The sequence below is a fragment of the Haliotis rufescens genome, unplaced genomic scaffold (assembly GCF_023055435.1).
Source record: "Haliotis rufescens isolate VD_foot unplaced genomic scaffold, xgHalRufe1.0.p SCAF_16, whole genome shotgun sequence".
NCBI classification, from domain to species: domain Eukaryota; kingdom Metazoa; phylum Mollusca; class Gastropoda; order Lepetellida; family Haliotidae; genus Haliotis; species Haliotis rufescens.
This window is the reverse complement of record NW_025963846.1, coordinates 3,314,451-3,373,119: the sequence shown is the minus strand read 5'-3', so window position 1 is coordinate 3,373,119 and position 58,669 is coordinate 3,314,451. Positions and strand designations below refer to the sequence as shown.

Below are 58,669 nucleotides of genomic sequence, written 5' to 3'. Positions count from 1 at the left end.
TGCTGTGAATAGCTGCATATTAGGAAGAAGCCTTTCCTGAAAACCATATTATGAAGTTCCATATTGTTCCAAATCGTGTGGTCCAGTGCATTCACGAGGTTCACTCATTCATACTCAGTCAAAATAAAGATAATATATATTGGCTCCAGACAACAGTAAGATTAGCTAAAAGATGTCAGATATCTAGTTTATTTTTGTTTAAAGTCACTGAATAATTTCTTTGTGACTTGACTGAGCGTCTCCAGTGAGCACGCACTTGTTGTAAGGGTCAACGAAAATTGATCAGGTGGTCATACGCTGTGACCCTAATATTGTAGATTGCTGCTGATGCATTCACTCATAAGATTGTCTGGTTCAGACTCAATTAATGTAACAGTATTATCTTTGAATTTTAGCCAGAAAGAGCCAGCAGGCACTGCATGCCGTTGTCAGTCTGATTTCAAGTGTGTTGAGTTCATTTGTGTGTTACAGTTAGATGACCCATCACATGATGTACTGTAAACAGCTCTAGTTTTTGGCTTTTAAACGCTTAGACTGAAACATTTCCTCTTCAGTTAGGGGGCACGGGTGGCCCACGACTCGCTGTGCAGAGTTACGTCCCTTGGGCATGTCAGAAACCTATGATTATGGGTTCGAATCCCGGTTCGCTCCAATTATGTTTCTAGGTTAGTCAGCACCATACCCATGCTTGTGGGTTTCACCGAAGTGGTAAACGTCTGAGATCTGCAACACTTTGGGCTTGCCTCCCACATTAAGCTGACACGCTGTAATATAACTGGAATACAAGCGGCGTTAAATCCAGCTCACTCACTCACTCCCCTTCAGTTATTCACTGACATCCAGGTGTTTTCATCTAGTAGAACCATATTACCTGCTTGAGACTATCAATCATATGTCAGGTTAGAGTGCAATGGTTTAAGTTCCGATAGATGGCCACATACCAATTTTGAAATATGACCTGCTAATATCAAACTCGATTTCAGGTACAGGGCCCTCTTCCACCCACAGGCCCTTGTGTCGTTGCTTAAATATTTCTAGATCAATTAATACATGAGTGTCAGAAATGAACTGTCCTATAATATTTCCTATAATAGGACAGTGCATATCTGACACTCATGACATTAATTGATTTAGAAATATTTTAGCAAGCGACTTTGGTTCCACCAGGCGATCTTAACGTTACGATTGTTAGGGAAGAGAATTTATCGATGTCAACTTCTTTATTATGTGGAACACAACGTTTAGGAGTATACACTTGCTCCTTCATAAGGTGAATAAATGCTATGAGGCAGGGAACATTATGACAGAGGCTGTTATGTGTATCACTTCTAAATGCCTTCCAAAGACTTGTTGACCCGTGAAGGTCCGGGGAAAAATAGGTCTTCAGCAACCCATGCTTACCATAAAAGGTGACTGCTTGTGGTAAAAGGCGACTAACAGGATCGGGTGGTCAGGCTCGCTGACTTGATTGATGCATGTCAATTGTGGATTGATGTTCATGATATCAATCACTGGATTGTCTGGTCCAGACTCGATTATTTACAGACCGCCGTCATATAGCTGGAATATTGCTGAGTGCGGCGTTAAACAACAAACCAACCAACCAACCAACAAAGACTTGGTACGCTTGTTGTAAGTGTGTGTTGAAGTATCTGAGTTATTATGGCCTTGCACTGAGATCACTTTATGGTACTGGGCCTGAATTGGTGCACAGAGAAACACATTTATGATGACACAGAATTGCTTACAGGCCACTGATGTGAAACTTACATGACATGACCAACATAATTCTTGTTGCCCGTGAACACAACTAAGAGTCCCCTGCCACAAAGCATGTTAACGTAAGGGAGTTTCAAGCATCTTAGTGTGCTAAAATTTCTTTGTGGAATCGGCCCTGATGTCAGTATATGACGAAGCTGTCAGTTTGGTTATTGGCCAGTATTGACTTTCACAAGTATCAATTAGTATTGACTTTCACATGTAGCAATCAGTATTACAAACCTTAAAGTATCAGTATTTTTCCTTTTACTGCTTTTGTTTGATTTGCCTGTACCTTTATACAGCCTTTTTAGAGACATGTCCTTCCATCTACCATTCAGTATTTTTTTTGTGCTTTACATGTCAGATCATGATCATGTGACCAACTGAAGCTGTTGTATTCAACATGTTCAATGGAAACTGATACCTCGTCTTGCCATCTTGGTGTCTAAGATTCCGCCATAGTCTGAAGCATGACATTTCCTGATCATGAACATAAGCATAAGTTAGATTATGTTGTTGTTTATTTTACAAATTTATCATTGATGACTTGAAGTTTGCTGGCGAGATCAATAAAGTACTGTTGCAGTTGATTGGATTTGTTTGTTTTTTCATATTATTAGCTTTACTGGGGTGTGGTTTGTCTCATGGATTAAGGTTTCGTCAAACAAAAGACCTGTTGTATGGCTACTCTCTCTTTCTGTCGCTCTCTCTCTCTCTGTCTCTCTCTCTCCCTCTCTCTCTCTGTCTCTCTCTCTCCCTCTTAAAGTAGAAATCTCTCTGTCTCTCTCTCCCTCTCTCTCTCTCTTTAAGTAGAAATATCTCTCAAAGTAGAAATCTCTCTCTCTCCCTCTCTCTCTCTCTTTAAGTAGAAATATCTCTCAAAGTAGAAATCTCTCTCTCTCTCTCTTAAAGTAGAAATCTCCCTCCCCCTCTCTCTCTCTCTCTCTGAATGAGATGAATGATCACATCAATGATGTCTCTGAAATAGCCATGTATCCTGGATAGATGTTCTGCCCCCAAGAACAGGTGGGTGGTTTCAATCCCCTGGTTTGCTGTCAGATCAAAAGATGTTAAAGAATCGTTACCCTGTCTGGTGTTCGGGATTAAAGGGGTAAAAACAAAGCGGACGGCTTAGAGTATACTGTGCACAGGGGGGTATCCATCTTAGCAATGCGGATGATTTCATTTTAGGCCAAATGAAGTGGAATTCTACCATCCTTCTTTCCATACTGTAAAATGAAAACACACATGTAAAGTTTCAACCATCAAACTGCCCTCGTATTTCGCTGACGATGTCTAAAATAATTATTTCAAATATCAGTTGCAATTGTCCTTATACGAAAATTCAATCCCACTGGTTGCACAGATGGCCCAGTGATGTAGTGCTCCGCGAATTACAATGCAGTGCTCGTGTCCGAGTTGTGCCAGGATCCGCTGATTACAAGTTCCAATCCCAGATTCACCCTGGTTATGAAATTTGTTTGAAATGAAAGCGAAATTTGGAGTGAAACATTTCTGCGTTGAACAAAACTAGCTATTTTCTTAGTATCGTTACTCGTGTTTATCAGGTCATGTAGAGAGTAAGGAGGCTGTAAGGCAGGTATGTTGACACATTATGGGTTATGTAGAGAGTAAGGAGACTGTAAGGCATGGTATGTTGACACATCATGGGTCATGTAGAGAGTAAGGAGACCACAAGGCAAGGTATGTTTACATATCATGGGTCATGTAGAGAGTAAGGAGGCTGTAAGGCAGGTATGTTGACACATTATGGGTTATGTAGAGAGTAAGGAGACTGTAAGGCGAGGTATGTTGACAAATTATGGGTCAGGAAGAGAGTAAGGAGACTGTAAGGCAAGGTATGTTGACACATCATGGGTCATGTAGAGAGTAAGGAGACTGTAAGGCAAGGTATGTTGATACATCATGGGTTATGTAGAGAGTAAGGGGGCTGTAAGGCAGGTATGTTGACACATCATGGGTTATGTAGAGAGTAAGGAGGCTGTAAGGCATGGTATGTTGACATATCATGACTAATGTAGAGAGTAAGGAGACTGTAAGTAAAGGTATGTTGACACATAATGGGTTATGTAGAGAGTAAGGAGACCACAAGGCAAGGTGTGTTGACGCATCATGGGTTATGTAGAGAGTAAGGAGGTTGTAAGGCAGGTATGTTGACACATAATGGGTTATGTAGTGAGTAAGGAGACTGTAAGGCAAGGTATGTTGACACACCATGGGTCATGTAGAGAGTAAGGGTGCTGTAAGGCGAGGTATGTTGACACATCATGGGTTATGTAGAGAGTAAGGAGGCTGTAAGGCATGGTATGTTGACACATCATTGGTTATGTAGAGAGTAAGGAGGCTGTAAGGCGAGGTATGTTGACACATCATGGGTTATGTAGAGGGTAAGGAGGTTGTAAGGCAGGTATGTTGACACATAATGGGTTATGTAGAGAGTAAGGAGACAACAAGGCAAGGTATGTTGACACATCATGGGTTATGTAGAGAGTAAGGAGACTGTGAGGCAAGGTATGTTGACACATCATGGGTTATCTGGAGAGTAAAGAGACTGTAAGGCGAGATATGTTGACACATCATGGGTCATGTAGAGAGTAAGGAGGCTGTAAGGCAAGGTATGTTGATACATCATGGGTTATGTAGAGAGTAAAGAGGTTGTAAGGCGAGGTATGTTGATACATAATGGGTTATGTAGAGAGTAAGGAGACCACAAGGCAAGGTGTGTTGACACATCATGGGTTATCTAGAGAGTAAAGAGGCTGTAAGGCAATGTATGTTGACACATCGTGGGTTATGTAGAGAGTAAAGAGGCTGTAAGGCAATGTATGTTGACACATCGTGGGTTATGTAGAGAGTAAGGAGACTGTAAGGCAAGGTATGTTGACACATCATGGGTTATGTAGAGAGTAAGGAGACTGTAAGGCAAGGTATGTTGACACATCGTGGGTTATGTAGAGAGTAAGGAGACTGTAAGGCAAGGTATGTTGACACATCATGGGTGATGTAGAGAGTAAAGAGGTTGTAAGGCGAGGTATGTTGACACATCATGGGTTATGTAGAGAGTAAGGAGGCTGTAAGGCAAGGTATGTTGACACATCATGGGTTATGTAGAGAGTAAGGAGACTGTAAGGCGAGGTATGTTGACACATCATGGGTTATGTAGAGAGTAAGGAGGCTGTAAGGCAAGGTATGTTGACACATCATGGGTTATGTAGGGAGTAAGGAGACTGTAAGGTGAGGTATGTTGACACATCATGGGTGATGTAGAGAGTAAAGAGGTTGTAAGGCGAGGTATGTTGACACATCATGGGTTATGTAGAGAGTAAGGAGGCTGTAAGGCAAGGTATGTTGACACATCATGGGTTATGTAGAGAGTAAGGAGACTGTAAGGCGAGGTATGTTGACACATCATGGGTGATGTAGAGAGTAAAGCGGTTGTAAGGCGATGTATGTTGACACATCATGGGTTATGTAGAGAGTAAGGAGGCTGTAAGGCAAGGTTTGTTGACACATCATGGGTTATGTAGAGAGTAAGGAGACTGTAAGGCAAGGTATGTTGACACATCATGGGTTATGTAGAGAGTAAGGAGGCTGTAAGGCAAGGTATGTTGATACATCATGGGTTATGTAGAGAGTAAGGAGACTGTAAGGCAAGGTATGTTGACACATCATGGGTTATGCAGAGAGTAAGGAGACTGTAAGGCAATGTATGTTGACACATCGTGGGTTATGTAGAGAGTAAGGAGACCACAAGGCAAGGTGTGTTGACACATCATGGGTTATGTAGAGAGTAAGGAGGTTGTAAGGCAGGTATGTTGACACATAATGGGTTATGTAGAGAGTAAGGAGACAACAAGGCAAGGTATGTTGACACATCATTGGTTATGTAGAGAGTAAGGAGACTAAGGCAAGGTATGTTGACACATCGTGGGTTATGTAGAGAGTAAGGAGACTGTAAGGCAAGGTATGTTGACACATCATGGGTTATGTAGAGAGTAAAGAGGTTTTAAGGCGAGGTATGTTGACACATCATGGGTAATGTAGAGAGTAAGAAGGCTGTGAGGCAAGGTATGTTGACACATCATGGGTTATGTAGAGAGTAAGGAGACTGTAAGACGAGGTATGTTGACACATCATGGGTTATGTAGAGAGTAAGGAGGCTGTAAGGCAAGGTTTGTTGACACATCATGGGTTATGTAGAGAGTAAGGAGACTGTAGGGCAAGGTATGTTGACACATCATGGGTTATGTAGAGAGTAAGGAGGCTGTAAGGCAAGGCATGTTGACACATCATGGGTTATGTAGAGAGTAAGGAGGCTGTAAGGCAAGGTTTGTTGACACATTATGGGTTATGTAGAGGGTAAGGAGGTTGTAAGGCAGGTATGTTGACACATAATGGGTTATGTAGAGAGTAAGGAGACAACAAGGCAAGGTATGTTGACACATCATGGGTTATGTAGAGAGTAAGGAGACTGTGAGGCAAGGTATGTTGACACATCATGGGTTATCTGGAGAGTAAAGAGACTGTAAGGCGAGATATGTTGACACATCATGGGTCATGTAGAGAGTAAGGAGGCTGTAAGGCAAGGTATGTTGATACATCATGGGTTATGTAGAGAGTAAAGAGGTTGTAAGGCGAGGTATGTTGATACATAATGGGTTATGTAGAGAGTAAGGAGACCACAAGGCAAGGTGTGTTGACACATCATGGGTTATCTAGAGAGTAAAGAGGCTGTAAGGCAATGTATGTTGACACATCGTGGGTTATGTAGAGAGTAAAGAGGCTGTAAGGCAATGTATGTTGACACATCGTGGGTTATGTAGAGAGTAAGGAGACTGTAAGGCAAGGTATGTTGACACATCATGGGTTATATAGAGAGTAAGGAGACTGTAAGGCAAGGTATGTTGACACATCGTGGGTTATGTAGAGAGTAAGGAGACTGTAAGGCAAGGTATGTTGACACATCATGGGTGATGTAGAGAGTAAAGAGGTTGTAAGGCGATGTATGTTGACACATCATGGGTTATGTAGAGAGTAAGGAGGCTGTAAGGCAAGGTATGTTGACACATCATGGGTTATGTAGAGAGTAAGGAGACTGTAAGGCGAGGTATGTTGACACATCATGGGTTATGTAGAGAGTAAGGAGGCTGTAAGGCAAGGTATGTTGACACATCATGGGTTATGTAGGGAGTAAGGAGACTGTAAGGTGAGGTATGTTGATACATCATGGGTTATGTAGAGAGTAAGGAGACTGTAAGGCAAGGTATGTTGACACATCATGGGTTATGCAGAGAGTAAGGAGACTGTAAGGCAATGTATGTTGACACATCGTGGGTTATGTAGAGAGTAAGGAGACCACAAGGCAAGGTGTGTTGACACATCATGGGTTATGTAGAGAGTAAGGAGGTTGTAAGGCAGGTATGTTGACACATAATGGGTTATGTAGAGAGTAAGGAGACAACAAGGCAAGGTATGTTGACACATCATTGGTTATGTAGAGAGTAAGGAGACTAAGGCAAGGTATGTTGACACATCGTGGGTTATGTAGAGAGTAAGGAGACTGTAAGGCAAGGTATGTTGACACATCATGGGTTATGTAGAGAGTAAAGAGGTTTTAAGGCGAGGTATGTTGACACATCATGAGTAATGTAGAGAGTAAGGAGGCTGTGAGGCAAGGTATGTTGACACATCATGGGTTATGTAGAGAGTAAGGAGACTGTAAGACGAGGTATGTTGACACATCATGGGTAATGTAGAGAGTAAGGAGGCTGTAAGGCAAGGTTTGTTGACACATCATGGGTTATGTAGAGAGTAAGGAGACTGTAGGGCAAGGTATGTTGACACATCATGGGTTATGTAGAGAGTAAGGAGGCTGTAAGGCAAGGCATGTTGACACATCATGGGTTATGTAGAGAGTAAGGAGGCTGTAAGGCAAGATTTGTTGACACATCATGGGTTATGTAGAGAGTAAGGAGACTGTAAGGTAGGGTATGTTGACACATCATGGGTTATGTAGAGAGTAAGGAGGCTGTAAGGCAAGGTATGTTGACACATCATGGATGATGTAGAGAGTAAAGAGGTTGTAAGACGAGGTATGTTGACACATCATGGGTTATGTAGAGAGTAAGGAGACTGTAAGGTAGGGTATGTTGACACATCATGGGTTATGTAGAGAGTAAGGAGGCTGTAAGGCAAGGTATGTTGACACATCATGGATGATGTAGAGAGTAAAGAGGTTGTAAGACGAGGTATGTTGACACATCATGGGTTATGTAGAGAGTAAGGAGGCTGTAAGGCAAGATTTGTTGACACATCATGGGTTATGTAGAGAGTAATGAGGCTGTAAGGCAAGGTATGTTGACACATCATGGGTTATGTAGAGAGTAAGGAGGCTGTAAGGCAGGGTACGTTGACACATCATCGGTTATGTAGAGAGTAAGGAGGCTGTAAGGCAAGGTATGTTGACACATCATGGGTTATCTAGAGAGTAAAGAGGTTGTAAGGCGAGATATGTTGACACATCATGGGTTATGTAGAGAGTAAGGAGGCTGTAAGGCAAGGTATGTTGACACATCATGGGTTGTGTAGAGAGTAAGGGGACTGTAAGGCAGGGTATGTTGACACATCATGGGTAATGACGAGAGTAAGGAGGCTGTAAGGCAAGGTTTGTTGATACATCATGGGTTATGTAGAGAGTAAAGAGGATGTAAGGCGATGTATGTTGACACATAATGGGTTATGTAGAGAGTAAGAAGACTCTAAGGCGAGGTATGTTGACACATCATTGGTGATGTAGAGAGTAAAGCGGTTGTAAGGCGATGTATGTTGACACATCATGGGTTATGTAGAGAGTAAGGAGGCTGTAAGGCAAGGTTTGCTGACACATCATGGGTCATGTAGAGAGTAAGGGTGCTGTAAGGCGAGGTATGTTGACACATCATGGGTTATGTAGAGAGTAAGGAGGCTGTAAGGCAAGGTATGTTGACACATCATGGGTTATGTAGAGAGTAAGGAGACTGTAAGGCAAGGTATGTTGACACATCAAGGGTTATGTAGAGAGGAAGGAGACTGTTAGGCGAGGTATGTTGACACATCATGGGTTATGTAGAGAGTAAGGAGACTGTTAGGCGAGGTATGTTGACACATCATGGGTCATGTAGAGAGTAAGGAGGCTGTAAGGCAAGGTATGTTGACACATCATGGGTTATGTAGAGAGTAAGGAGACTGTAAGGCAGGTATGTTGACACATCAAGGGTTATGTAGAGAGGAAGGAGACTGTTAGGCGAGGTATGTTGACACATCATGGGTTATGTAGAGAGTAAGGAGACTGTTAGGCGAGGTATGTTGACACATCATGGGTCATGTAGAGAGTAAGGAGGCTGTAAGGCAAGGTATGTTGACACATCATGGGTTATGTAGAGAGTAAGGAGACTGTAAGGCAAGGTATGTTGACACATCATGGGTTATGTAGAGAGTAAGGAGACAACAAGGCAAGGTATGTTGACACATCATGGGTTATGTAGAGAGTAAGGAGACTGTTAGGCGAGGTATGTTGACACATCATGGGTCATGTAGAGAGTAAGGAGACTGTAAGGCATGGTATGCTGACACATCATGGGTTATGTAGAGAGTAAGGAGACTGTAAGGCAAGGTGTGTTGACACATCATGGGTCATGTAGAGAGTAAGGAGACTGTGAGGCGAGGTATGTTGACACATCATGGGTCATGTAGAGAGTAAGGAGACTGTAAGGCAAGGTATGTTGACACATCATGGGTCATGTAGAGAGTAAAGAGGTTGTAAGGCAAGGTATGTTGACACATCATTGGTCATGTAGAGAGTAAGGAGACTGTAAGGCAAGGTATGTTGACACATCATGGGTTATGTAGAGAGTAAGGAGACTGTAAGGCAGGGTATGTTTACACATCATGGGTTATGCAGGGATTATCACAGCGTTAGATAGTCAGAACTGATTTAGCACACGCCTATTATATATAGTAACGAATAATGAGTTTTTACTTGAAACGGAATCACGAAATATCTTGAAAAGGGCACCAAGGAATTTTTGTCATTACTGTATGTAATATTCCTTTTCTGCAGAATGGTGTGTTTTTACTTTTATAACAATGAGCACACATGCACCTATCTTCGTTAATTGATCATCGCGATATTTCGTGATTCTATGGCAAGTGGCGAGTACTGTCGTGGCATGCTCATGTCCGTTACGCAGAATATAACATGGAAGAACAGGTTTTAATAATCCCTGAGAGCCCAGAGCCATTCATGCCCACTTGTTTTATTATATCACCTATATGGTGACTGATACTGTTGACATTCCACACTATAGCAGTTATACAAAGAAGAGAAACTCAAGAACCAGATCCGGTGGCCTAGCTATCCTTGTTCATGTTGTTGAAGACTGTATAAACAGCTATAGTAGGCGCCTTCTAATAGGCCCTAAGTTACAGCAGAACAATATAGATTTAGGGCAAAGGTCAGATGTGTGTTGCAGTGCTTTGCGTTGTGTACTCTCCTTCCTGCCTAGTATGCTTTGCCTACATTTTCTGTAGGGCTCCTTGCCGGGATATAAATTCTAATCATAGGGGGAAAAACAAAACAGGAATGAAGTTTAACAGGGGGCAAACCTGAGTCTACAAAATCTTTCCTACTTCCTACTGATGATGTGACGCGGACCATGTGACCAAGAATACGGACACAATCAGTGAACACGTTCCTCAGGTGGCTTCCTCAATCATGGCTTCCGCCTTGCCGAGCATGCAAGGGGCGTGACATCGCCAGGGCAGGCATAAGCTTCTTCAAAAATGGTTTGGTTTGTTGTTTAACGCCGCACTCAGCAATATTCCAGCTATTTGAAGGTAGTCTGTAAATAATCGAGTCTGGACCAGACAATCCATTGATTGATGTCATGAGCATAAATCCACGCAAGTGGGATACGATGATATGCATCAACCAAGTAAATAATCGAGTCTGGACCAGACAATCCATTGACTGATGTCATGAGCATAAATCCACACAAGTGGGATACGATGATATGCATCAACCAAGTCAGCGAGCCTGACCACCCGATCCCGTTAATCGCTTTTTACGACAAGCATAGTCACCTTTTACGGCAAGCATGGGTTGCTGAAGACCTATTCTACCCCGGAATCTTCACGGGTCCGACAAAAATGACTACAGAGATAGGTACTACATGTACATGTATGTCAGCCGCCCAAATCCCCTTCATCTAACCCACCCGCTATATATTTCTAAATATTTTAATCTACCCCACAAAATCCCGAGCCCACAGGGGCTTGTAACGCACAATGTGTGTCCTAAGCATATGTAACCTTCCTGTTACCACAGGCAAAAATTGCAAGACAGTGACACCTCACAAAGTCTTCCTATTGAGCGACTGTCTTCAAAATGGCTAGCAGCTTGTTTTGGCGGTGATCAATAAAATATTACCTTTTCATTTGACCTGTGAAGATCCGGGGTAGAATAGGTCTTCAGCAACCCATACTTGCCGTAAAAGGCGACTTTGCTTGTCGTAAGTGGCGACTAACCGGATCGGGTGGTCAGGCTCGCTGACTTGGTAGATGCATGTCATCGTATCCCAATTGCGTGGATCGATGCTCATATCAATCACTGGATTGTCTGGTCCAGACTCGATTATTAACAGACCGCCGCCATATAGCTGGAATATTCCTGAGTGCGGCGTAAAACAACAAACCAAACCAAAACCTAAAACCTGTTACAACATGTCGCCCGCAGTGATATTGCTGAAGTATAAATAACTAAAACCCATTTTGTAGCTTACCTTTCTTCGGCACATGAAATAATAGCGACAGAGGCCATTTCGATAATCATACGAAATCTCTTCTGAAAGTCCATTGTACAATTCTGACTACATCATAAGCATATGTTCATGAATCGATATCAAATAGCGATGACACCAAGTGATCGCGAAAATGTGAGCGTATCCTGCCCTATCGGTGGCACCCGTCGTATACAGTGAGTGAGTGAGTGAGTTGGGTTTAACGCCGCTTTTAACAGTATTCCAGTTATATCACGGCGTGTCAGCTTAATGTGCGAGGAAAGCCCGAAGTGATGCAGGTCCCAGACGTTTACCACTTCGGTGAAACCCACGAGCACGGGTATGGTGCTGACAAACCTAGAAACATAATCGGGGCGAACCGGGATTCGAACCCACAATCATAGGTTTCTGGCATGCCCAAGGGACGCAACTCTGCCGTCATAGACACATTCAAGGGAAAGTCAACTGAACACAAAAACACGGAACATATGGTAAGTCAAAATAGGGAATTGCATCGGACATATTTTTCTCACTAATGCGTCAAAGTTGGACATACCCTCCACAAATCTTTGAAAGCTTTACTGAGGCCTTGAAAGATGTGACCCTGATCAAACAACTTTTGAGCATGACTTTTGAGCCGTATGTCGCTCAATGAAACAGATGAATGAAATGATGCTCACGAAATGCGTAATGCCATTATCTAAATAAAATACAAGTATATACGTTCCTTTCACACTAAACCCACACATACTCATAATATAGTACTGGTTAGAATTAATCTTCAGCAACCCATGCGTGTCGTAAGAGGCGACTAACGGGATCGGGCGGTCAGGATTGCTGACTTGGTTGATGCTTGTCATTGTATCTCAATTGCGTGGATCGATGCTCATGGTGTCAATCACTGGATTGTCTGGTCCAGACACCATCATTTACAGACCGCCGTCATATAGCTGGGATATTGCTGAGTGCGGCGTTAAACAACAAACAAACATAAAACAGTACGCTCCATCTGTTCAAGTCTAAACACTGAACTGGGTTGTTGCGGTAGTTGAGATACCATAGTTTCAGGTCCGCATTTGTAACAAGGTAAATGTCAAAGAGCTCGTACCTTCAATCACCAGCTAATTCCTTTGTAAATACCAAAATAACCATTCCCAAAACGCATTACCACCAAGCTCTCTGAAGGCTCCCCATACCTTAATCTATGTGCTGTACTAAACACACACGCTGTCGTGAGCCATTATGACCGGGCTCACTCTTGGTGTTGGTTTTGTGATGAAAGGCCATTTTCACACAACCTATAAACGCTGTAATTGCAGGGAGCGGTAACATGTCATTCCAAGCACACGGTTATTTCCTGTGTTCATAACAAGCATCTGGGACACTTTTCTTACAGGTCTGTAATGTTTACCATGTCGAACTAAAATACTTCACAGCGTAAAAAGTCAGATGTTTTTTTATGCGTTTCTCACTTAATTGAAAGCATTGCATTACCACCTTTTTGAAAATTGTTTTGGGAAGGTTTTCGGGTCGGAATTGGAAAGGTATCCGGAACGTTTCCGGAAAACGGAAGCCTCCAGCTGACGTTTCATGCTGTGAACCATAAAAACATGCACTCCACCAATCTTAATTGTGTAACACGTTGATAATATGTATGTGTATATTTGTCAACAAATATGTGAACATTTTCAAAAAGCAATTACTTCCTTAAGGTGTGTATGGGTGAGTAGGTTTTATATTTTACGCCGCTATCAGCAATATTCCAGCAATATTAACCGGGGGACACCAGAAATGGGCTTCACACATTGTACCCATGACGGAAATCGAACCCGGGTGTCTTGGGCGTGACAAGCGAACGTTCTTACCGCTAGGCTACCCCCCCCCCCCCCCCCCCCCCCCCCGGCGGTAATTAATTTTGACATTCTATCTTCCTTTACAGGTGGTGAGTGGTTGTACTTCAACGATGATAATACAGCAGGAATTCACCCTGAAGAAAAGTCTCTCCTATGGGTAAGATATATTTATGCATTTCACACATAAACACCAGAAGTGAGCGTACATTGTTGTTCATAAAGTATGTTAACGATTGTCGAAACATTCCACTGTACAGGGATCGGCTGGAGATAGAGAGAAAGAGTCACATAAGGTGATTAGATACAGATTATCAAACAAATCCCCGTTAGATACCGTTTCTATTAAGAGTGTATTGCAAAACGTATCTTATGAGCGAATTTGCACATTATCGAAATTGAACGTTGAGAGAAGACTTTGGTGGTGTAAGCTTTGCCTATGAATACAGCCTTCGTAGTTGATGTAGCTAACTGTTCTTCCAAGGTGCAACCTGGCAATAAGTGAGTGAGTGAGTTTGGTTTAACGCCGCTTTTAACAGTATTCCAGTTATATCACGGCGTGCCAGCTTAATGTGGGAGGAAAGCCCGAAGTGATGCAGGTCTCAGACGTTTATCTCTTCGGTGAAACCCACGAGCACGGGTATGGTGCTTTCACACCTAGAAACATAATCGGGGCGAACCTGGATTCGAACCCACATTTAAAGGTTTCTGGCGTGCCCAAGGGACGCAACTCTGCACCGCGAATCGCGGCACGCTAGACGCCTAGGCCACCCGTGCACCCTGGCAATAATGCCCAGATTTCTTCGAGACGATTTTACTTAACGATGAATGCGGGCTCTAAAATAATATTCACGATGACATCTACATAAACAAACATCACAAAGTTAAAAATGTTTGCATGCAACGGACAATCTAGCTTCAAACTCGGTTCAGTGGAGTGGGAGAGTGGAGCCCGTGGGTCGAGTCATGGCATGTTGGCTATGTGATTTCATACGAGTCAGGAGATGGTTCATATATTATGAAATTGGTTCTTATTACCCATAAGCCACACGGAAGCTCACGAAAGATTCACAAAGCCAAAGTGCATCGGTTGTCACGAGGACATATCTGACGACTGTTCACTTGGTCCAAGGAGCGCTACTCTCATTTACAACACTAAGTTCAAGGTCGTAAGTAGACGTGGCGATGAATGCTTTCAACACACTGCTTTGTCTTTCTTAGCGATTCTCTGAAGCTTATTATACCACGATGTTTGCACAACAACAATACAAAAGTGAGAGTCTGTATACTCTTTTGCAAACGTATTTGTTGCCGAGTTCTTCGATAGATCACAGGCACCTTGAAAAGCACCAGTAAAATAAATTCAAAATATGTCAACCTTACAGTTTTTAAATACATTCGTAGGGAAAGAAATAGCGGTGTCCATCGTAGAGTAGAGAAGAGGTTGCAGAGCACAGTTGAACAGTGCAACCACACACCCATTGGAATGACAAGCTGGTCAAAAATAGTCCCGTCCGTACGTGATGTCATCACCCAATTTGTAATAAAGGTGTATTGTTATTAAACGGGTGATCTCTTCAAGGGATGAGTATTAATAAATATTACTCTATATACTGTACCACAAAAGAAAGGTCACTCGTTACTTTGGACCATGGTATCATGGTCGATTGTTAAGCAGCGTTTTGGCGACCCATTATATCCATAATTGGGTCACCTTTCGGCCGTTAACATCACATTTGGGTACAGACTAATGTCAAAAACAAGATACCTAACAACATGCATTGGTAATTCAATGGGAATCTTGAAGATTCCGGAGTAGAATAGGTCTTCAGCAACCCATGCTTGCCATAAAATGTGACTATGCTTGTCGTAAGAAGCGACTAACGGGATCAGGTGGTCAAGCTCGCTGACTTGGTTGATGCATGTCATCGATCCCAATTGCGTGGATCGATGCTCATGATATTAATCACTGGATTGTCTGGTCCAGACTTGATTATTTACAGACCGCCGTCATATAGCTGGAATATTGCTGAGTGCGGCGTTAAACAACAAACCAACCAACCAATGGGAAACTTTCTTTACGTAACGTTTCTTTTCATGTCCAGTATATTATGCTTGTTTATTTGTTTGTTGTTTAACGCCACAATCAGCTATAATCCAGCTTTGGGACATCGGTCTGTAAATAATCGAGTCTGGACCAGACAATCCAGTGATTGATATCATGCGCATCGATCCACGCAATTGGGATACAAGGACATGCACCACAACCAAGTCAGCGAGCCTGACCACCCGATCCCGTTAATCGCCTCTTACGACAAGCATGGGTTGCTGAAGACCTATTCCAACCCGAATTTGTTTGTACGCCAGTAGTCAACAATATTCGATATTTATCATGGGGTACTGTTAATAGTCGAGGTTGTACCTGCCAAATTATGATTATTAATATCCCACCCCGTGGGGATTCGATGGCACACAGTCGGCCATATATCAGAGTTTGACAGCCGATCTCCATTTTAGACGGCGCGTGTGAGGTTACTGGGAACATCAGATACCTCAGGGATTCGACCCGTGAAGATCCGGAGTAGAATAGGTCTTCAACAACCCATGCTTGCCGTAACAGGCGACTATGCTTGTCGTAGAAAGCGACTAGCGGGATCGGGTGGTCAGGCTCGCTCACATTGTTGATGCATGTCGTCGATCCCAGTTGCGTGGATCGATGCGCATGATATTAATCACTGGATTGTCTGGTCCATACTCGATTATTTACAGACCGCCGTGATATAGCTGGAATATTGCTGAGTGCGGCGTTAAACAACAAACCAACCAAACAACCTCAGGGATTCCAGGCTAGAAAAGATTCACAGTCACCAAACTTTTTCTCAAAATGTGACTAAATAGATCGGTCGGTTAGGCTCAGTGACTGCATGGCATCATGCCCCGATTGAGTAGACCGTTGCTCAATCATTGGTTTTTCTTGTCTTGACTCGGGGGCGGTCGGGTAGCCTAGTGGTTAGAGCGTTCGCTCGACACGCCGAAGACCCGGGTTCGATTCCCGACATGGGTACAATGTGTGAAGCCCATTTCTGGTGTCCCCCGCCGTGATATTGCTGGAATATTGCTAAAAGCGGCGTAAAACCATACTCACTCACTCACTCACTTGTCTTGACTCGAACGAGGACAGTGTTGACTATTGCGTTGAACCTACTTTCCTTTGATTCGAGGATGTCGTTCTTCTGCTTCAGATTGATCTGCAAAGTGGTGACCATCGTTGTCACAATTGGATTAATAGTCACCTTCAACAGCAGGAGTGCCATACACAGAGGAGTCTCATACAACATCCCCCCGTTCACAAGACAATGTCTCTGCAGACAAAGGATTGGAGAACCCTCTTTGAGCACACCTACGACCTCTCACACGGGAACCCTGAATTCTTCTGAAATCCACCATATCGCTTTCTTAAAGGTTCACAAATGTGCCAGTTCCACAATGATGAACATGTTTTATAGGTTCGGCCGCAAAAGAAACCTTACATTTGTCCTTCCAATTAAGGGTGAAAACTATTTAAATCTTACAAAAGAAAGGGGTTTTCTCTCAGTGGTTCCTCCAGCCGCCATGTCTGGATATGACATCCTTTGTAACCATGTGTCTAGGTTTGACAAACAAGCCTTCTCCCGCTTACTACCACCAGACACAAAATATATTGCCATTGTGCGAGACCCTCTACAAAGGCTAAATTCGGCGCTTCACTATTACAAGAGTGCCCTGACCAACGTAGGCTTGACGACGGAGAAAGGGAAAGACCCATTTCAAACGTATCTGAAAAACCCTGAATACTATGAAACAGCATGGGGAGTCGGTTCATTTACAAATAACAAAATGGCGAGGGACTTTGGCTTCCCTTTCAAAGATTACAGGAACATTACAAAGTTCAAGGCTTATCTCCCAACGCTCAAGAAACAGTTCCACTTTGTTGCTATCGTTGAAATGTTCCCTGAATCTCTAGTGCTTATGCGTAGATTGTTGAAATGGCCAATGGAAGATATATTATTTTTGACCATCAATGTTAACCAAAACAAACCTACAGCAATTGGAGATATTTCTGAAAAGCTGAAACCTTTTCTTGCCCTTGATGTTTTGTTGTATGATTACTTCCTAGCAGATTTTAAAAGACGAATCACGTCAGAAGGACAAGACTTCGAAGAGGAGCTAAAATACTTTAAAAGCATTAACACCAAGACTACTGAGTTTTGCAAGAGTAATTTGCCAGCCCAAAAGCTGTCGTTTGTGGCCAGTGAGTGGCATGGTGACTTCAGTGTCACACGGGGCGATTGTGACCTACTAGGAAAACCCGGGAGACCATTTTTGAACTTAATGCGGGCGATTCAAAATAACAGAATAAATAAATACGGAGCAAATGTAAGTTTATTCTTATGAAGAAGGTTAAATAGCACTGGCACAGAATTAGGGTACCAACATTCAACAAATCAAGGTTATGTGCTTGTTTCACACAAGGAGAACTGGTTAGGGAAATTTCTGACTTAACACCTTCCGTTCCGATCAAAAATTCTGCGTCCAGGAACTTCAAAATCTATTTAATAAATTTACACTTCCCGATCCTTCACCATGGGAACGTATATATCGACATTAATAATTGGACCGTAAATATTGGTACTGCGTCTTGTGCTCGCATTTGATAGAACTTATGGTTTCTGATTTGTTGAATTGCCTTTTATGAAATAGTCTTGAAAGTCTTCGTAAGCTGGCTTTCAGCAACGGTAACTGTGTCATTATACTGCACCAACTGTCAAGGAGAAGCATTGGCTAAAGGATTTTGCCCTCTGTGAGGGAGCGGTATCAAATAGATACTACAGACAACTATGTAATTTGGTTGTTATTAATATATGTATGAAATTGATTGTTTTAGTCATACCACTATGACGGAACACGGATTCCGTTTTATCATATCATGACGTTATATTATTAAGACAATCTGTAACAGTTTGTAGTTCTTCGTAGCTCCAAATATAAATTAAATATTAAATAAGAAGGGACGGTATTACTCAAATTGTTCTGAGATCATAAATGAAAGGTTTTGGTTTGTGAATGAGTGCTTTTAATTAAATACCTGACTTGTATAACAAGATTCTGTGGTGTGTAAGGGGCAGATGGTAGCCCAGTGGTTAAAGCCCTCGCTCATCCCGCCGAAGGCTCGGGTTCGATATCCCACATTGGTACTCTGTTTGAAGCCTATTCCTAGTGTTCTCCGCCGTGATGTTGCTGGAATATTGCTCAAACGGTGGTAACCAACTTCATTCACTCACTCACTCACTCGACCGCCTCCGTGGTCTAGTGGTAGAGCGTCCGCCCGGAGAGCGGAAGTCCGGGGTTCGATCCCCGGCCACGTCATACCAAAAGACGTTAAAAGATGGTACTTGTTGTTACCCTGTATGGCGCTCGGCATTAAGGGGCTAAAACAAGGAGTCAGCATACTGTGTCTGAGTGGGGTATTCATGTCATGTTAAGCTGCGGCATGGTATCTCAGTGAGCTAGCACTATAAATCGGCATCAGTCCGGACTAGTACAAGCAGCCACACAAACACACACACGTACATGCACGTCGCTATATAAGTGCAATAATCTTGGACGCGACGTTAAACCCCATTTCACCTCACCTCACTCTCTCACTCACTCACTCACTCACTGTATTGTTGTGGCAGAGTGTTGCCTACATCTTGCCATCTGTTATTATTTTAGCGAAAGGGGTATGTTTTGAACGTTTTATTGATAATTAAGGATACATTTAATGGTTTATATATTAATTAATTAAGTATATCAGATCGTTAATTAGTGATAATAAAGTACAAAGCTACGTGAAATCAAATTCACCCACTAACACCTAATAAAATAAAGTAAATATCTTTTCAGGATTGTATGCTGAAAAACTATTTAAACACAATATGTTGACAAAGCAACAATTCAGTCCAAAAGGTATATATATTGTGTTAATTTGGCAGTAATATGTTTAAATTTGTTATGTTTGATGCTACGATAAATTGAGTTTATAATATGGAGCGACAATTTAATGCAGATGGAACAGTTATTTTCAAGCAGTTTCTTTGCGTATATTGCACAATGAAGACGATGATTTTTGAGGACGGTGCTAGCTTAACGAGTGAGTGAGTTTGGTTTAACGCCGCTTTTAACATTATTCCAGTTATATCACGACGTGTCAGCTTAATGTGGGAGGAAAGCCCGAAGTGATGCAGGTCTCAGACGTTTACCACTTCGGTGAAACTCACGAGCACGGGTATGGTGCTGACAAACCTAGAAACATAATCGGGGCGAACCGGGATTCGAACCCACAATCATAGGTTTCTGGCGTGCCCAAGTGACACAACCCTGCACAGCCAATCGCGGCGCCTTAGACGACTAGGCCATCCGTGTCCCCACTATCTTACGAACCAGAAATGTAGTCATTAAAGAATTATAACAAAACCAGTCTGGTGAAAATACCTCCTCCGTGGTCTAGTGGATAGGGCGTTTACTCGGAGAGCCATGGGGCGGTGGTTCGATCCGAGGCCGTTGGTTGGCTCAGTACAATGTATCTGAGAGGGGGTATCCATGTCAGACTGCAGCACTACAAAAGCGAAAGAAGTCCGGAGCCGCATACACGTGCATGCACATAGATATATCAGTACAATAATCTTGAACGCAACGTTCACCACCAGTATGTTCAGTATAAAGCTTCATTATATGAACGGAAGTGTAGTCAAGCAATGAGCTCATGGCGCCAACAGCAGCCATATTAGTCGCATACAGAAATATAAAGAAACATCGCCGAAACTGAAAATAAAGATTTCATTAAGTGAGTGAGCGAATGTATTTTAAGGCCGCACTCAGCAATATTTAGTATGTCAGCTGTGTGTGTGTAGCTACTTGTACCAGTCCGGACTGATGCCGATTTATAGTACTAGCCCACTGATATACCATGCCGCAGATTAACATGAATACCCCACTCAGACACAGTATACTGACTCCGAGCCGATCAGTCCTTGTTTTATCCCCTTAATGGTGAGCCAGACAGGGTAACAACAAGTATCATATTTCGTTTTCCGAGCGGACGCTGTACCACTAGACCACGGAGGCGGTCCATTAGTGAATGAATGAGTGAGTGAGTTAAGATTTAACGTCACATCGGCAGTATTTTAGCCGTATCGTGACGTGAATAAAACACGAACAACGATCCACTGGTTGACCAGGCCCAAACACGACCATTTCTCCCTTTTATCCCTGGTACAGTAAGTGTAAAGAAATATATAACTTCCAATATAATTGGTGTCTTCTCGTGACGTTAAATGGTCGGGCGTCCAATTCTAAAACATGGACCGCATTGGCAATAGCTAACGTCCGTAGAAACATGGGTCAAATTAACGGAAAAGTTACGGCCTGCGTCGCCTGTTTAGAGTATTTGGTCAGTCGCCCCGAAGGAATTGCGGGTTAGAATAGGTACCCAGTAACCTATGCTAGTCGTAAGAGGTGTGAGACCAGTGAAGATCCGGGGTAGAATAGGTCTTCGGCAACCCACGCTTGCCGTAAAAGGCGACTTTGCTTGTCGTAAAAGGCGATTAACGGGATCAGGTGGTCAGGCTCGCTAGCTTGGTTGATGCATGACATCGATACCAATTGCGTGGATCGATGCTCATGATGTCAATCACAGGATTGTCTGGTCCAGACTCGATTATTTACAGACCGTCGTCATATAGCTGGAATATTGCTGAGTGCGGCGTAAAACAACAAACAAACAAACCATAAGAGGTGTGACAAAATGCATCTGGTGGTCAGGTGACTTTGGTGAAGGCGCATCCCGTTACGGTACCCCGACCCAGTTCGCTCAAATTCAAAATCTGATGGCAGGATACAGGATAGATATGTCTGTCACACCGAAAGAAGATGTTTGTAACTTGTGAATTCTTGATGATAGTTCGTTACATGTCACTAGCAGGGTAGTCGGGATTCTACGAGTTGAACGGTTTTTAGTGTGCAAAACGTGACCGTTATGAAGAGAGGCCCTCGAACAAGTAGATTATTATGAAGTGTTTTAAATTGTTCTCTCGTTACAACACTGTGATCTCTAGAAAATCCTACCTGAGTGTCTTTTTCACATCAAATGTATCAACACGAGTTGCGAATCTGTTTTGCTACTTTAATCGACTCATGTTGAAATATCTGATATCAATAGTGAGTGAGTACGCCGCTTTTAGCAATATTCCAGCAATATCACGACGGGGGACACCAGAAATGGGCTTCACACATTGTACCCATGTCGGGAATCGAACCCGGGTTTCGGTGCGACGAGCGAACGCTTTAACCACTAGGCTACCCGACCGCCCCTGATATCAATAGACGTGTGTGAAGAACTTGATTCATTATTGTTCCAGATCATCCTGAATAATGAATTACGATGAGTGTTTTTATTGAACATAAACTTAATGTTATTTACATGCTTTTAATTTGAACATAAAGTATAATATATTGACATATATATTTTTTATTCTAATAAATAAAACATTTTGTGCCTGAGATATTTTATTTGCATTTACGAAAACTTTCAGTATCTACTACCTATATAATTACTACGGTCCAAAATTATAAATGCCAATTAAAACGAATAAAAATGAGTTGCAATACTCCATTGCCCAGAGTTCCTTGCTTTTCGTCCCATCTTACACTGTCCGTTCCACAATTACATATGTTTATCATCCAGTTCAGTTTTATAAAAGTCTGCAATGGTCTAGACGGGTTGTAGGGTCCTACGTTGAAACATCGAACCGGTTTTGCAAGTTAACGATAAATCACGTTCTCAGGGAACTAATGTTTGAATATGGTGGTAACTGGCCATGTCATTTGAAACAGCCGCCTTTTCCCGGGCATATTTGTTCCGGTTCGTTACCGTCTGACAGTTGCAGTTCTTCGCGCCTCTTGCCTTGATTGACAGGTCCTATGAAGTTAGTTTTGATTCTACTTTTCGTTGATTTGCTACTAACTTTGTGGGCGTGTCAATTTATGTGCATAAATTAAACAATCACCTGATCCATGCCACGCCACAGTAAGTATTCCTATACCGGGAATGTTTATCAATCTCGTCATTTTTGTCTGCTTTTGTGGCTGTGTTTGGTTAAACTGTTTTAGATAACACATGTTTTCATTGCCGACTGTGTATATTTTTCGTTATTTTTCGGATATTTTTCCTGTAAGTAGATGACATTGTCCTATGATTATTCAAATCAATCTGTTAACCACACCGACTTCTCTGATTTCAGTATTAGCGCATTTAATTACATTTACGTTGTGTTCATTGCAATTCCTGCATTTTGATTAGTTGAATTGGTCACGTGTTATTGCATTCATTTCTCAATGAATGTAACACAATTAAGCCACGCTCGCCGAGGAGGACTACTTTTATTACTGCGGAATGTCGGGGAATCCCAATATTACAATCCAGGGAATTCCTTTTCTGGTCACGTGTATCGTCATGTACATGACATTTAGCGAAAGTCATGCATATTCATTGTCCAAACTACCCTTTAAGACCGAATGCCGAGAAGGAATGACATAGCAATTGCAAACGTGCAGGCTGGCTCGCCTGGGTTACACAGTTCATGTCTTTAGGTTTCATTTCTAACCCCTATTTTCTTCCCGTTCTCAGGGAACTAATCTTTGAATATGGTTGTAACTGGCCATGTCATTTGAAACAGCCGCCTTTCACTGGGCATATTTGTTCCGGTATGTTACAGTCTGACAGTTGCAGTTCTTCGCGCCTCTTGCCTTGATTGAGAGGTCCTATGAAGTTTTGATTCTACTCTCCGTTGATTTGCTACTAACTTTGTGGGCGTGTCAATTTATGTGCATAAATTAAACAATCACCTGATCCATGTCACGCCACAGTAAGTATTCCTATACCGGGAATGTTTATCAATCTCGTCATTTTTGTCTGCTTTTGTGGCTGTGTTTGGTTAAACTATTGTAGATAACACATGTTTTCATTGCCGACTGTGTATTTTTTCGGTTCATTTGAGATACGTGGATTCATACAGTTTGCATATCGGTTTTTAAATTTTTAATTGAAAAATGTCCTATCACGTGATATGCAAATTAACTTGTGGCAGTTAGCTCCGTGTGTATCATACAAAAAGCGTGCACAAGAGGCGATGTGCCTGTATGACGCCACAGTGACGTCACGTAGCATTGCCATCCCATAACGTCACATAGTTTGACTTTTATTAATTTAGGTTCCCAATAGGCAAAGAGTTCGATATTTTATGGCTTTATATCTAAGACAGCTACGCCAAAAATCGCAAAGAACAATAAAAACAAGGCGTGGTTAATTTCACGATAAAACCTTGTTCTTTCATGACATTGTTCTATCATGACGTCACTTCTCTGTTTGTTTGATTGTTTGTTGTTTAACGCCACACTCAGCATTATTCCAGCTATATGACGGCGGTCTGTAAATAATCGAGTCTGGACCAGACAATCCAGTGATTGTCAACAAGAGCCTCGATCCACGCAATTTGGATTGATGACATGCATCAACCAAGTCAGCGAGCCTGACCACCCGATCCCGTTACTCGCCTCTTACGACAAGCATAGTAGCCTTTTACGGCAAGTATGGGTTGCTGAAGACCTATTCTACCCCGGATCTTCACGGGCCACGTCACTTCTAGCGATTCGAACACACGTTCGCAACTTGATGATGTCGTAAACTGGAAGACGCTATTTTTGAGAGGGTAGTGAGTTGTTCCCCATAGATGTAGCTAACGATGTGGCATCCAAAAGTGGGCGAGATGTGGAAATTTGTTTCGGGAGAAAATATACAAATAATCGACTTTCAAATTGTGATAATATCCGGGAAATACCAAATTAGCCCCTCTGTTCATAAAATGGACTCTTCTGAGAGTTATTTATTTACATACGGGTAAATATTTGTTGACATGTTTTGGGAAGTTGTAAATGGTTTTGAAATCTCATAAGAAATGGTCGCTGTTTATCGTACACTAAAACACTGCTGGGAGAATAAACTACCCCCCTCGTCGTTTATTTGTTAAGTAGTGAAATTATTCGACAATAACCTCGAGAAAATTTGAATTAATGCAAAAGGGTAATCTTAGGTAGAATATCTGAAGTTATAAACTAAGCGGCAAAAGAAAGTATAGGTTGGCAATTTGTAATTTTCCTAAAAACAGCCTTAACTAGTGGAAAGTGGGTATTGGGAATATGACTGCCCAGGAACAGGTACCAAAAACACCTCACCCGATCAAGCTTCCTTTGACGGCGCTCGTGCGGTGACCAAAAAAAATGGTGAAACAGGTTTCCCGCCTATGGCGTAAACTGCACGTGCATGTTAGCTGTATAAATGCGTTCGTCTGCTGGGTATAACCACACGTGATGAGAGCACACAAAAGAAATGTCACGACTGTCACAGGAGCAGAGAGAGAGAGAGCCATCGATATGGCCGAAATCGGGGCAACACAGGTCTAAATTACCAGAGGGTTTGTTTGTACACCATTCACAGTAGCCAGGCTGATTCAACGGTACAGGCAGACAGGGAGGACACAGGACAGGCCTAGAACCGGACGACCCCGAGTGACAACACCACTGGAAGACGGTCAGATACGGCTCATTCACCTGTGAAACAGATTCGTAACGGCGACGGCGACGGCGACGGCAGCAACATCGTTGGGACATCCCATTAGCCAACGTACAGTACTACGACGACTTGCTGGAATCCGAGCGTATCGTCCATTCCGAGGATGGTACTGACTGCTCAACATCGACGCCTGAGACTGCGATGGGCGAGGCAGGTTCGACGCTGGCAAGTGAGAAATTGGCGATGAGTGCTGTTTACTGATGAAAGACGGTTTAACTTGTTTCGGAATGACGGCAGAGAACGAGTTTATCGACGCAGAGGGGAACGTTTGGCTCCGGCGTGTATTCGAGAGGTCCATCCATTCGGCGGGGGAGGTGTCATGGTGTGGGGCGGTATTTGTGGAGATCAGAAGACTGAATTGGTGATTATACAGGGAAACCTGAACGCCGTGCAGTACAGAGACCAAGTGTGGCTGCCAGTTGTGCTTCCGTTCTTACAAAACCAACAGCAGAGGGCATTGTTTCAACACGACAATGCCAGGCCCCATACTGCAAGACTGACTCGCTCTGAACTTTCTAAACCAGCAAAACGTTGACGTTTTGCCCTGGCCTGCCCACTCACCCGATATGAATCCTATTGAATATCTGTGGGACCATCTTGACAGACAGATTAGAGCACGCCATCGGCCCCCCCGTCAACAGACAAGAATTGCAGCAGGCCCTGAGAGACGAGTGACAACGGATTCCAGTCCACGTCATCAGAAGACTGACGGCATCGATGAGGCGGCGTATCCCAGCATGCATTGAGGCTGCTGGAGGTCATACACGCTATTGAAGGCGACTGTGTCGACAATGAACTTGTAGAGGGTCTGACAATGTTTTGGTGACATTTAAGACAACGTTTGAAAATGAAATTTTTTACCCCATCATTTCATTCAAACTGTGGTTGATCAATCATTTGTCACACCTCCCTAGATTATATTATAATTCACAACAACAAAACCTCTTCTTATTATATTTTTATCGATCATGGAACTCGACTTTTACTTTCTTTTGGCGCCCAGTTTATTTGAACATAGGTACCTCATGATCATATCGGTCGACCAACCAATCTGGAAAGCGATCAGGCTACCAGCCACAACGTAGAAAATAATATGGCCCCATCGGAATATACCAAAAAATATGCTATTCCGGTATCTCAAGTAGCAGCCAGTATTGGATAATAAACAAAACTTTTTGTTAAAGTCATTTATTAAAACTCGTTTGACTTACAAAAGTAGAGTATGAAAAACAAGTACACAAACACACACTTGTTCGGCTGTGACATACGTTTGTGGCCTGGCACAGGCTACGCTCACCTTTTCGCGAAAACCTGGTATCGTCACTATTTGATGGTGACTCATAAACTCATGCTTATGATATAGTTGGAATCGAACAATGGACTCTGTTTTGGCAGAGATTTCTGATGAATATGGAAAGGGTTTTGTCGCTTTTTTTTGGGTAATTTACGTTCCGATGGCATTGACGACGGCACGAGGTCAAGTGGTGCACCGTGGGGATCGCCGTATTGTTCTAACACTAAAAAAACAGTGTACACTAAACTACGTTTGCTGTATATATGATGTATAAGTGCTTATAACGAACTACGGTTATACCGAATTAACATTATTGATCCCTTTGAGTTCGTTATAACCGTAGTTTACTGTAATTTGAATGGACGTGTAGTTATAGCGTAGTGCCATTCGAAACTGACCTAAAACAAACGTAAAGTTGCGAATGGGTCCAGGGTTTATAAACTGACGTCCAAAAGTAACTTTACCAACTGAAAATATAAATTTCAGACAATATTTTTTTTTTTCCATGAAGTCTATCTAAAACACATAACCTAAATACAACAATAGTGTATTCAGAAAATGTTAATCGTCTGTTACATGTTTGCGAGATAACAGGTGAAAAAGTGAAAAACACCTGCACCACGGACAACTGCAAATGCACGTGCGGGTAAGGGCATAAAACGATTGCAAGGGCAAGTCAGACATCCACAGTGATAAAAAAACACAAAAGAAATGCCACGACTCAGTCGAACAACGTGAACGAGCCTTGGGTATGGTACAGATGGGAGCCACCCACGCCCATATTGCACGAACCTTCGGTTGCTCCCGTGTTGCCCTTTACCAACTTGATGCAACGTTACAGACAGACAGGGCGGACCGCTGACAGGCCAAGAACAGGCAGACCCAGGGTGACTACGCCCTATGATGACCGGTACTTGCGTACCTTGAACCTCCGAAATCGCTTCCTGACAGTGACCTCATCGGCGACAAATGCCTTAGGTCACAGGGTTAGTCGACAGACAGTGGCCAGGAGACTCAGGGCTCATGGAATCAGGGCTTTTAGACCATACAGAGGACAGCTTTTGACAGCGCAACATCGTCGTCTGCGATTGAGATGGGCCCGGACTGTACGACGTTGGCAACGACGTGACTGGCAGAGGGTTGTCTTCACTGACGAAAGTCGATTCTGTATGTTTAGGGCTGATGGAAGAACGTGTTTACCGCCGAAGGGGTGAACGAACGGCGGCGTGTTGCGTGCAGGAGGTCGTACCATTTGGTGGAGGGAGTGTCATGGTGTGGGGAGGGATCTGTGGGCAGGATAGGACACCGCTGGTCATCGTTGACGGAAACTTGACAGCTCAGCGTTACATGGATAACATTCTTCGTCCAGTTGTCCTACCATTTCTCCAACAGCAGCCACGTGGTGTCATTTATCAGCATGACAAAGCTAGAGCCCATACAGCCAGAATTGTCACTAACTTCCTCGCAGCCAACAACGCCAACGTCCTGCCGTGGCCTGCACGCTCACCCGACATGTCCCCCATAGAACACCTCTGGGACTTGATGGATCGTCGTGTTCGACAACGACCACACTCTCCAGCCAACCGGCAAGAACTGATCTTGGCACTCCAAGAAGAATGGCTTCAAATCCCACGTGACCTCATCAGACGACTGACTTTTTCTGTGCGTCGAAGAGTTTTTACGTGTATTGAGGCATTTGTTGGTCACACACGCTACTAATGACTTGTTATTGAACGTGAGCGATTGTTTATGTACTCTGCCTATTGTTCATGATTCTGAAAGCTCGAGTTTTGTACCACACCCAACTTTGGGGGGCTCTGACGTCATTCTCGGTCGCGGTATGATTGTCATTTTCAGTGTTGATTATGTTGATATATTGATCTTCTCAATACACTTTACTTCATGCATGTATGTTTAATTGTTTTTGAGCAAGAGTGATTTCAAACTCTGGTAAAGTTTCTTTTGGACGTCAGTTTATGTAATAGAATGGAGACACGATACACAAGATAGCGAAGAGGATAACCCATATAACAATTTCATTAACTTTTTACATCAAATGACGTTGGTCATATGAGAATCAAACCACGTCTTCTCACATACAGTTGCCATGAACAAATTTAAAAAATAGTTTGAATAGGAGGTGTGTCTGGGTGCGCGTAGTCACACATTGATGCGCGTGCCCTGGGACGGAGGAGTGAGTGAGAGTTGGGTTTAACGCCGCTTTTAACATTATTCCAGTTTTATCGCGGCGTGTCAGCTTAATATGGGAGGAAAGCCCGAAGTGATGCAGGTCTCAGGCGTTTACCACTTCGGTGCAACCCACGAGCACGGGTGTGGTGCTGACAAACCTAGAAACAGGTTTCTGGCGTGCCCAAGGGACGCCACTCTGCACAGCGAATCGCGGCGCCTTTAGACGACTGGGCCCCCCGTGCCCCCTGGGACGGAGGAGAAGTATGTAGTAGACAGTATAACACATGTTGATAGAGTAGAAAAGCGATAACACTGTTGGTAGATAGTGTACGTAGCAAGTTAATAACACATGTTGAAAGAGTAGACAGTGTAACAAATGTAGATAAAGTTTTAGGTTTCAGGATTGGCAAATTGAATTGTGATGATTGTTGCCACTGCATATTCCTTGACACCAGCCTGAAAATATAAAAAGGGAAATTTGGAACGTTACTTGAAACTCTTGAGATTATACAGACTGTTGTTGTGGTTGTTGGTTTGTTGTTTAACGCCGCACTCAGCAATATTCCAGCTATATGACGGCGGTCTGTAAATAATCGAGTCTGGACCAGAGAACCCAGTGATTGATACCATGAGCATCGATCCACGCAATTGGTTGATGCATGTCATTGTGTCCCAATTGCGTGGATCGATGCTCATGATGTCAATCACTGGATTGTGTGGTCCAGACACGATTATTACTCAGGCCGCCGTCATATAGCTGGAATATTGCTGAGTGCGGCGTTAAACAACAAACAAACAAAAAAAAACTTGGGGACAAACCGGAAGTTCGTAGGTAGCAACTACCATTGTCTCGCTGTGACAGTTGAAAATGATATTTCACCCGAGTACATGAAGCATGATTTAGGCAGTAAAACGCTCGTTTCAATATTCTTTATTTTTGATGTCATCGGGTGCGATAGCGACGAGTCGAAAACCAGGTAGACATCGAGGCAATTAATTGGTCATGTGTCAACTACCAGCCACTTATCTTAAAGCGCACACGTCAAAAGATTTTATTTGTGAAACATGCATGAAGACGTACAAATCTAAATATTCTACAGCCCAGCGAGAAAATGGTTTTCTGATTTTGCATGGACAGCGCTTATCCCCTGTGGAACATGAATACCTCACTAAGACTGTCTTATTGCTACCCTCCCTGCCTGACGTTTAAGTAAGACACTGACTCCGAGCCGACCGGTGCCGAGCGTCAGGCAGGGTAACAACAAGTACCATCTTTTACCGTGTTTTGGTATGAGGCACCTACCGATCTTCTGCACTTCGAGCATGCGCTCTATCCACTACCATCACCTAAAGATGAATGTATTAACGGAATTGATGTGAATGTAGGTAAGATTATCTCCATACATACCTAAATAACTACCGCTACGACTGGGTCATTGTTCCGGCAACAACAGTAGTAGTAGCAGATCAACAAGACGAGCATCGACCCACCACCTGCAGATCCACCCACGTAGACACCGACCGAACTGATAATGAGAATTTAGAAATTTGCCGTGTGTTCGTATGTGGTGGGGTTATCATCTTTGTGACGTTTTGATTGAAGGGGAAAATGTAAAACATTAAAATCTTTAATACGTTTTCTTTTGTTTGTTTTTTTGTTGTTTAACGCCGCACTCAGCAATATTCCAGCTATATGACGGCGGTCTGTAACTAATCGAGTCTGGACCAGACAATCCAGTGATTGACATCATGCGCATCAATCAATCAACCAAGTCAGCGATCCTGACCACCCGATCCCGTTAGTCGCCTCTTACGACAAGCAAAATCGTCTTTTAGAGCAAGCATGGGTTTCTGAAGACCAGTTCAACCCCGGATCTTCACGGGTTCTTTAATGCTTAGGAATGAATACAGAATGCAGGTACAAAAACACAGTTCGGTTGCAGTTTTTTAATCAACGATTGTGTGCATGTTGGTTTACGCCGCAAACATCGCTATTCCAGCTGTATGATGCACAAATGTTATATTTGTAAACATAAGAAAGCACACTCCGGCGCAGTGGGGACTTAGCATAACACCACTGCCACAGGCTAATTTGCACATCACGTGACCGGACATTTCTCTTGTTTGTAAACAAACGCGCTTTTTCAGAAATCAGAATAGAACGGACTAATGCAAGTACATGTATTTGGGGGCGCTTTACATATTGTTTCGCATACTTATATAGATATGCTACTACAACTGCGACAGTGAGTTGCATGACAATACATATTTACACATCAAAGTGACCGTATCGCTAGCTCTCCGTAGGGCTTCGATGACAGCACGTGGAGCCGTACAATCAATGTAAACATAGGATAACTACGCAAATGGAAATAGTTTTTCACGATTTAGCATATTTTTACATATGTTTATCTAGATTTGTAGACTTGTTAAAAATTAAACAGATAAAAAACATATGCAATACCTTGAATGGACTGTGTAAGATGTGACGAATCGTTCCATGGCGCTGGCCTGTGGCAGAGGTACTATGCTAGTCGCATGGAACTGTGGGTAGGAGAGTGATAAGAAACGATACATGCAATCGGGGCACACAACCGGCCCATCCCATCCAATTCAGTTGGCTTTTACGACCAGCAATGAGGTGCTTGCGACCAATTCTAACTTGGGCCCCAAAGGGGTTATTGTTTTGGAAAACTTCACTTGCCTGAGACGATACGAGCTTAAACGACCCGTGAAGATTCCGGGGTAGAATAGGCCCTCAGCAACCCATACTTGCCGTAAAAGGCGACTATGCTTGTCGTAAAAGGCGACTAACGGGATCGGGTGGTCAGGCTCGCTGACTTGGTTGATACATGTCATCGATCCCAATTGCGTCGATCGATGCTCATGATGTCATTCACTGGATTGTCTGGTCCAGACTCGATTATTTTACAGACCGCCGTCATGTAGCTGGAATATTGCTGAGTGCGGCGTTAAACAACAAACAATCAAACAATCAATCAACGAGTTTCAACATAGCCCTGTTTGTCGAAGATGTCTCATGCCTTACCTGTCCTCCTCACAACACTCGTCAGTGCAACACCCACTGCTGCACCTTCGGGTGGTTTTGTTTCCATGAAGGTTTTCAAACGTGCAGTACTCTGCAATTATAGCTGAAACAAAGCAATTTATATCAAGAACAGGTTTTGTAGTTTTGTGTGATTTTTATTTTATTTTTGAGTTACGTGCCCAAAGCATTTCTAGAAATAGTCTGCACAAATTCATGAATATGAATCTAGGTGACATACAATATATAATATAAAGTTAGATAGAATATATGACTATACTGTAAGTTAAAGAAGGGCGAAAGATCTTGTGTGGAATAAAGGAGTTTTGACAAGCACGAATATCTGGACTCAGGTTTTTTTTCTACATTTAATACTTATACACCTGATGAAATCACTTGTTTATATATATGTATACGAGTTGATAAAAGTTTACAACTAGTTTTTCCGAAGAGATTTAGGCTAATTTTCGACGTGTGTTGAATCCGTTGATACATTTGAGCACACGAGGCGTGAAATTCTATTTTAATCCGAAATCATTCTTCCAAAGTTTTGAGCATGTAAAGTGAGGTCAAGTGATTTGGACTTTATCGTCGAATTATTTTTGCACTTAAATAGCGATGTGCATGCACGTGTGTGTGTGTGTGTGTGTGTGTGTGTGTGTGTGTGTGTGTGTGTCTGCTTGTCCTAGTTCGGCCTTATGTCCATTGTTTGTGCTAGCCCTCTCAGATACCGTGCCGCAGTCTTAACGTCCTTTGGTATGACACGGCCGGGGATCTAACCTCCGACCTTCCGCTCTCCGGACAGACGCTTTCCCTCGGGACCAAGCGGGCGGTCCTTTTAGTATATATACAGTGATAAACCAGTGTCTTTAGTGTAGAACATACAGCTTCAGTGGGAAAGAGATTAGTGATGCCTTTTTATTGTGACGATGGTAACGATGACATCACAATGGTCTGCAAAGTATTGTGATGCACTTTCTTGAAGATATCGCTTGGTCACATCAAGGGATATATATCTCCTACGGTAGCCCGTTTGGGATGAGAAATAGAGATAACTGCACGAGTGGCTTTCGTAAGAGTGAGTGAGTTTGGTTTAACGCCGCTTTTAACAATATTCCAGTCATATCACGGCGTGTCAGCTTAATGGGGGAGGAAAGCCCGAAGTGATGCAGGTCGTTTACCACTTCGATGAAACCGACGAGCACGGGCAATGTATGCTCGTTGTCCACACTTATAACACTGGATGCTGCTTAGCAATATGTGCTCGTTGTCCACACTTATAACACACTGGAGTGAGTGAGTGAGTGAGTAGGGTTTAACGCCGCTTTTAGCAGTATTACAGTTATATCGCGGCGTGTCAGCTTAATGTGGGAGGAAAGCCCGAAGTGATGCAGGTCTCAGACGTTTACCACTTCGATGAAACCGACGAGCACGGGTATGGTGCTTACATACCTAGAAACATAATCGGGGCGAACCGGGATTCGAACCCACAACCATAGGTTTCTGTCGTGCGCAAAGGACGCAACTCTGCACAGCGAATCGCGGCACCTTCGACGACTGGGCCACCCGTGCCCCTGGATTTCGTAAGATAAATGGTAAATGCACTACTCTGTTTCTTACACTCTGAAATCGCACCATTTGAGCATCGAATCGATGAAACAGTTTGGGATACGATGACATGCACCAACCAAGTCAGCGAGCCTGACCACCCGATCCCGTAAGTCGCCTCTTACGACAAGCATAGTCGCCTTTTACGGTAAGTATGGGTTGCTGAAGACCTATTCTACCCCGGATCATCACGGGTTTCCTGCTTACTAAAGTAACTCATACCTAGTGTGGTTTCCGCCATATCCCTGGACTATCAAGGCAATGGTGATAATGCGAACTAGATAAGACCAACGAACATTTATTTACACTCTAAAACCATATAGTTTCAACACAAACATAGGTCAATTCGACTGAAGCACGAGTAATAAATTACACCAGGAAAGTTTGATTGTTTGTTTGTTGTTTAACGCCGCACTCAGCAATATTCAAGCTTTATGATGGCGGTCTGACAAATAATCGAGTCTGGCCCAGACAATCCAGTGGTTGACATCATGAGCATCGATCCACGCAATTGGGAGACGATGACATGCATCAACCAAGTCAGCGAGCCTGATCCCGGCAAGCATGGGTACAATCAGGGAAGTAGTCCGTCAGAATCTGACCACAGGTCATCACCATGAGGTAGACAATCACGGGCCTGGAATTCAATCTCGCGCCATGTTCGATACCAGTTATCTTTAATGGTTTCTCATGAACACCGACAGGTGTGTAAGAAATTGAAATCCCTGTACCTATTTATGAATCGGTAGTAAATCTAGTTCTTTTATGATAATATAGTGAGTGAGTGGGTGAGTATAATATTCCAGCATTATCACGGCGGGGGACACTAGAGATAGGCTTCACACACGTGACGAGCTAACGCTTTAACCACAAAGCTACCCTACCGCCCCCTCTCATAATTACATCGCTGCACGTTATCAGGTGAACTGTAAGTGTCCACATCCTGTTCGCGCGTGCAAAATCCCTCCTTTATCTTCCTCATCCTCATTATGATGTTTTTGCTGAACATTATCTTGTCCCGTTTACAGTAACTTCCTTCAAAGAAATTTAGCGATAAGCATTAACCAATGGCGAGCTATATAACCACTGCGGAATAATGATACATCGCTACCATGCAATTTATTGTACATGACACGTGTCCATTGTTATCTTCCAGGAAGTAAATCCCTGAATACAAATTCAATTATTTGGCCATTCGAGACCAACTCGTGTTATTCCGGGGCAAGCCGAATAGCGACTCGTACCCCTCTCATGGCCATTTTTGCGACCGGGTTCCGTCTAAGCGCAAACGGGCATACCTGAAACAATTGTCAACTCTTTGCGTAATGGTTCACATATATTTCCCCATATATTATATATACTTCAGATGCAAGTTAAAGCACATCTGGACATGCGGAATTATACAGTGTGATTGAACACATTTAACTGTGTCTTGGGTATATTTTTAGATGCAAGACATATATAAAATCAAAAAATTATTTCTGAGGGATTCTTTGACGAAGAACTTGAAATCATTCGCCCATTCTGATTGGTTTGTCTTATTTTCGCACATAACATCCATCGATAGGGGGACGAGTCTTCTTGCAGGTTACGGAAAGGGGCGAGTGGTGACGAATGCTATTTGGCAACTGCTTTAAAGGCAGTCGGAGGCGACTATCCTTGTCGTAAGATGCAACTAGTGGGATCGGTGGTCAGGCTCGCTGTCTTGGTTGATGCATGGCATCGATCCCAATTGCGTGGATCGATGCTCATGATGCCATTCACTGGATTGTCTGGTCCGGACTCGATTATTGTAAATTACAGACCGCCGTCATATAGCTGGAATATTGCTGAGTGCGGCGTTAAACAACAAACAAAACAAAAAACAAAACAAGGCAGTCGGACCAGCGCAATTCTGCGTAATCGTATGCCAGTGTTTGATAAACAAACTATGTATATTGATTACTGTCATGATATGATGCCAAAGATCCCAATTTCACGACCTGCACATGAAGAATTGTATTACTTTGGAAATTATTATTTTTCAAACATCAAGTGATCAATCGTTTTAAACGTATGAGAGACGGTGACACCAAGGGTACCACACTTTGCGGCTGGATGGTTGCTTGCTTTGTTGTTTAACGCCGCACTCAGCAATATTCAAGCTATATGTCGGCGGTCTGTAAATAATCGAGTCTGGACCAGACAATCCAGTGCTTAATATCATGAACATCGATCCACGCAATTGGGATCGATGACATGCATCAACCAAGTCAGCGAGCCTGACCACCCGATCCCTTTAGTCGCCTTTTACGACAAGCATAGTCGCCTTTTACGGCAAGCATGGGTTGCTGAAGACCTATTCTACCCCGGATCTTCGCGGGTCTATTGAATATGAAAAGTTAACATATTACCTGGCAGAATCGCCAAGAGAAAAGTCAGCCGAAGAAACATCGTTGTGGGTGAGATGGGTAGATTGACGTCTGAGCTCTGATGTTGTACGTTGTCATCTGTCATCGGGATGTTATATCTGTTTTATCATTTCAGGGTTTTCCTCAATGCCCCCCAGCAAAGATCCGGGTTGTCTCCACCAACCCCGCACCCCAGGTGACATACAGGATCCTGGTTGATGCATGCCATGGTATCCCAGTTCCGTGGATGTATTGTGGTAGCACGGAAGTTAAAACGCTTTCCCTATAGCCGGTGAACACGGTTCGATCGCATACCATCGTGTGAACAATGTGTGCACCCACCCACCCCAACCCCCCACTCCCATTCCCGAATATTGCTGAAACGTGACGTGAAACCATATTCACTCACAAAAAGGAAGCTTGAGAATTAAGAATAGCATTTGATGAATATTTTGTTCAATAAAAAACATGAATTACGAATGAATTCTTTATTGATAGAAAATGTGTCATGTAAAATTCAAGTCTCGACACACATACAGAGTCATCAGGTATAATTAGGTGGTTTTTTTAGAGATCCCATTCATTGTTTCGAATAGATGAAACGTGCTACTGCAAAGGCTGTCTAAAGTCTGAGGTGAAGCATATAATAATAATAATAATAATAACAAATCCATTTATACTACGCCAGATTCCATTCACCACGTTAATGCTCATGGCGCTACACAGTTTTAGCAAGTAATGCTAATGAAAGGGGAGTAGAGTTGATAGTGTTGTCTGAAAAGGTGTGTTTTCAGATGAGCCTTAAAGGATGAAAACGATGGCAACAGCTTAAGATCGGATGGTAGTTTGTTCCATAGGGATGAAGCGCAGAACTGGAAAGATCTCTGACCAAAGGTTTTGAGACGGGTTTCCGGGACTTGTATCAGGTGAACGGGGATATCTGGAAGGCTTGTATTTAGGCAGTTCGGTGAGATATAAAGGGGCTGTTTCCATGTAGCATTTGTAGCCCAGGGTTAGAATATATGGGCTACGAGAGTCGTAATGCTGAGATCTGCTCACAACACAGGTCCTTGCCCTGCCTTTGGCATGCGCAAAATCTTTTTCTGCATACACCGCGATCAAATCTTTGTTGGCAATAAACAACGAGAAACAGAGAGCAGGTATAGGTCAACGGGGAACTAGAAACATGGTTTCAAGATTATAGGGATTGGCCATGTTTGAATTTTGATTGGTTGTGAAGACATCACCTGAAAAGGTAAAGAAAAAAGTGAGGTGAGGTGAAATGGTGTTTAACGTCGTGTTCAAGATCATTGTACTTATATAGCCGTGTTCGTATCGTGCGTGCGTGGGTCTGAGTGCTTGCGTACGTGAGGCTGTGTGCTAGCGTGCGTGGGTGCTGGACAACACCGGTTTCATATAGTGCTTGCCCACTGAGATAGCATGCCTCAGTTTAACATGGATATCCCACCCATACACGGTGCACTGGCTCCGAACCGACCAGTCCTTGTTTATCCATTTAATGCGTTGGGCAGGGTAACAGCAAGGACCTTCTGTTAAGGTCTGTTGGTGTAACGTGGCCAAAGATAACATCACCGACCTCCCGCTCTCCGGGCAGACGCTCTATCCCATGGACCATGCATGAATGTGGTAAAACATAAAAGTAAAGTTGAATAAATACTGGATTTGTTTGTTTGCTGTTTAACACCGCACTCAGCAATATTCCAGCTATATGACAGCGGTCTGCAAATAATCCAGTCTGGACCAGACAATCCAGTGATTAATATCATGAGCATCGATCCACGCAATTGGGTGGTTGGTTTGTTGTTATACGCCGCACTCAGCAATATTCCAGCTATATGTCGGCGGTCTGTAAATAATCGAGTCTGGACCAGACAATCCAGTGATTGATATCAGCATCGATCCACACAATTGGGATCGATGACATGCATCAACCAAGTCAGCGAGCCTGACCACCCGACCCTTGGCAACAGCTAGCGTCAACAAGAGGTCAAAACAGAAAATGTACCGACTATGACGGAAAAAAACTGTTAAGATTTCGATTGTGTATTGTTTCTTGTCTTCCGGATTAAAACTGTTTCCCTGAAACCTGTGCTGGTCGTATGAGGCGGCATAAGACGCAAAGTGACTTGCTTGATAGCGTGTCATCTTACCCCGACGGCGCCTATCGTTGCTCATGATCTCAGTCATCGGTTTGTCTAGGTCCGACTTGATTATTACATCATATAGCTTGTTGTGGCACATGTATCTGTACCATTACCAAAGAGTTTTAACATAAACACCTGTACCGTTATCGCATGTGCGCCCGGCAGGTATCCTCCAAATACTTAGATAATTATTGGCACCACCCGGGTATTATTGGACCGGCAGCAAAAGTAGTAAATGCAGCAACAAAAGATGATGAATGACACTCCACCGGCAGACCCACCAATGTAGACACCAAAACCGACAGAACTGTGAATGTATAGAAAATTACAGTCAATCGCCATTCACCGGACAATTATAAAAGCATCACTACTTTTTTACATGAAAATTATTTCATTGGCTTTGAATCAACCACAGTTATACTGTCCACAGCAAAAATATGATGTGCAATGTCCTATGCATATATCTCTGGTTCAAGCGTTTGCGTCTCAGTCAGAAGCCTCGGGTTCAATCCCCCACATGGGTTTAATGAGCAAAGCCACTTTCGAATGAGAGAGTCAGTGAGGTTTTGCGCCGCTTTAAGCAATATTCCAGCAATATCACGGCGGGTGACACCAGAAGTTGGCTTCGCACATTGTACCAATGTCGGGAATCGAAGCCGGGCCTACGGTGTGACGAGCGAACGGTTAAACCACTAGGCTACCCGACCGCCCCGCCCCTTTCGAGTGCCCCCGTCGTTAGATTGCTGGAACATGGCTAAAAGCAACGTAAAACCCAACTCACTCAATGTGCATCATGACTGCCATGACACGAACAGAAATGAAAATTCGACGTAAGGTGCGAACATTTCCTTATCTAGTGTATACCCATGAATATCCGGGTTAGGATAGGACCTCAGCAAACCATGCTTGCTGTAAAAGTCGACTAACGGGATCGGATGGTCTGGCTCGCTGCTGCTCGGATCATAAACACATGTTTATATGTTCAAAGGTGTTTATCCCAACTGCTTGGATCGATGATCATGATGTCAATCACTGAATTCGCTGGTCCAGACGCGATTATTTACAGAACGCCGTCATACAGCTGGAATATTGCCGAGTGCGGCGTTAAACAACAAACAAACAAGCAAACAAATCTTATCCCCTGTGCGGCCTGACTGATTGTGTGTGATCGTAACTCAACAACATGGATCGTTGCTTTTGTTATCATCTGACCTAGCAGGTCCAGGCTCGATCATTTATATACACAGCAATATTTCTGTTTGCGGTATTAAACAACATCGACTCACTTACCAACTTAGACTATTCATGTACGGGACCCGTGAAGATTCGTTCTAAGGTAGGTCTTCAGCAACCAATGCTTGCGATTATGCTTGAAGTAAGAGGCGAGTAACGGGATCGGGTGGTCAGGCTCGCTTACTTGGTTGATGCATGTCATTGTTTCCCAATTGCGTGGATCGATGCTCATAATGTCAATCATTGGAATGTCTGGTCCAGACTCGCTTAGGTACAGACCGCCGTCATATAGCTTGAATATTGCTGAGTGCGGCGTTAAACAACAAACAAACCTTAAAGAATCAAGAGCCACGAAGACTTTTGTTAAGACAAGTGAAAGTTCTACAATATGTACATGTTAAACGACAAACAAACAAACAAATATTCATGTACGGTATGTAAGAGAACAGCTGCCCATGATTCGGATAACAGATTTGAAATAAAAATATTTAGTGTTGGTTTGGTTGGTGGTTTGTTGTTTAACGCCGCACTCAGCAAAATTCCAGCTATATGAGGGCGGTCTGTAAATAATCGAGTCTGGACCAGACAATCCAGTGATTAATATCATGAGCATCGATCCACGCGATTGGGATCGATGACATGTATCAACCAAGTCAGCGAGCCTGACCACCCGATCCCTTTAGTCGCCTTTTACGACAAGCATAGTCGCCTTTTACGGCAAGCATGGGTTGCTGAAGACCTATTCTACCCCGGAATCTTCACGGGTCAAACATATTTAGTGATACATAACCCGTAATACGTTCCGATACTCTATTGCTCTGTTCTAGACAAAATAATTGAATAGCCCCACCTTGTCTTGCAGCAGGTCTTGGTGCAACAGCCATTGGGACACGATCTGTATGTTGAATAGCCACTGCTAGATACATACTTGCAATAATACTCGGCTGAGACGACTGCAACAAAACAATATGAACAGTTATGAATTAACATGAGATCCGTGAAGATCCGGGGTAGAATTGGTCTTCAGCAACCCATGCTTGCCGTAAAAGGAGACTACGCTGACTTTGTTGATGCATGACATCGTATCCCATTTGCGTGGATCGATGCCCATGTTGTCAATCACTGGATTGTCTGGTCCAGATTCGATTATTTACTGACCGCCGTCATATAGCTGAAATATTGCTGAGTGCTGCGTTAAACAACAGTCAAACCTTAAAGAATCAAGAGCCACGAAGACTTTTGTTCTACAACATTTACATGTAGTGTTAAAAGCTGCAGAAAGAGTTGTACCTTGTCATTTGGATGTTCCTTCGGAGGCTTGAATCATCGCGTACAGCCAGGGGTTACCGTAAACGAACCTGGTCTTGTCGCGAAGCTCTCATAAAATTTCCTATTTTGATTGCTAACATTTGCAAGTGTTCGTGATGCAGAGTTGCGTCCCCTGGGCACGCCAGAGACCTATTGTAGTGGGATAGAATCGATACTCGCGGGTTTCACCAAAGTGGTAAACTTCGGGCTTTCCTCTCACATTAAGCTGACACGCCGTGATATAACTGGAATATTGTTCAAAGCGGCATTAAACTCCGCTCACTCATTCACTTTAAGGTATTTTCTTATAATTATGAAAAGGGTTTTGTCAATTTTATTTAAATCAAACCTGCTAAGAAGGAAATGTAAACACTTCGTCGCCTGAAAACTCTGGTGTAACTTCCACTACTACAGTGCTGACATTATGGCTGTTGAAGTTTTGAAGTGTTGTCATTTTATAATCATGAAAGAATATTACGACATAACGTGAACAAAGGCATAGATTCTTCCACATTACGTGAACAAATGCATAGATTCTTCTACCTAACGAGACCCGTGAAGATTCCGGGGTAGAATAGGTCTCCAGCAAACCATACTTGCCGTAAAAGGCGACTATGCTTGTCGTAAAAGGCGACTAACGGTGGTGGTCAGGCTCGCTGACTTGGTTGATACGTTAAACAACATACAAACAAAAGACGAAGAGAAAAACGTTGAACTATGTATTTTGCAACACAGTTGGGGACAATTTTTAATGTTGACTCAGCAGGGTTTAAAACTGCTATTGGGCTTCTAATGTTCGTTTGTTGTTTAACGCCGCAATCAGCAATATTCCAGCTATATGACGGCGGTCTGTAAACTAATCGAGTGATTGACATCATGAGCATCGATCCACGCAATTGGGATCGATGACATGCACCAATGAAGTCAGCGAGCCTGACCACCCGATCCCGTTAGACGCCTCTTACGACAAGTATAGTCGCCTTTTACGGCAAGTATGGGTTGCTGAAGACCTATTCTATCCCGGATCTTCACGGGCTTCTGATGAACCTCGGGGACTTCAATCTACCCGCAGAAAAGCGGTGGAATAGGTCTTCAGCAACCCATTCTTGCCGTAAAAGGCGACCCAATCTCATTAAAATCAAATCAAAATCATCGTCTATCGTTCGCTTCCGTGGGATAAATATTTAAACAGAGGAGACGATGCATAGTACGTGAGAAGCACTGCCATACAATCTCAACCAAATATTAGACATTCCGGATTGGTCGTTTGTTCAGTTTTCAAAATTTTAATCGAGAACTGTGTCAACATATTTCGCAAGCGTTGCCTAAATGGAAGTCGCCAGGTTGAAACGAGTGTCGCAAAGCTGGAGAAAGCTGCTTTCTAATTGGCTGATATCGACTTCTTGTTAGTAATTTCATTGGACGGTCAAAGTTCGCGAAAAGTCGTTCTGACGTGACTCGTAATGGGATGTCCTCAGTTCTTTGTTTAGCGGCAGCGAGAACTTAGATCTGATTTTAATGAGATGGAAGGCGACTATGCTTGTCTTGAAAGGCGAATAATGGGATCGGGTGGTCAGGCTCGCTGACTTGATTGGTGAATGTCATCGATCCCAATTGCTTGGATCGATGCTCATGATGTCAATCACTGGATTATCTGGTCCAGACTCGATTATTTACAGACCGCCGTTATATAACTGGAATACTGCTGAGTGCGGCGTTAAACAACAAACAAACACAGCTGTTCCCTGTATACCTATGTTTTTATGTATGAACTCGAGAGACGTTATTCGATATCGAACAGTGGGAGATGCCATAAATTGTATCACGTTCTTTGAATTATGAGTGGGACCGCATACCCAATGACCGTATACGTCGTACACACAGGTAATAGATAGCTGCATGGAGGGCAATACCCGGATGTTCCTCTGTAAGTTGAGTTAAGTATTTTCTATATTTATAAGAAATCTCGATTGTACGATACCGACTATATCATAGGCATGTGTTTATGAATCAATATGAAATGGTAGGTTTAAGATATGATATAAACCATGTCTCAAAACGTTTTCAAGTTAAAAAATATGTCTTCTTCAAATTTGATAAAATTCGTTTTGCGTTCAAATGAGCTAATAAACACCTCAAGTTTATGTTGCACAGCGCAATATGGGTTATTATAATGTGACATTCGCGCAATCAGTCGCGTCACTTCAGATCGGATGGTCAGAGGTGAGGTGAGGTGAAATGGGGTTTAACGTCGCGTCCAAGATAATTGCACTTATATAGCGATGTGCATGCACGTGTATGTGTGTGTGTGGCTGCTTGTACTAGTCCGGACTGATGCCGATTTATAGTGCTAGCACACTGAGATACCATGCCGCAGTTTAACATGAATACCCCACTCAGACACAGTATACTGACTCCGAGCCGACCAGTCCTTGTTTTAGCCCCTTAATGCCGAGCACCAGAAAAGGTAACAACAAGTACAATCTTTAAACGTCTTTTGGTATGACGCGGCTGGGGATCGAACCCCGGACCTTCCGCTCTCCAGGCAGACGCTCTACCATTAGACCACGGAGGCGGTCCGGTGACTTGCGTGTCATCCTATATCAAGACGTCCGTCTTGAATGCGGCATTAAGCAACCACCGAACAACCTTTACTTTAAAATTCATAAGCAAACCATTCTTCTGGCAATTGATTATAAAGGCAACCATTAATGTATTAGATTCAACATTTAACAGTGTTGTAAATCAATGCTGGATATGAAAAATAATCATCCTTACCAGGTAGAAGAAGGGAAAGGGTCACCAACCACCTGAGCAACATGTTTGCAGCTGACGGGTCTGATGTTGAAGTGCCCGTGAGTCATCCCCCACACAGCCAGTCCATGGCAACAAGCAACATATTGTGCATGTGATCTCAGTGTGCGGATAGAATTCATTGAGCTCCTCTGTATTTCCATACCTGCACCTTTTGCCATGAACTGGTCCTTATACCCATGTTATACCCATCTGGCGGCGGTCTGTATATAATCGAGTCTGGACCAGATATTCCAGTGAGTGACATCATGAGCATCGATCCACGCAATTGGGATCGAGGACATGCGTCAACCAAGTCAGCGAGCCTGACCACCCGATCCCGTTAGTCGCCTCTTATGACAAGCATGGTCATCTTTCACGACAAGCATGGGTTGCTGAAGACCTTTTCTAACCAGGATCTTCACGGGTCATCATACAGGAGTATACATTATTGTACACGCACGTCCACGAATTGCTGTCTTCATCAAACTACATTTAGCCAACGAGAACAACTTGCTTCCTTTTATTTTATTTTACCATGTGCGTTAATATGATCACAGTGTTGACCAAAAATGTAAACGTTAACATTTTTTCTGCTTCACTGAAATAATATCTAAAGCCGTATAGCTGCCGTTGGGAACTAAATTTGCAGGGGGCGTATAATGCGAACCCTCTGTTTATTAAAAAAAAAAGACCACAAGAGCGGATCCAGCATTTTCTGAAAGGGAAGGGTCCCTATTAATGAATAATATTTAAGTCTGCATTGTAGCCTTCATAAATAGTCTTATTTTTTCATTGTACTTTATGATCATACTCGTCATTGCCCGTAGAAAACATGAGATGGAAGTAACGTTTGACAAACATATTTAACATAAAATGCTATATTTGAACACTAATTTGTACATTTAAACCGTACACTTTTTTGTTTATTTAACGCCGCACTCAGCAGTATTCCAGCTATATGACGGCGGTCTGTAAAATAATCGAGTCTGGACCAGACAATCCAGTTATTGACATCATGAGCATCGATCCCATCTTGGTAAACATTCCCGTCAACACCTGCGTGACATTTGTTGCAATGTTACAAGAAGAACAGCAAACTGATCAACCCAATCGAAGCAATGAAGATGTAATAAAAAATAAAAACTTTTCAACTCAAGATTTATGGCCCAAGCAGAATTCATGCATCCCCCTTGTTCTCCCTGGATAAATAGATTCAATTTCGACAGTTAAGAGCAGGTTGAATATTCGCACAGACTTGAATTGATTTCTTTCTTTTATGCAATCTTTTGCTTTAGGGGGCCAGAACAAGGAAGTACTATATAATTGTAAGTCTCTGAAGCATGACCAATACTCAATGTTTTCTTCTTTTGTCACCAAGGGGCGGTCGGGTAGCCTAGTGGTTAAAGCGTTCGCTCGTCACGCGTAAAGATTCCGGGGTAGAATAGGTCTTCGGCAACCCATGCTTGCAGTAAAATGCGACTATGCTTGTCGTTAAAGGCGACTAACGGGTGGTCGGGTGGTCAGGCTCGCTGACTTGGTTGATGCATGTCATCGATCTCAATTGCGTGAATCGATGCTCATGATATTAATCACTGGATTGTCTGGTCCAGACTCGATTATTTACAGAGTGCCGTCATATAGCTGGAATATTGCTGAGTGTGGCGTTAAACAACAAACCAACCAAACCAACCGAAGACCCGGGTTCGATTCCCGACATGGGTACAATGTGTGAAGCCCATTTCTGTTGTCCCTCGCCGTGATATTGCTGGTATATTGCTAAAAGCGGCGTAAAACCATACTCAGTCAGTCAGTCTTTAAAATTGTCACCACCTTTTGTTACCAACTTTTGTTACCAAGGACATTGATCGGTATGTTATTTGCTTTTAACATGTCTGGACTACGCTGGCGGTTTCTTTGTTACCCACCTGGTAATAAGATCCGTTTCACACATTATAAATTACCCCTTTTGTTCCGCATCTCATTTTGGAAATAAAATTTGGTTTTATTCCATGCTTCATGTATAATGGCAGAAACCTGCGGTGTTATAAACAACATCATGGGTTAAATTACCAGCGAAGTAAGCATTGAAGGAACTTCACAAATATGAGAAATATAAGCCAAGGAATAAAGTAGAGATCATTATCCTCCTTGATTACATTGTAGGGTGAAGATCCGGGGTAGAATACATTGTAGGGTGAAGATCCGGGGTAGAATAGGTCTTCATCCATAACACAAACAGTGTTGCCGATCTTGAACGGGAAATCCGACTTGTGTGGGATAACCTGACAGTCGACTATATCCAGGCTCTGTACAGGAGCATTCCGAGAAGGATTTTACGTGTAATTACCTCAAAGGGACATATTACCAAGTACTAAGGTAACTATTCACGTTTATGAGTCACCGATTATTTTATTTTCACCAAAACATTTTTCAGACGAGAACGTCACGCTGCTGGCCGCCATGTTTGTTTTCCGAATACTTTTGGCGGAAAGCTGTATTTCGTGGTATTGTGACAGATGTAACGACATACGCTCACTGCTTGAATGATTTTGAGAATTACAAACAAACCGCACGAGAGGAGGTCCTGCTCTAAGAAGATTCAGTCGAGCAGAACAAATAGTGTATTATCAAACTCGATCAACTAGATCTGTGTAACTACCGTATTAGACGTAATACGCGCCCAGGGCGCTCTCAAATTAGTAATATGGGGCTCTTATTAGAATGGTATTTTGTTGAGAGAAAAAAAAACAGAGTTGAAAGATAAATTTCGTGGTTTATGCTGACAGCCTGAAAATGTTTGTATACGCCAGATATATTTCTCCAGAATTTAATTGCCCATAATTAATTGTGTATATAACACACGAGTGCGTATTATACACGAATAAATAAGTCTTGTATACATTGATCAATCGGAAGGGGTGCTAATTGGGATTGTTCACTAGCCAATATATTAACAAATATCGCCGTGGGCACTTATTAGAGCGGGGCGCTTATTACGTCGAATACGGTATTCGTTTTGTTGATCCTTTAAACAGCACGCACGAAACAGGTGAGTTAAACAAGATCTTTGCGAAAAAGAGCGGTATATATAGCGCAATGCACATTATTAGTAAACTGCCGAATCGTATTCAAATACGGATATAAGTGAGTGAGTGAGTTAAAATTTAACGTCGCATCCCTCTTTATTTCGATTATATTTTCGTAATTTCAATTATTTTCTCGTTACTTCGAGTTTTTTCTTGTAATTTTGATTATTTTCTCGTTATTTCAAGTTTATTTCAAAAACCCGAAACTGCGATTATTTTCCCGTCACTTTATTTTCTCGTTATTTCAGTTATAGTCAAAGGGACGGGAGGTCCATACAAGTTAATGCTTGTTTCGAAGACAAATAGGCTGAATTTTCCAAAATCACACAAGGGAGTGCTGAAAACATGACTCCGCACTCTTTGCAATGGTATTCATCAAAGTTGACATTTTATGATAAAAGGGCATCTGAGATAAGAATCTTTAGTTAATGGATTATCAGTTAAACCAGGGGTTTACAAAGCGATCTTAGCTCTAAGGTGATCGTAAGCCCCATACCTTAACATAAACTTACGACAGTCGTATCGCTACGGTTGTTTTGTACAAGGGGGCACGGGTGGCCCAGTCGTCGAAGGTGCCGCGATTCGCTGTGCAGAGTTGCGTCCCTTGGACACGCCAGAAACCTATGATTGTGGGTTCGAATCCCGGTTCGCCCCGATTATGTTTCTAGGTTTGTCAGCACCATACCCGTGCTCGTGGGTTTCAACGAAGTGGTAAACGTCTAAGAACTGCGTCACTTGGGGCTTTCCTCCCACATTAAGCTGACACACCGTCATATGACTGGAATACTGTTAAAAGCGGCGTTAAACACAACTCACTGTACTGTACTGTTTTGAACAACGGCACCCATTTCGGTCCGAATCTGTAAAGGAGAGCACAAGAAACGTCTGTCAATAAATGTCAATCCAAAGAGGTACTAGTATTTTACAGCAGCTTCCATTTACAATAATTATCCCTAAGCGTCCCTTATATCACTTGCAGTGAGGATGTCTGCAAAAGAAGTCTAATTAGGCCAGCACAATATATAAACATATTTAGTATATCTGTAACTATGATAATTAATTCCATATTTAAAATATTTTGAGATTTTTCTTGTGTATCGAAATGTCGACACGATCGTAAAAAATTCAAATATATTTCAACTATCCGCATTTGCATATCTTGAAGCCATAAATCATTACTGACCCATTTGATTGTTGCCTGCTGTTAGAGTTATGATCCTGTTCATATCACATGGCGTGAAGATCCGGGGTAGAATAGGTCTTCAGCAACCCATGCTTGCCGTAAAAGGCGACTATGCCTGTCGTAAAAGGCGACTAACGGGATCGGGTGGTCAGGCTCGCTGACTTGGTTGATGCATGTCATCGATCCCAATAGCGTGGATCGATGCTCATGATATCAATCACTGGATTGTCTGGTCCAGACTCGATTATTTACAGACCGCCGTCATATAGCTGGAATATTGCTGAGTGCGGCGTAAAACAACAAACCAACCAACGAACCAATCATATCACTTAAATTGTTATTAAAGCTGTTTACTTTAGTTTACCTGTTTACAAAGGTGCATTTATGTTCAGCAGACATCTTGAAGATCCGGAGTAGAATAGGTTCTCAGCAATCCATGCTTGCCGTAAAAGGCGACTAACGGGATCGGGTGGTCAGGCTCGCTAACTTGGTTGATACATGTCATCGATCCCAATGGATCGATGCTCATAATGTCAATTACTGGATTGTCTGGTTCAGACTCGATTATTTACAGACCGCCGTCAAATAGCTGGAATATTGCTGAGTGCGGCGTAAAACAACAAACAAACAAACAATTGCGTGGATCGATGCTCATGATATTAATCACTGGATTGTCTGGTCCACACTCGATCATTTTACAGACCGCCGTCATATAGCTCGAATATTGCTGAGTGCGGCGTTAAACAACCAACCAACCAACATTAGTGATGTGCCTTGGCATTTGGTCACCATCAAACCAAACACTAAATTTGGTTCCATATTCTATAACTTCCAGCTATGTCCCTCTGGTGCATATTAAACATGAGTTGGTGTGGGAGCATTTCTCCAAACACTTGATGAGAAGTTTGTTCGTTTGATCTTCTCAACCAATGTTCTTTTGGACGGCGGAAACGCATAAGTATAATGCAAAAAGAAGTGTTGAGTCATTACTTCAGCGCCCCCTAGTGTGAAAATTGTGCCTCAGATTTTTGTGAGACAAACAGTTTTGTAAAAAGCAGCCTTTTTTGTCTTCGAAACTAGCATTAACTTGTATGGACATCTTTGGTGAAATAAATTGTTCCCATCTCTTGGACTATTAATATGTTCTCGAATATATTTTTCTCTTTACTTCGATTATTTTCTCGTTATTTTAAGTTCATTTAAAAAAACACGAAATTTCGAGTTTTTTTCTTGTTACTTCGATTATTTTCTCGTAATTTCAAGTTCAATTTAAGCCAACGAGTATGTAAACAACTCGTCCCTCTCTCAAATGTCATTCTGTACCTGGCGTGATTATATTGTGGTTATATTTTCATTGCTAGTATTAAACACTACAAATTGTCACACTGACATTTTTATGACCCTAGAATCCCCACACAGTTGTTACTTGAATCGTCGATAGTACATAGAGCCCCACTCGTAACAACCATACCTGTAGGTGGTTTTACAGCCTTTTGTCCATGCTGCATTCCAACGTCTACCTCGTACAAACAACTAGAACACAGTCATAAGTATAGCCAGTATTTCTTTACCCCTGTATATTTTAGGTGTAGCTCTGATATTACCATTGAAATTAAAGCACCCATTGAGATATGTTCACATAACAGCCCAAAATTCCGCACTACCAAAAATGTACGATTGTACATAATAGGTCAGTCTCTGTTATTAACTGGGAGAATTCCAGTTAACCTGTGACTGTAATCAGTATAAAAACAGGTTTCCGGATGACTAACGGGATCGGGTGGTCAGGCTCTACCCCGTGAAGATTCCGGGGTAGAATAGGGCTTCAGCAACCCATGCTTGTCGTAAAAGGCGACTAGCGGGATCGGGTGGTCAGGCTCGCTGACTTGGTTCATGCATGTCATCGTATCTCAATTGCGTGGATCGATGCTCATGATGTTAGTCATTGGATTGTCTGGTCCAGACTCGGTTATTTATAAGCCGCCGTCATATAGCTTGAATATTGCTGAGTGCGGCGTTAAACAACAAACAACTGCTATAATCAGGGTGTACCTGGATTCGAACCCACGATCGTAGGTTTCTGGTTCTCCTCACTCTGCACAGCTAATTGCGGAGCCATAGTCGACTGAGCCACCCGTACACCCCTGTTCGGCTGTCACCCCGACTTTTAGCAGGGTGTAGAATTATAGACTCTTTTCATAGACTCCCTGGTTTAAGCGTCCTTGGTTACCCCCGATTGCTCAACAACTAAACATAACCTAACGCTCCAGTACGGGGTTAGTCATCAGCTGCAACATGGGTGCGCTCAGTTATATAACCGGACTTGCAGTGTTTTTCCTGGAAGGTATTTAATACATGTCATCTTCAGTTGTATTATCCAGTTATTAATTAATATTTAGTGTTGGGGAGAACTGAAAGTATATGCCTAGCACCGATCAGACGTAAGATAAATATTTTGTTACATATGTCTCTTAGCAATTTCATTATTTGGCAACATGTCAATGCCGTGGTTATCAATATGCGGGTTGATAGTTTATTCTCACTTAGTCCATCTAATGTAATGCTATTATGGTGTATATACATTTTATACTGCTGAGTACTTACATGCGTAAGTTATGTTTTAAGTCCATGTTCCCATCTTATACACCGTTTGTTTGTATGTTGTTTAACGCCGCACTCAGCAATATTACGCCGCACTCAGCAATATTCCAGATACATGACGGCAGTCTGTAAATGATCGAGTCGGTTTATGTGTATGCACTGTGTGTGTGTGTGCCTGTGTCTATCTGTGTGTGCAGTGTGTGCGTCTGTGGATGACTGCGTGTACTAGCTACTCCGGACTTATCCGGTTTTATGGTGCTAGCCTATGATGTCATACTACAGTTTAACATTAATGCGTCTTCAGCAACCCATACTTGCCGTAAAAGGCGACTATGCTTGTCGTAAAAGGCGACTAACGGGATCGGGTGGTCAGGCTCGCTGACTTGGTTGATACATGTCATCGATCCTAATTGCGTGGAGACCCGTGAAGATTCCGGAGTAGAATAGGTCTTCAGCAACCCATACTTGCCGTAAAAGGTGACTATGCTTGTCGTTAAAGGCGACTAACGGGATCGGGTGGTCAGGCTCGCTGACTTGGTTGATGCATGTCATCGTATCCCAATTGCGTAGATCGATGCTCATGATATCAATCACTGGATTGTCTGGTCCAGACTCGATTATTTACAGACCGCCGTCATATAGCTGGAATATTGCTGAGTGCGGCGTTAAACAACAAACAACAATAAACTAACATTTATACACCATGGTGTGGTATGACGTGGAATCGAAACACTGACCTTCCATTCTCCTGGCGGACGTTGTCCACAGAAGTGGTTGACAGACCGTAAATTAACAAGCTTTGAAATACTATTTCACGATGAAGTTAATATTTCAGGCGTAGGCGCCTACCGATGTAAGACAAGCAACTACCCAGGATACAAGTACTGTGCTCACGGCTGTTGTGGCAGCGGCTACGGAGTATATTGCTGCGCCTACGTGTAGGTAGACAGGGGAGTGGGAGCGGAGGTTCACGTCGGATCAGCAGTAGTTTGGCCGTTAAAGAGACGAGCGGTAGAACGTAATTTATGAGTATCTGTTTAGGCACCGTGTAGGCGAATGGTTAACAAAGCTTTGATGCGAGGCACCAACCGCATTGATAGTCCAAATATATTTACAATAAAATAATTTCCCCCAAACGTTTAAAACAATACAGACATGTTTAAAACAATATCGGTTTTAATTCATTCCCTATTTTACATGTTACGCCATGCGTTTGACTACAATGCGATTACCTCCCTTACATTCCGAATGTGATAGGCAAAGTATTTTCATAGTAAATAAACGTTGGAGTCTGTTCAGGCCGGAAGTAGGTCAAACTGCCCTCAGCTTGTAATGAACAGGCACGTAGGCGCTGTCTGCCTTTGATAATAGCGGTAAATATTCTAACAACTGCATTTTAGGGTTTAAATAAAACTACAGAACAGAACGATTATATCAGAGCTCTTAGCCATGTAGTCTTGGACCCCTAATTAATCATATAGAATGTCCCAAACACTTGCTTGATTGGCCCTAGTAGAATATAACGTACATGAGTCCAAACTGCTGATTCTGCAGGAACATATCCCTCATCATAGGATGTAGTGTGGCTGCTGTCTTCTCCATCGCTATCGCCATTGGTGTCGTCGTTGCCTGCTTCAAGTCATCAAGTAGACAAGGCCGAGCGGTCGGCGGTCACCCTGTCGGCGCAACAACTGTGATGGCAACTACAGGTTTCAAAAATTACATCCAATTCCAAAATATATCTCATTGTAGTGCTCTTGAGAAACCATATTCTTCAGCTTGATCACCATTTCGGCTTATAGCCATAGAATTATAATATATTTTAAAGAAAAACGTAAACGCATATTATACAGAAGTACAATTTTTCACTTTTTTCGTTTTAGCTTCTTCCCAACATGGCGGATGTACAGCCCAGATGGTCCAGCCTCCAGCCTACAACGATGCCATCACTCAAGGCCCCGCCTCATACCCCCCTCCCCCGCCATACAGCTATCCACAGCCTGTATACCCTAAATAGAAAATTTGTTTGCCGTCTCAGAATGATATACCGGAAGTCATCACCGCTGATCAATATGTCCTTATGCCATTCATTTTACGCTTCCTGTATTTAGTATCTGACGTAACGCATTTATTAAATTACAAAGTGGCATACTCAAATCTAAATACCGAAATCGATTATGTAATGACATGATTTGTATAAGAACTATTCCAAGGCAATATTTTTCTGACTTTCCTTTTAACTGCTGCCTTTGTTTACTCGCAGATAGTATGATTTTTATTTTGTTTGTTGTTTAACGACACACTCAGCAATATTCCAGCTATATGACGGGGTCTGTTTTGTAAATAATCGAGTCTAGACCGGACAATCAAGTGGTTGACATTATGAGCATCGATCCACACAATTGGGATACGATGACATGCCATTTAGTGAACCTGACCACCCGATCCAGTTGGTCACCTCTTACGACAAGTACAGTCGCCTTTTATGACAAGCATAGGCTGCTGAAGACCCATTCTACCCCGGATCCTTGTGATCATCTAGAGGACACACGCCTATTCCTTATGTTTCGTACTCGTGAAGATCCGGGGTAGAATAGGTCTTCAGCAACCCATGCTTGCCGTAAAAGGCGACTTTGCTTGTCGTAGGAGGCGACTAACGGGATCGGGTGGTCAGGCTCGCTGACTTGATTGATGAATGTCATCGTATCCCAATTGCGTGGATTGATGCTCATGATATTAATCACTGGATTGTCTGGTCCAGACTCGAATATTTACAGACCGCCGTCATATAGCTGGAATATTGCTGAGTGCGGCGCTAAACAACAAACAAACAAACATTATGTTTCGGCGGTATGTAGATATTCCCTAAAGAAGTTCTGAATACAGTCGAACCTTGTTGTATCGAACTTGAATGTGTCGAATTCACGCTTGGCTCGAACCCATTTGGCAGTCCATAGTATCTAAATTAAGCATAATAATCCCCTGATGTCTTGAACCCTCGAACCTTTTTCCAGGTCGCCACGAATTCGACACAACGAGGTTCTACTGTATATGAAAATCAGGAGAGGAAACATATTTCCAAGCGTGTATATATATATATATATTACGGAATGAGCATCCAGGATCTTTGCGAATCTTGCAAAATAATGCATATCTGAAGTCTTGATATCATATTGTGCTACAGCCAACATCATAATGTTATGTTTGTTTTGTTTGTTGTTTGTTGTTTAACGCCGCACTCAGCAATATTCCAGCTATATGACGGCGGTCTGTAAAATAATCGAGTCTGGACCAGACGATCCAGTGATTTACATCATGAGCATCGATCCACGCAATTGGGATCGATGACATGTATCAACCAAGTCAGCGAGACTGACCACCCGATCCCGTTAGTCGCCTTTTACGACAAGCATAGTCGCCTTTTACGGCAAGTATTGGTTGCTGAAGACCTATTCTATCCCGGAATCTTCACGGGTCCATAATGTTATGTAAGCTTACATGGTCCTTGGACAGTCGTTTTCCTCAACGAAACAGACGACCACAGGGGTACATTAACCATTTAGTACACTCGTGAAAATGAGTAATATTCATTTGCTAACGTTTAAGACTTTCCTTTCTTCCTCAAATTTGCGAATTTCTATAATAATAAGTAGTTAAGTATTAGAGGCAAGATTTGCAGGACGGCCCCTGAAAAATTAATCATTGACGTCCCCCCCCCCCCCCCCCCCCCACACACACCTTAGCCAAACACCCGGGGGGGGGGGGGGGGGGGGGGGGGGGGGGGATGTACGCTTTTGAACTACCCTTGACCTGGCTAGAACATGCATGTTAGCCACGGAGGGACATCTTAAAAAGGGGTGAGAGATGTCAGGTATATTCTTAGAACTCAGGGATATTCTTGGGATACAAGTCCAAAAAGGAGACACACGTTGTAACTGTGTCTCAATCAAATCGTTGTGGACCCACAGACCGACTTGTGTCGTATACAGAAGGAGTCAAGAAGAAGTATCCTCCAGATCCTAAACATCTACGGCGGATATAATATAATGTTCAATAGTATCGACTGATATATTAACAATGATGTATTTTGCAGTTTTGTACTGATGCTTCGTGACTGATGTAATATTAAGAAAATAAAGTACCAATTGACTTTGTTCATTGTACAATGGTGATTGATGTAATGAGGCGAGAACGTGAAGCTCTCACGAACTGAAACACCACGGCGCCCGTTTGTCACAGGATCAAGGGAGTCCATGTGATTCCTGGTTAGAATTTTGGTCTTCAGCAACGCATGCTTGTCCGTAAGAGGCGACTAACGGGATCGGGTGGTCAGGCTCGCTGACTTGGTTGATGCATGTCATCGTATCCCAATTGCGTAGATCGATGCTCATGATGACAATCACTGGATTGGCTGGTCGAGACTCGACTATTAACAGACCGCCGTCATGTAGCTGGAATATTGCTGAGTTAAACAACAAACAAACAAACAACAAAAGATCGAGAGAAGTGTATGTGATAGATTCAATCCAACAAGAGTGCATGTATTAATACATTTACCAAACAATCCATGTAAACATTAATCTAGCTGTAGAATACGAGCCCCGAGTGATTCTTGTCTGCTCCATATTGAGAGGATCCTCATCGAAATAATTACATTTCACGACGTCACGTTAGAATAATGTCATTATGACACGTTGGCCAGTTGGCTAGACTAGGCGTATCACAGATAGTATTCAATAGGGATTAACTGAATTATAGCCAAGTATGTACCAGGGAGTATTTTAACCTTAAGGTGATTCAACATACATTTGAGTTAACATAAAAATGTTGACTGTTATAACACATGAACACACAATGACATGTAGAAATTGGTCAAATGTAACAAATGTTATAATTGGGATAACACCTTCAGAGTAAAGTACAGATTCTCGTCCATTTTGGGGTTTCCGGGATTCGAACCCACACTGCCAGAGTGAGGCACCTAATCGCCAGCACACAACATAACACAGTTGTCTAAAGAAATCCTGAAGTGCAAATACACATTTTTCATCACATATTTTCCAATATAAGTTTGAAAAAATGTACCTATTTCTTCATGACAGTATGTCAGTTATATCAGATATCAGACTTGATATGGATCCAAAATAGAATTGTCACAGTTCAACGCTCACAAATGCTTAATGAACTACTTTGCTGTACAATGTGTGCGTGTTTGTACGCCCTGGTCGACAACATCAGAACCCTTGCTTGTTATTGTGGCTATGTAATTATGCGGGTTTAAATATATTATATATGAGTGTGTGTGTGTGTGTGTGTGTGTGTGTGTGTGTGTGTGTGTGTGTGTGTGTGTGTGTTTTCTGGTGAAAAAGTTCTAAGCCTGACTAACTTTCAACTATGGACCATAACTAAGTGAACTAGTCAATGTAGTACATTGTTCAACTAGTTCATTTGGTCTGTAGAGGCCGTTTGTATATTAGTGACAGCCAGTTGAACGTGATAGGGGTCCAAATGGACACATAGATGGAAAAGAACGTGTACCGAGTAGTCATCAAGGTTTTGACATTAGAGAAAAGTACTCCCCAAGACATTCATGACAACGTCACAAGTGTATGGGGATAATTGCCCTAGCTATTCCACTGTTAAACGTTGGGCAGCTATGTTTAAGGCTGGGGGAACAAGCCTTGGTGATGACGCTAGTTCTGGACGTCCCTCAACTTCCATCATTTAAGTTGTGCAAGTTGTGCATAAATCATAACAAAACAATCCATTAAACATCAAAATTTAATTATTGAAAGCGAACTATATCAACGCGGAGAGTATAGTGACGTCATCCGTTCCAAACATTCCATTTGGAGTGACATCCCTTGGTTTTACAAACTGCAGAAACTGGCGGCTACCGCAATGTCATTCGCTTGAAATACAAATTGCACCCAGTAAAGTTAGCATTGGAATTGGAAAGAAATCCAGACCCGGCTCATGCTGAAAATGGATAAATGTTAACGTTCTGTGAACCTTTGGTGTGTGTTTGAGTCATACTACGACTGCTGATGACGGGGATTACTGCTGGAGGCGGCGCGGTTGGATTTACTGAGGCACGATAGTGTGGAGCTCGGTGATTTCTTTTGGTAAGTCGAGCATTCACTGCTATAGCTTCGAATGGACGCTTCATTTCGATGACCCGACATATACATGATCTGTCTGACTTCAAAGCCTGCATCATTCATAGCCTAAATCGATGTCGCTCTCAGTTTACCCTAATTATTTTTAATGTTATTTTTAAAAATTGAGGAATTCCCCTTAAGTAGTTCTGTATGTCTCCTCGCGATTGACAACATAATCACGTGACACGGTTTGGTTTGATTGTTGTTTAACGCCGCACTCAGCAATATTCCAGCTATATGACGGCGGTTTGTAAATAATCGAGTCTGGACCAGACACCAGCGATTGATATCATGAGCTTCGATCCACGCAATTGGGATCGATGACATGCATCAACCAAGTCAGCGAGCCTGACCACCCGATCGCGTTAGTCGCCTCCTACGACAAGCATAGTCGCCTTTTACGGCAAGCATGGGTTGCTGAAGACCAATTCTACCCCGGATCTTCACGGGTTTAAAATATCTGTTGAAAAACACATATACAGTGTCACCATCAGCCATATTAGTACATTTTAGCAGGACCTCCACATTTAATTAATGTTCTTATAAGGCTACATGAATCATTCATTCATCCATATGAACATAGTTTAACTTTTCCAAACGCTTTGAAACAGTTTTCCTCCTTGTAAATTTATGCAGATCACATGGTCCGAACAAATATTGACAGAAATTCCTTCCCCTTCCCTGTTAAACATAATAAAGCATAATAAATCTTCCGTGAGCGCTATTGCATTACCTGGCAGTTATGTATGTGCTTTCGGTGTTGGCCAATGATATGCAGGAAACTGATAGGTGTTTTTAATAATACGCAAGTTTATGGGTTACAGTTGGACAATTGCCAAAGCAAGAGAGTTGTAATGTATATATTTGTCAAGACCGAAAATAATCATTTGGTATTAATTTTTTGGCTCATGCTTTATGTATGTTTGACACAATAAATGCATGTCTTTGATAAGCATTATGAAACTGGATAGCAACTTCTTTATTATTATCAATACTGTGAAAGTAGAGTAATCGCTCTTTGAACTCAAGTACTTGCACCCATTATAATCATTTGAGAGACCAGTTTCTTTCTTTCACAACTTGATGCATGTCATCGTATCCCAATTGCGTGGATCGATGCTCATGATATCAATCACTGGATTGCCTGGACCAGACTCGATTATTTACAGACCGCCGTCATATACCTGGAATATTGCTGAATGCCGCGTTAAACAACAAACCAACCAACCAACATCACAATTGATTCCGTATCACACGTCTTGACGCATTAGATCATGTTATGTACGCTCAAAGAATTTTACAAGTAGATGGGAACATTGGTTCTCAGAAGACATCTCTGCTACATGAACATTTTACAATGTACTTGTATTTGAAATAGAATCACGATTTCCACGTTTACATCCTGTTCCCTAAACCAGATAGCTATATACAAACACATGGTTCATTGTTGTTAAACATGTCGTAATGTATTTTTCATATTATTGATAATAAGTTCCAATATGTGTCTTTTCTCTCTGCATGACGATCGTGATGAGGAAGTACCTGTGTGTTCCCTTTCCGCTGCCATAGTGTGTCTGTTTTCCTGTTTGATAAAGTTGGTTGTTGGTTTGTTTGTTGTTTAACGCCGCACTAAGCAATATTCCAGCCATATGACGGCGGTCTGTAAATATCCAGTGATTGATATCATGAGCATCGACCCACGCAATTGGGATCAATGACATGCATCAATCAAGTCAGTGAGCCTGACCACCCGATCCCGTCAGTCGCCTCTAACGTCAAGCATAGTCACCTTTTACGGCAAGCATGGGTTGCTGAAGATCTATTCTACCCCAGAATCTTCAAATGCGTGGATTGATGCTCATGTTGTCAATCACTGGATTGTCTGGTCCAGACTCGATTATGTACAGACCGCCGTCATATAGCTAAAATATTGCTGAGTGCGGCGTGAAACAACAAACAAGCTTGTATACACATTCAAATAAATAGAGGATATTTTATGAGTGTTCATGTCATACTATGTTCACGGCACGAGTGTCGAAACTCCGATTTTTCCCGAGCGAGAGCAAATCACCCCAGAATACCTTCTGTGTTGAAAAGCAGCATGACTGAAATTTGATTCACATTGACTTTTGACTCTTTCATATGGTGAGTGAGTGAGTATGGTTTTACGCCGCTTACCCTGTCATGTAAGGCGCTGTGCAGAGTTGCGGGGTATTTTGGGACAGAAGCATGCAACAGTACAATACACCGGTCCCAGCTTTATTACCGAGTAACCCCACACTCACATGCGATCGCATTCGGGATTCTAAAACATACGTGTTCGAATTCTCTAGGCAAACAAAAGGGTTGGCGTAGTGTTTACTTTAATGATGCACGTGCTACCCTTCACAGTGTACACTCCTGTGCATCTCTCTTACATTCTTCCAGGTTGTTCTTGGGTAGAGTGGGACAAGG

General features: G+C 42.6%; 2 protein-coding genes and 2 long non-coding RNA genes across 4 annotated transcripts; 2 read left to right on the top strand and 2 right to left on the bottom strand.

The window, feature by feature from the left end:
* The first annotated feature begins 12,895 nt into the window (after window positions 1-12,895).
* On the top strand, window positions 12,896-18,775 carry LOC124144909 (galactosylceramide sulfotransferase-like). Its single transcript, XM_046514526.2, has 3 exons — window positions 12,896-12,993; window positions 13,537-13,607; window positions 16,690-18,775. The coding sequence occupies exons 2-3, from the start codon at window positions 13,561-13,563 to the stop codon at window positions 17,879-17,881; spliced, it is 1,239 nt and encodes a 412-aa protein (XP_046370482.1). The 5' UTR covers window positions 12,896-12,993; window positions 13,537-13,560; the 3' UTR covers window positions 17,882-18,775.
* Window positions 18,776-28,760: 9,985 nt separating this feature from the next.
* Window positions 28,761-35,787, bottom strand: LOC124144895. Its single transcript, XR_006862483.2, has 4 exons — window positions 35,686-35,787; window positions 31,688-31,790; window positions 30,047-30,164; window positions 28,761-29,094 (listed from the first exon to the last, which is right to left on the bottom strand). It is a non-coding gene; the product is annotated as an uncharacterized LOC124144895 (long non-coding RNA).
* Window positions 35,788-36,607: 820 nt separating this feature from the next.
* Window positions 36,608-43,265, bottom strand: LOC124144908. The gene is made up of 4 exons (XR_006862484.2): window positions 43,167-43,265; window positions 39,931-40,033; window positions 37,989-38,154; window positions 36,608-36,929 (listed from the first exon to the last, which is right to left on the bottom strand). It is a non-coding gene; the product is annotated as an uncharacterized LOC124144908 (long non-coding RNA).
* A 6,443-nt stretch (window positions 43,266-49,708) lies between these two features.
* LOC124144907 lies at window positions 49,709-52,352 on the top strand. The gene is made up of 4 exons (XM_046514524.2): window positions 49,709-49,797; window positions 50,890-50,992; window positions 51,609-51,763; window positions 51,938-52,352. The coding sequence occupies exons 1-4, from the start codon at window positions 49,749-49,751 to the stop codon at window positions 52,069-52,071; spliced, it is 441 nt and encodes a 146-aa protein (XP_046370480.2). The 5' UTR covers window positions 49,709-49,748; the 3' UTR covers window positions 52,072-52,352.
* Window positions 52,353-58,669: the final 6,317 nt, after the last annotated feature.

Excerpts from the sequence above, each read along its gene's own strand:
- LOC124144907 (XM_046514524.2), top strand. The coding sequence starts at position 49,749 with ATGGGTGCGCTCAGTTATATAACCGGACTTGCAGTGTTTTTCCTGGAA. Across the intron at positions 50,993-51,608 it reads GTATATTGCTGCGCCTACGT|GAACATATCCCTCATCATAG; the intron begins GTAGGTAGACAG and ends CTGATTCTGCAG. Across the intron at positions 51,764-51,937 it reads AACTGTGATGGCAACTACAG|CTTCTTCCCAACATGGCGGA; the intron begins GTTTCAAAAATT and ends TTTTCGTTTTAG.
- LOC124144909 (XM_046514526.2), top strand. The coding sequence starts at position 13,561 with ATGATAATACAGCAGGAATTCACCCTGAAGAAAAGTCTCTCCTATGG. Across the intron at positions 13,608-16,689 it reads AAGAAAAGTCTCTCCTATGG|ATTGATCTGCAAAGTGGTGA; the intron begins GTAAGATATATT and ends CTTCTGCTTCAG.